Source organism: Tasmannia lanceolata, unplaced genomic scaffold (genome assembly GCF_043159265.1).
Source record: "Tasmannia lanceolata isolate RefF3 unplaced genomic scaffold, GAP_Taslan_0.1 ptg000003l, whole genome shotgun sequence".
In the NCBI taxonomy this organism is placed as follows: Eukaryota; Viridiplantae; Streptophyta; class Magnoliopsida; order Canellales; family Winteraceae; genus Tasmannia; species Tasmannia lanceolata.
Window position 1 is genome coordinate 51581087 of NW_027518680.1, and position 51062 is coordinate 51632148.

At 39.7% G+C, this 51062-nt stretch overlaps 1 protein-coding gene and 1 long non-coding RNA gene across 3 annotated transcripts; one reads left to right on the forward strand and one right to left on the reverse strand.

The window, feature by feature from the left end:
• Nucleotides 1–7897: 7897 nt before the first annotated feature.
• On the reverse strand, nt 7898–10136 carry LOC143862966 (uncharacterized). The gene is made up of 2 exons (XR_013240598.1): nt 9527–10136; nt 7898–9345 (listed from the first exon to the last, which is right to left on the reverse strand). It is a non-coding gene; the product is annotated as an uncharacterized LOC143862966 (long non-coding RNA).
• A 16083-nt stretch (nt 10137–26219) lies between these two features.
• On the forward strand, nt 26220–28813 carry LOC143862970 (flavonoid 3'-monooxygenase CYP75B137-like). 2 transcript variants are annotated; one of them, XM_077373868.1, is made up of 2 exons: nt 26220–27243; nt 27977–28813. In XM_077373868.1, the coding sequence occupies exons 1-2, from the start codon at nt 26272–26274 to the stop codon at nt 28604–28606; spliced, it is 1602 nt and encodes a 533-aa protein (XP_077229983.1). In that variant the 5' UTR covers nt 26220–26271; the 3' UTR covers nt 28607–28813. The 2 variants fall into 2 exon arrangements, with proteins under 2 accessions (XP_077229983.1, XP_077229984.1); XM_077373869.1 differs by having other exon boundaries at nt 26220–27240.
• The last annotated feature ends 22249 nt before the right edge of the window (nt 28814–51062 follow it).

Here is a 51062-nt window from a genome sequence, read left to right on the forward strand (position 1 = left end):
TGTAAATCTAAATATATTGTTGGCTTCGAGGTCTTTGTCCACGAAAATTCTGAGAAAATGCCAGGCAACAGAATATCATGATTTATTTGCCGAAGTGTGTAAGGGTAGAAAGCACGATTCCCTTCCATGAATTCAACCCATGTATGGAAATAACTAACCCTTAGAGCCTTAGATTTTTCCTAAATTTTAGATGTTAGGAACCTTTAAAAGAATTGAAAAGCATTAACCTAATAATTTGGGTTGGGTAAACCCATGTTCAAGTAAATCTTGGAACCGTTGAATCACGGTCACACTTCGTAGGAACCTTCAGAGCCGCTTTAGGAACATTTATGTCGCGTTGTATTCTAGGTTTTAGGGTGTCCTAGAGTTAGGAGTCTAGCCTCATCACGGCCGATTGCTTTTATTAGCAATTGACATTTAGATTAGTTTCACTAGTTAACCCTCTTTTTCCTATAAGACAAGCCTAGTTAACCTAGGATGTAGGACCCACCTGTATTAGTTTAGGAAGCGTCTTATACTTAGATAGGGCTATATAGCATCTTAGATGGAGTCCTAGGATAAAACAAATCTACGCAACTTGAACTAACTAATCTCTCTTAAACTGTCAAAACAGTCAGTCCAGTCTAAATCGGTGTCTTAGATGTCTTTGGCATGTAGCTTAGTTTAGGCCACCGAACTACGTCAAATTTGATCCTAGTGAGGCTTGGGTACGTAGGCAGGTTGGATGCTTGATGGCATACCAATCACGAGTCGGCCCCACACACAATCAGTGGGTTTTTTTAGGGTAGTATTTATTTTCTTTCATCATTTAAAACCTTAAATTAAAATTGATTAAATCACTTAAGATTTTTTTCCAAATTAGAATTTTAGGAGAATTTTCACATAGATTGAATCCAAACGAATTAAGAAAATCAAGATACACATTAGGAAATATATTGAAATTAGATCTTAGGATGCATGTCATATAGTTCGCACATTAATATAGAGTTAAATGAGCCATTTAAAAGAAATTCAAGAGAGTTGACTTTTGGAATTGAAGACCAGATTATCGGGCAAGAATGGTGCATGTGGTAACTCCCCATACCTTCCATTCTCGTAATCAGGTAACGAATCTAGATTTCTGGTTAATTATGGGTCCTAGATCTCTTATCTAGGTGGCGACTCTGTCATTTTTTTTTGCGTGAAAAGATGAAATAAATCAATAATAATAAAAAAATGGCACACGCCATTCGCGTGGGTACGAGAGACCAAGAGAGAGGGAGGCGGGTCACGCGCCGCGCCTCTCTCGCGGGATCAGGTCCCACAGTAATATTAAAGTCTGCAATGTAATTTAATTATTTCAGTTTTTAATTACTCCCTCTGGGCAGTTAGGCGTACGACTGGTTTCCAATGGAGTTTGATTATGAGATATAGATTACCTAGGCCGGTGTAGGACACTGTGGTAGTTTATATTTATTTGTTCAAAACCAATTGAAGATGAGATCATTCTCTTGGTGCTCAATTGATAGATCGTGGATATTGCGGCATGGTGATATTCCAGATTGACTGGCAGATGGAGGCGGATTCGATCCAACCAAAGAGGGACAAACTTGCTGATGTTGCTGATGTTGCTGTGCTTCATATAATGAGGCAAATCAGATTACACTCTTTTGGGAATTCGCATTGAGGCCAGAGAAGTTCCCCTTGTGCCGTTGCACAAAGTTGCCCATAATTCACCCTCAATTTGGCAAGATGGTGTTTTAAGAATTCTCTTATTCAAATACGGTTAGTGGGAGAGTCCCTATGATCCAAGATGCCAAATTGGGTTTCATGGATGGTCTGTTTTTTATTTTCAATAGTTTGTTTGGTTTGATTTTCTTGTGATAGATGGTATGGTTTGGTTTGCGATGTATATTTTTTTCTTTTTTGCAATGAATGCCTAATCAAACATACACGATGATTGTAACTCCCACATTACATAAGCCTCTTAAAAATATTAAGTTGATAAACGGGGTTAAGTCGAAAGGACAAGACCTCGTGGCCTTCCATAGCCATTTAACCGTTGGCTAGTCTAGGAAATAGGACAGTCACATGCCAAAGCAGAAGCCGATCTTATTTCTTGACTAGAGTAAACCGTTAGATTCCTGCAAGGATAAGGAGAATGTGCATGATATATTGGTCACATGCCAAAGCAGAAGCTATTGTGATTACATAGTTTTCCCAGGCAGTGGGTATAACTTAACCAAACGAAGGATATTGACGCCCAAAGGATATACATACTATAATGCTTGGAGGCCGAACATAAATCGGATCTCATAGGATTAGATGAATCCACTTATTCAAAGTTGTTGAATAAGTTTCCGATAACCATTGGAGAAATTATGCATTTCTCTTGATTCACGAGGTTGAGGGGCCCGTTAATGAGACGTGCAATGGGCGGTTCCATCGTAGATCAAAATCCCAGATCCAATGGACATATCATGAAATTAACTAAAATGGTAGTCTTGCTAATTATGCCTCTTTCCTTTGCACGTAGATACCACAGTTTCATTCAACCATTAGCTAAGATCCTAGATGAAAATAAGTTAACTGGTTCAAATTACCTCGATTGGAAGAGGAACCTAATGCTAGTGTTCATAGCCACTAAAGTTTATTGGGTTCTTAACACTGAGGAGCATGAACCACCTGGTCCCGATGCGCATAAAGCAGACCGCGATAGAAAGTTTAAGTGGCTTGAGGACAATGAGATGGCAAAGTATTACATCCTTGGCTCCATGTCCAATGTGCTGCAGCAGCAACATATTGGAATGGCAGTGGCCTCTGATATAATGCTAAATATTAAAGAAATGTTTGGAAAGCAACATCTCACAGCTAGGCTGTTGGCGATTAGAGGCCTATTATCCACCAAGATGGTAGAGGGAACCCTAGTTAGAGACCACATGCTAAAGATGATGGGCTGTCTAAACGAGCTCGACATCTTGGGGTCATCATGGATGCTGAGACACAAATCGACATTGTCTTGTCTTCCCTATGTGGGTTATTCAAAGAGTTTGTTATAACTTACCACATGAACAAAATGACAATGTCCCTGACAGAGGTAATGAATCAACTTCAGATAGCTAAGGATCTGCAAAAGATTAATAAGAAAAGTGCCTTCCTTGCAGAGAGTAATGTACCCTCAGCACCTAAGCCGAAAGGTAAAGGAAAATGAAGAGCAAAAGGCCAAGGCTTTAAGAAGAACAAGCCAGTGGTAAAGAACAAGAAGAACTTTAAAAAGAAGAAGTCAACCAAGGGCAATGATAGATGCTTCAATTGTGAAAAATCTGGACATTGGAAGCAGAACTGCAGGAGCTATCTAGCTATCAAGCAGGACATCAAGCCTACCTCAGGTATGTTGTAAGTGTTTGTTGCTAAAACAAATATGATTGGTCATGTATTTTCCTGGTGAGTTGACATAAGTGCGACCTCACACATCTGCAATATTTTGTAGGGGTTCAGGAAAATCAAAAGGTTGACTGAGGGCGAGCTCACCTACAGGTTGCAACTGAAGCAACAGTTGCGGTTATCTAATATTAAAGATTGTCTCTATGTACGTTCAATAAGAAGGAATTTAATTTCTGTTTCAAAATTGTTTGATGATGGCTATTCTACTAGTTTTAATAAAAGTTCCATTTTAATTGAAAAGGGAAATTCCTTAATTGTGGAAGGTACAATGAGTCATGGCCTGTACTTAATTAACGCCTTAGAGAATGTGAGCAATGTTGAGAATATTCCGAGTGTTGATGTTCCAAACCTCAAAAGGGCAAGGGACCCGGTAATTCCAATACATCTTTTGCATTTTCGATTAGGTCATATTGGCCTAGAGCGAATCACAAGATTAGTGAAAGATGGTCTCTTGGATTCAATCTAAGTGGAACCCTTTCCTACTTATGAGCCATGTCTCCAACGCAAAATGACTAAAATTCCCTTCAAGGGCAAGAGTGGAAAAAGCGAAAGTGTATTGGAATTCATACATACGGATGTATGCTGTCATCTTTCTCATCCTGCGAGAGGAGGGTTTGTCTACTTCGTGACTTTTATGGATGACCATTCAAGGTACGGCTACCTGTACCTAATGCGACTTAAGTTTGAGACCTTTGAAAAGTTCAAAGACTTCAAGAATGAAGTAGAAAACCAGCTAAATAAGAAGAATAAGACACTTCGCTCTGATAGGAGAGGAGAGTACATCTCGGATGAGTTTAAGGACTCTACTTAAAAGAAAACAGAATAGTTTCTCAATGGACTCTACCTGCAAAACCAGAGTTAAACGGTGTGTCAAACAGGAAAAATCGAACGCTGTTAGACATGGTTCGATCTATGAGGAGCTTTGCACAGACACCTTTGTTTCTATGGGGATTCGCCCTAGAAACGACGCTCTACATCCTTAATCGAGTACCAACTAAATCAGTACCAAAGACTCCATATGAGATGTGGACGGGCAGAAAATCCACATTGAATCATATGAGGATATGGGATTGTCCTGTCCATGTTAAAAAGATAGGTGTTGAAAAGTTGGAGGCCCGAACCAATGTCTTTTTATTGGATATCCTAGGAAAACAAAATGTTATATGTTTTATAACCCTGGTGAGCAAAACTATTTTGTGAGCCGGAATATCGCATTCTTAGAAGAAGAGTTCATTCAAGATGCGAGCGGAAATGATAGGCTTGCCTTAGAAGAGCAACACAAAAATCCAATAAGGAGATATGAGGAAGTTGAGCAAGTACCCATGAAACCTATTCCAACACTCCGACACAGTAGTAGGGAGGTCAGACAACCCGATAGACTTGTCTACTTGAGTGAAGCAAGCATAGAAGATACAAATCCCCTTAACTACAAAGAGGCGACGTTAGACATCGATGCTAGAAAATGGACGGACGCTATGAAATCCGAATGGACTCTATGTATTCCAATAAGGTTTGGACTCTCGTTGATCCACTTGAGGGTATTAAACCCATTGGATGCAAATGGATCTTCAAAAGGAAGAAGGGCCCTGATGGAAAGGTGGAGACCTATAAAGCTAGGCTAGTGGCGAAGGGATATAGTCAAAAGGCTGGTATTGACTATGAGGAAACCTTCTCACCAGTAGCCATGATAAAGTCCGTTAAGATTTTACTATCTATCTTTGCACATTATGATTACGAAATTAGGTAGATGGACGTCAAAACTGCCTTCTTGAATGGAAACATTCTGGAAGATATTTATATGGTCCAGCCGGAGGGTTTTGAGGGTAATCAAAAGGTGTGAAAGTTGTAGAGACCCATTAATGGATTGAAGGAAGCTTCCCGTAGTTGGAACCTTCATTTTGATCAAGCAGTCAAAGAGTTTGGCTTTTGTCAAAAACGTAGACGAGGCTTGTGTTTAGAAGAAGGTCAGTGGGAGCGCAGTTACGTTCTTGGTTTTTTATGTAGATAACATCCTGCTCATTGGGAATGACGTAGGAATGATTTCAAGTACAAAGTTGTGGCTTTCAAGCATGTTTGCAATGAAAGATCTGGGAGAAGCTTCATACATTCTAGGACTTAAATTGTTTAGGGACCGTAAGAATATGAAGCTTGGGCTATCACAAGAAACTTACATAGATAAGATATTGCCAAGTACATCATGGCAGATTCCAAGAAGGGATTAGTTCCTTTCAGGCATGGAATCAGGTTATCTAAGAAGATCTCTTCCAAGACAACTGAGGATAAGCAGGTTATGAACATTCCCTACACTTCGGCTGTGATAAGTCTTATGTATGCTACATTATGTACAGGGCCAGATATCTGTCACTCTGTAAGTGTGGTTAGCAAATATCTGTCGGAGCCAGGTCTATAGCATTGGACAGCAATTAAACATATTTTCAAGTATCTTAAGAGAACTAAACATTATTGTTTAGTTTATAGTGCAGATGAATTGGTCGTTTTTTGTTTTACCGACGCAGACTTTCAGTCTGACGTTGATGACATGAAATCATCTAGTTTTGTGTTCACTTTAGCAAATGGGGCAGTGTCATGGAGAATTTGCAAGCAAGACATTACAGCAGATTCCAAGACTGAGGCTGAGTACATCTCTGCGAGTGAAGCAGCGAAAGAGGCGGTATGGCTGCGAAAGTTTCTGGACGACCTTGGAGTCGTGCCCTCTGTTGAGAGACCCATTACGCTATATTGTGTTAGCAGCGGAGCGATTGCTCTAGTAAAGGAACCGATGTCTCATCAGAAGTCCAAGCATCTACTTCGAAAGTATCATGTGATACGGGAGATCATTGACAAAGGGGATGTGACTATTGCAAAGGTTGCCTCAGTGGATAACTTGGCGGACCCTTTTACCAAACCCCTTAGTCAGAAGGTGTTTGACAAACATGTTGAGGGGATGGGTCCAAGATATATGCATAACTGGCTTTGAGGGCAAGTGGGAGACTGTTAGAGTTTGTGCCCTAAAATCCAGTATATTCGCATGTTAATCAATAAAAGTTTATTTTCATGACAATTAATGGGTAACTAAAAGTTAAATATGTGTGACATGCTACTTGTTATTGACACATATTTGTCTTTAGGTAGCAAAGTAGGAAACCCATGCTCATGGATTCACAGATCCTTGGGAGCGATGAGATATGGGATTCCAGTTCTTTGTAGACCTTAATAGCTCATAGTTGAGGTTGAGGTTGGACACCTCCTCCTGTATACAACTAGCATGTATCTTGCCAACATGCACGAGCTGTGGAGTGACTCATCTCAATCACTCGAGTAGTGGATCCTAAGCAAGATAGAATGGGTACGACAATGAGATTGCGTACTGAACAGGATCACAATAGAATAGCTTGTGGACAGAAGATAGTTGAGCTATTCTACCAGACAGGACCCTTTACATGTCCTTTCATCTGAGGGGTTACATTGGTCTGTTGGCAAGTCTCTTATTCTTGGTCTATCTAACAGTGATTCTCTTGGAGTCACTAGAGGGTAGTACTAGAGTGATGGACAAACCTTCGAGGTCAATAGTGATACCCGACATGGAATTCTCCACCTATTTTATAGGATAACATCTACGGTTTTGGTCAGAGCAGTAGGCCTAGAAAAATGCCAGGCTAGGTGGATTTGATAAAGTGTATACCAAAAGGATTTCTCAAAATAAGTTTTGAAATAATTTTTAGCAAATGTATTTGCGGGCCAACACTGCTTGACTGAAAGGTATACCGTGACTGAGCTCAGAAGGTAGTTGATGTCCACCCCCCGTAGGACTCAACTCAGTAGATGTGGACTTGGAGAAAGGATTTGCACATTTGATGTGATTAGGGGTATGATGATTTGAGGTTATCTTCAGGGTTACGTCTCGATGGAGGCCACTGACTTAATGCAATTGTAGCATTGGCTATGAAGCAATAATCGTAGTGGGGCCCACTTGTGGGTTCTGCAGGATCTACCGTTGAATCCCTCCACAAGCCCACTCACTACTCGATTGACCTATTATTATATATTAGATAGAGGTCCCGCATTTATTTGGTTTCTTACACGAACTAGTTTCGTGGCATTGGATGCATTGAAAGAATATACACAATGTAGATAGTGTATTTGCACTATAGGATATATTGGGAATACCAAAATGGTTAAGTATAAACCATAAGGGTATTTTGGGAATATCATAAAATATATTGGTTCTTTAATCCTATTGGATATGATTGGATTGCATAATTTAATTGCGAATTAAATGAGAAATGTAATGGGAATTTGAATTGGATAAGTGGATCCACATGGGACGAATTTGGGTTGGACCCATTGCCACACGCCCCATGTGGTGTCCATTATCAATTTGGAATTTAAATTATATTTGGAATATATTTGCTTGATTTGTTTTCCTCAAATTAAAGCAACACATGTGAAATTGGAGAGAGATAGAGAGAGAAAGAGGCAACAAACAAAAAATATGAAACTTGGAACCACATGGGGCACCAAGGGTTGCTTGGGCTGCAAGCCAAGCGCCCTTTGACGTCCCGTATCGGTTTCCATAATGGGGAGTGGCTTGCTTGCCCTATTGGAGCTTGCTTTGCCCAATTGAGGTTCCAATTGTGGCTAGTTTTTATTGTTTTTGAGATTTCTCTAGAAACTTTGGATTGTGCATATGAAAATTGAGAACTCTATAAATATGAGACATATGGCTGGAGTTTTCAAGAGCTCTTCTATAATTCCATGTGCTGAAAATTGGTAGAGACACCCCAAAGTCTCTCTTCTTCTTCTTCAATTACATCAGCTAGTTTTGTCTTTTCTAGATCGAAGATAAACATTCAATCAAGCTCCATTGATCTAAACACATATTCCTATAATATAATCTGATTTAGATCAGGTTATGAAGTGAACAAAGAGTTGTACACAAGATCCTTTACGCAATAAAAGGAATCCATCGATTCAACTTGCGGTTTTGCGTCGATTAGATCGCCAATGAATTTTGATGAGTAGATCAAGCGGATGAGTTCTTTTCTACATAAAGGTATTTATATTTATGTTTATTGAATCATAATAAAATCAATTAGTCCCTAAGAATCCTGGGATAGAGCAAAAAATTTGTTCTACACGGTTTAGTCTTCCGCAACGTGTAACGATTTTGCTCGAGGTTTTACAACCAATCTAACAGAAAGTTGATGATGTCCCTGCTTCATCTACGGTTCTCTCCACTTGCTATTTTCATGTGGAGGCCCCCGTAGAGGCTCCTCTCAAGATAACATTTATCAGACTTAATGGCAATAATTACCCGGTTTGGAAGATGGTTGTTCGTATATATCTTCTTGGTTGGGAAAATGTTCGTTTTCTTGAGCAGTCTCCTCCAGTAAAGACATATTCTACTTATGCGAGATGGGAACAATAGGATGTAGTAATTAGATCCTTCTTATGGAGTTGTATGGACTCATAGATCGCTGCTAATATGATGTATCTTGACTCATCTAAGAAGTCTGGGACCAGGCTACGATTTTGTATTCTGGAACAGATAACATCACCCGGATGTGTGATCTATTCTCAGATTGCTTTAAATTTCAGCGTGGTGACATGTCCACACTCGATCATTAAAGCTCATAAATTGCATTATGCCAGCAGCTAGATATGCTTAAGCCTTTCGCTATCGATCATATCCTTCTTGCAGAGCGTCAAGAACAATTAAGTGTGGTTTGCTATCTTGATTCTTTGGGGCCTGAGTATCTTCAGATGCGACATCAGATTTATAATTCTAGGTCTCTTCAGTCTCTTTCTGAAGCATTTTCTCGAGTACAACGTATAGGGCTATTCCAGCCAGTGACCATCCCTTAAATGGATCCGCCCTTAACACATCTGTTGGTGGAGATTGTGGCTGTGTTTTTACTAGACCTGGGCATGGACGTGATGGAGGATTTGAAATTGTGTAGAATATAATAATAATAATAATAATAATAATAATAATAATAATCAAATACTTGAGAAACTTGAAAATACAGTGCACTCTACTAGGCCAACCTTCCCAATCTGTGTTGGAGAAATGTGCTTCTAATAAAATCTTACATGCACATACCTTCATGGTTATTGTGATATTGTATGATTGGCACTTCTCGTGAGGCGTAGATTAAATTTTGAGTCCCACCAATAGGGCATTAATGTGTTGGCAATTCTGGGTCCCGCAAAAAGGGATTAATACGTTGGTATCTAGATCCCGTCAATGGGAAATGTACCTTGGCTCTGTCGACAGGAATTTCTGTAGGAACGAGTTCCGATACCGTGGGTTGTCGGTGACAAAATAATGAGCTTTCTGTTTTTGGACTAAGCCTATGACCTTGATGTGTTATGATTTCTTATTTCTGTATCTATTCCGATTTGTTTCTGTTCAGTTTTTGCTTCAGATCTTGTTTCAGTGTATGAATATGCATGACACTTATTATTGCTGATCGAATCCAAACCGATTCTTTATTACATGATTGCATTGGGTACTTGTGCTAAACTTCATATTGGAATTGGTGCCCACTTTATGATATGGTCTCGTCATGACCTCTTATTATGTTATGACCTTTGTTTCCTGGCATGCGTAGACCATGCTAGAATAGTTACATATTACTTTAGTAGGCGTTAGCTCACCCATGGTTTAAACTTTCAGATTTAAAATCCTATCTCGGTGTGGGACCTGGGAGTGCATTGATATCGAATACCTTGCGCGCGTGTAAGGTTCGCCTCCCAGGTGTGCAACGCTGTTGCATTCCCAGTTCGGGGCGTGACACAACCCCGCTTGTTTGCCCTGTAGGAAGGTTATCCCGTTCCGGCAAAATCGCTATGTGTAGCGGAATATAGAATCGAATAGAACTTTAAATTTTCTTTTCGATCTTACTTTTCCCCAAGATCATAGAGTCTGGATTAGTTATTATTGTTAATTAAACATCAGTAAATACCTCTTTGAAGAACGAATTAGCAATCCACGCTGCTTGATCTACTCCTCGAACGGTTGCGATCGTTATGAACGCCGCGAACCCCACAAGTTGAACTGATGGATTCTTTTCTTTGCTCTGACTATTGTGGATGTGAATAAATCTTATTCACCTTCGTAAGTTATGTTCTAATAAGTACTTTAGTAATGGAGAATAGATAATCAAATTAGAAGCCCCGTTCTATGTACTTTTGCAATTGGGAGAGAGATAGAGAGAGAGATTAGTGAAAACAAATTTTCAAGGGGAAGAAGGGTGGACAAATTTTGGAGATCTCTATCTCTAGAATTCGTCCATCCCTTCTCTCTTTATATTCACAAAGAGTTTGGTTTGTCAAGTCCTTTCTCTCATCCAAAAGCTATCTAATTGAAAGACAAGTTGCATTAAAACTCCTCGAGCAATTGGGACTCTTCCCAACAGACCAAAGCTATCTACGGTCCCATATTTGATTAGGGTGAGTGTATTTGAGTCACTCTCCAGCCCTCTGTGGCCTTATCTAATAAGTGTTAGAGTTGGAAACGAACTGCTCAAAATCTAGAAGCTTCATTTGAACAATTCCCATTCCAAGTGGACTTTTAGTTCAACTCGATGTCCTTGAACCATTGGAAAACATTTTTTCTAGGTCTCCCATCAGTGTTGGGCGTGTGGTGGGCCCCAACACACGTTTCCAAAGTGTAGTACAATTTCAATTCCCTATTTCGTTCCAATTTCACTCCTCTTGTAAAACCTGTTAGGGAGTAACTGTCCTCATTTGGATTTTACATTATTATCCTTATTATTAATCATATTAATAATATTTAACAACGTATTATAAATGAATAATTAATTAACAATTTAATTAATTAATAACTCACATCCAATGGGAGTTATACGGCTCCAATTTGGTTACCGAAAAATTCTCTTGTTATCTCTTATTAACAATTAACAAAGACATGTATATATATATATATATATATATATATATATATATATGAGAGAACATTTCCTACACACTACCTTAAAATACAGTGGGGGCCACATTGTTTGGGTGATCCAAACAATTCATTTGAATGGTCCTCACATAGATAAGGTGTCCACAAAAAATCAGATCCATAGGATCATCCTAACCCTACGATTTGTGGAGGTAAAATGGACGTGTATAAACCTTCACAAATTAGTCCATTTTTTGCCTCCATAGTTTGAATGGTTAGGATGATCCTATGGATCTGATTTTTTGTGACACCCTATCTATGTGAGGACCATTCAAATGAATTGTTTGGATCACCCAAACAATGTGGGCCCCCACTGTATTTTAAGGTAGTGTGTAGGTAACTTACCTACACAAGTGTGTAGGAAATGTTCTTTCTCTCTCTCTCTCTCTATATATATAAATATATGTTTAATTAATAAATATCCACATTGATACTACGGATCGTATTTGTCCGTGCAATTACAGAAAATGCGGAATCCTGTTCCGTTTGGATGCTACCGGGTCATTCGAGTTATGAGTGTTAGATTGGTTGAAAAACCCTGAGCAAAATCGCTACACATTGCGAAAGAATAAATCGTGTAGACCAAATTTTTTGCTTTAACCCAAGATTCCTAAAGACTAATTGATTTTATGTTGATTTAATAAACATAAATATAAACACCTTATTTTGCTGACGAGAAGAAAAACGTCTGTGTGATCTACTCATCGAAAATCCGCCAACGATCTAATCGATGCGAAACTGCAAGTTGAATCGATGGATTCCTTTTGTTGCACAAAGGATCTTGTAAGCAACTCTTTGTTTACTTTATAATCTAATCTAAATCAAATTATAATATGAAAATATGTATTTAGATCAATGGAGCTTAGTTGGATGTTTATCTTTGACTTAGAAAAGACAAAACTAGTTAATGGAATTGAAGAAGATGAAGAGAAAGACTTTGGAGTGTCTCTACCAATTTTCAGCATATGGAATTATGGAAGAGCTGTAGAAAACTCCAGCAATATGTCTTATATTTATAGAGTTCTCAATTTTCATATGCACAATCCAAAGTTTTTAGAGAATTCTTAAAAACAATGGAAATTAGCCAAAATTGGAAGCTCCAATTTGGAAACAAGCTAGTTTGCTTTTTCAAAAATAGAAACCAAACAATGTGGGGAATGTTTTTAGAAATTCTTCAACTTTAAGAAATCCCTAAATTGAGTTTTCCCAAGTAAAAAATGTGATTGGCTTTATTGGATAAAAACAATTCCTAAAATAACTCCTATACTCTTTCCTTTTTCTACATTCTCGTTATAATGTTGTGAAATTTTGACCTCATTTTTGGACAAGTAAATGGACAAATTAAGAAAAATCATAAACTATAAAGTTGTAGATCTTGCAAATTTCTTCGAAACAAGTACTTACACATAAATTTTGGCAAAGAGATTAGTAAGTTTTTCCTGTTTTAGTAAAACCAAACTATAAGCTAAACTTACAATTGTTTATTTAATTTTTTAATTAAATAAATGTATTTCCTTCCATCCAATGGGATAAAAGCTCCATCCATATTTTTATATAATTCCCAAAATAACCTTTATGGTTAGTACTTAACCATTTTGGTATTCCCAATATATCCCATAGTGCAAATACACTATATACATTGTGTATATCCTTTCAATGCATCCAATGCCACGAAATTAGTTCGTATATACAACAAAATAAATGTTGGACCTCTATCTAATAGATTATAATAGGTCAATCGAGTAGTAAGTGGGATCGTAGCAAGGATTTAACGGTAGATCCTGCAGAACTCATAAATGGGCCCCATTACGATTATTGCTCTGTAGCTAATGCTACAATCGCATTAAGTCAGTGGCCTCCATCGAGACGTAACCCTGAAGATAACCATCAAATCATCATACCCCTAATAACATCAAATGTGCAAATTCTTTCTCCAAGTCCATATCTACCGAGTTGAGTCCTATGGGGGGTGGACATTAATTACCCCCTAAGCTCACTCATGGTATACCTTTCAGTCAAGTAGTGTCGGCCAGCAAATGCACTTGGTAAAACCATTTCAAAACTTATTTTGTCAAATCCTTTTGATAAACACTTTATCAAATCCACCTGGCCAGGTATTTTTCTAGGCCTACTGCTCTAACCAAAACCGTAGATGTTAACCTATAAAATAGGTGTTGAATTAGATGTCGGGTATCACTATTGACCTTGAAGGTTTGTTCAATACTCCATTACTACCCTCTAGTGACTTCAATAGAATCACGGTTAGATAGACAAAAAATGAGAGACTCACCAACAGACCAATATGACCCCTCAGGTCAAAGGACATGTAAAGGGTCCTGTTTGGTAGAATAGCTCAATTATCTCCTGTGCACAAGCTATTCTAATGTGATCATATTCAGTACACAATCTCATTATCGTACTCATTCTTTCTTGCTTAGGGTCCACTACCCGAGTGATTGAGATATGTCACTCCACCTCTCGTGCATGTTGGCAAGATAGATGCTAGTTGTATACAGGAGGAGGCGTCCAACCTCAACTCCTACTAGGAACTATTAAGGTCTGCAAAGAACCGGGATCCCATATCTCCTTGCTCCGTAGGATCTGTGAATCGATGAGCATGGATTTCCTACTTTGCTACCTAAAGACAAATACGTGTCAATGGTAAGTATCTAACTTTTAGTACCCATTAATTGTCATGAAAAGAAACTTTTATGCAAAATATATTGGGTTTTAGGGCACCAACTCTAACAATGAGTGGGATAGTCGCAGGGATCTAACGGTCAATCCAGTAGAACTCTATGCTGAATCCCACTATGATCTCGTTCCATAGTCTAAACTACACTCGCATTGGGTCAATGGCCTCCATCGAGACGTAACCCTAAAGATGACCGTCATATCATCTTATTCCTAATGTGCAAGTCCTTTCTTCTTTACTATATCTACAGAATTGAGTCATACAGGGAGTGGGCACTTCTTATCCCTTTGGTTGGTATACCATTTGGTCAAGTGGTGTTTGGCCTCCAAATGCATTTATAAAATATTTGCAAACTTTTAAATGTTTTCATAAAATATTCTGATAAACGTTTTATAAAATCTGTCTGGCCAGGCTATTTATTAGGCCTACTGCTCTGACAAAATTGTAGATGTTATTTCCTAAATTTTAGGGCGAAGAATCCCAAGTTGAGTATCACTATTGATCTCGAGGGTTTACTCTAGCATATAGCTTTATCCGAATGTGACTCTATACTAGAATCACTATGGGACATACTAAGACCCTAGAATGAGTCCACAGACTAATAAGATCCCTCAGGTCTAAGGACATGTGAAGGGTCATGTTTCGAAGAACAACTTTACGCTCTCTTATCCACAAGTTGTTCTATTATTTGATCCGGTTTGGATGCGCGATCCAATCGTAGCACCCACTCTTCTTACTTATGGTCTACTACCCAGATGGCAGATATAAGTCATCTCATGACACATGCATGGAGGCAAGACTGGTGCTGGTTGTATACAGAAAGAGATGTCCAGTCTCTTTCCCAACTAGGAACTATTAAGGCTTGCATAAAATCGAAATGCCATATCTCCTTTTTTTTTGACAAGGCAACACAAAATACCCACTTTTTAGAACCAAAATAGTACAATGTTATCTCCATCGATAAAATTCATCGATAAAACCCTTCCCCCAACCTTCTATGTAGCCACAAAATAACCTCCAAGTCTCTACACCGAGTACATGGAAAAACCCTCTTTCGAGAAGCAGTTGGAAAATCCTCCAACACAATACTTGTGCTACAATAGACCAAATCGAATAGAGAAGAACAATGGAAGAAGAAGAATACACCTTGATAACCAAGAGGAGGAAAACCCCTTTTTGCTTCACCACAAAAAGGTCTTCCAAGAGCCCAAGAGAAAACCCTCGTTTTGCTCTAGCCATATCTCCTTGCTCTCTTAGATCTGCGAATCTTTCCAGCATGGCATTTCTACTATGCTACTTAAGGACGATTATGTATCACAAAATAAGCACATCACACACATTTATAAATTTGATACCCATTTATGTCATGAAATATACCTTTATTGATTACAAAATGTTATTCTACTAGATTTTCAGGCCATATACACTAACATGCCCAATGTCCTAAGCACTAGGCAATGAGTGATCTAAAAATCCTCTTCGTAAGATCAACAAAAAAAATCATTTTTTGAAGGTGTGCGTGCAAGGGCTGGGTGTTACATATATGGTTAATTATGGGCAATGCGTGGGTCTTTCATTCTCACCAAGGAAATTTTGATCAAGCTCCCAAGCTCCATATACTCGTGAGGCATGCATTGAATGCTGCCAGCTACAGATTTCCTTTTCTACTGTTTATGGTGCTATGTTGTTGTGTTCCAATAATCAGCAATGTACTGGAATATAACATAATTTTGGGTTCTTATATTCACTCACCTTTTTTTTTTCTTTTTTGGCTTGGGACATCACTCTAGTATATTTATGACCTTAGTTTTAAATTTTGACTGAAATCCAAAATTTCGGGTTTCGGTGGAGACTGAAACCGAAATTGGGTAAAGTCGAAACCTGATCGAAATTTTGAAATTTGGATCGAAATATCGTTTTCCCCTAAATTTCAGGCCGAAATTGAAGGAATATCTCCAAAAAAATCAGTTCTTTATTAATTATTTAATTTTATCCTGAAAATTCAGCAGAATTACCAAAAATTCGGCCGAAATTTTAGGGATTTCGCGGATAAAATATTCCTTTTTTTAATTTCGATCGATTTCGTCGAAATTTCAGAAATTTGGGCTGAAGTTTCGGTTTCGGTGAGGACCGAAATGCATTCCGAAACCGAAATGTGAAACCTTGTTTATGACTACTTTTTTACACTAGAGGGGGCTGTCCCATGTAAAAAAGGGACGAATATATCATTTCCCTTTTTCTAAAAGCATCATTTGAAAAAATTGTCAATTGGTGACACAAAAATAATATAATAGTGAATGGGTGACACCCTTTTGAAAGCTTGTGAATGGAGGTCAATTTACCTTTCTCTGACATGGCCTTTTTCATAAATACCCTCAAGGCAAAAAAAAACCCTTGGTTTTTACTTCTCTTCGTTTTTAACTGTACAAAAGTTTTTTTTTTACTTTTACTCTCTCCATTTTTATTTTAACCACCTAAAACCCATCTTCTCTGGCATGAGGTGTGACCGGCGTGAAGATTTCTCCTTTCTCTTTGGAGTGGGGCAGTTTCCCGCGCTATTCTGAACCTCTCTTCTCTGTTATCAACCGTATTCTAGCAACGGCTTCATTTTTTCAGGTGAGGGCTTCATTTTTTTCGGCTTGGGCTTCATTTTTTCCCCATCTCCATCGTGTCAGGTACGTTAGGGTGTCTTATTTCATATTTTTTACTTTTTATTTTCGTTCTATTAAGTTACCTTTGTGGTGTATTGTGTTATTTTCACTATTTGGAAGTCTTTACACATCTAGAGTTTAATTTTTTTATTTTTTCCCTATTTTGTTTCATTTTGACCGTGGAGAACCTCCTTTTGATAATCTCTCATTCTCGGTGTTGAGAACCCCCTTTTAAGATTTGGTAATCCCCCACTTCCATTGTTGGGAACCCCTTTTTCACTGTTGACATCCCCATCTTGAGATTGATAATCTCCCTTTTCCAGTGTTGAGAACCCATTTCCAGTGTTGGGACCCCCATTTTCCAGTGTTGGGATGCTTTATATCCAGTGTTGGGACCCCTTTTGAGGTTCATAATCCCCCAATTTCAGTGTTGAGAACCTCCTCCAGGTAGATTGATAATCCCTCATTACCAGTTTGAGAATCCCCTCATTTCTAGTGTTGGTAACCTTCTCTAGGATGTTGATAATCCCCCATTGCCAGTGTTGACAACCCCTTCTAGGTAATTTATAATCCCCCATTTGCAGTGTTGGGAACCCCTTTTGAGGCTGATAATCCCCCACTTTCAGTATTGAGAATCCCTTCTAAGTACATTGATAATTCCCCTTCTCCAGTGTTGAAAACCCCCTGAAGGGAGGTTGATAATCCCTATTTCCAGTCTTGAGAACCCCCTATTGAGGTTCATAATCCCCCTTTCTCTTGTGTTGAGAACCCCCTGTTGAGGTTAATAATCCCCCTTCTCTTGTGTTGAGAACCCCCTGTTGAGGTTGATAATCCCCCTTCTCCAATGTTAAGAACCCCCTATTGAGGTTGATAATCCCCCTTCTCCAGTGTTGAGAACCCCCTGTTGAGGTTGATAATCCCCTTCTCCAGTGTTGAAAACCCCCTCAAGGGAGGTTGATAATCCCCATTTCATGTGTTGAGAACCCCCTGTTGGGGTTGATAATCCCCTACTCCAGTGTTAAAACTCCATATTGAGGTTGATAATCCCCCTTCTCTAGTGTTGAAAACCTCCTCAAGGGAGGTTGATAATCCCCATTTCCAGATTGTTGCCAATCTCCCTTTTGGATCATTGTTCATATAGTAATTTTTGGTATGGTTTCTGCACTTGAGAATCACATATTTGAGTTGCGAACCCCATTTTAAGAAACATGAACTTACATTACAATTAATTATGTTCCTTTTTGTGATAGTGATAATATATATAGTTGGATTGGGAGAAGGTAAAGTCTACAATGAAGACGCGTGTAAGTGTAGTCTTTTTTGTTCTCGTTTTAGATTGTTAGTCGATAGAATGCTCTTTTATTCTCTAATTGTGTTAATAAGAAATGAGAGGCAGAGTCGAAAGTCTAATAGGAAGCCCGCAATGGGTTTAAAGGAGGAGATGAAAATCAAAGGTGGTAAGGGAAAAGTGAAATTGAGAGGTGAAAAGGGAGAAATGAAATTAAAAGTGACAAGGCAAAATTGAAAACTAATGTTGAGAAGAAGATGAAAACCAAAGTGACAGGTGAGAAGATGAAAACCAAAGTGAAAGGTCAGAAGATGAAAACCGATGTGAAAAGTGAGAAGATGAAAAGAAACGTGAAAGGTGAGAAGAGTGAAGTGAAGAAGATACATGTAAGTGTATTTGATCTTTACCGTTTGAATCTAAGTTACTTGATAAAAGTTCAAACTCTGATTATGTATGTTGTTTTACAGGATCCATATGTCCCTGCACGATGTTCTCCATCGTGCTTTATTAAGGAGATGCGGAGTACACAGTTTCGGCAGTTCCACTATGATACTATAGGCAAGACCCCTTTCAAGTACTTCATCCGCCTAGAACAGAATCCACTAGAAGAGGCTGTCATGCACAAGCCTCTAATTAGAGCACTACAGAGTCAGTGGGTTCCGGCGACGAATGCATTCACGCTAGGGGGTATTGCAGATCCATTTACGGCTAGTGATGTTGCATTGGCTTTAGGCCTTCCACTTAGAGGGGAAAAAATTAATTTGGCGAGGGTTCCGTGGACGGACAAGAGTAAACCCACTCCTTTACTGCCTAGGTGGCCATTTCGTAGAGGATCTGTTCTGACATCTGACATTGCTGTGCAAATCAAGGCCTTAGTTGGTCTAGAGGACCAACCCTCCATAGAGACTTGTGTGAAATATGTCGTGCTACACCTATTCGCTACTGTGTTATTCACTCAGGCTGCACATCAGACCAACTAGCTGTTTTGGCCCTATATCGATGATTTAGAGAAGATGTACGACTATAACTGGGGGAAGCAGTATACGATTGGTTACTCAAGTATTTAAACGTATCCGTCACAGGCGGAAAATATCTTGGAGGTTGCTGCCTCGCATTGCAGGTATCATGGCCTCTGCAATAGTTTGCCTTTTCTTATTTATCTTCCTATTAATAAAATATTAACAAAGTCTGTCTTGTGTGTGCAGGTGTGGCTTTTCGAGCACACGAAGTTGTGAATACCAAAATATCCAGATGCCCGTCCACGTCTTCGGAAGTGGAACTCAAAAGAAAATGAATCGAAGAAGTACTCTATGATTGAGCATGGGAAGATAGACAAATCTGAGGTGAGACCCTATCTACTAGATACCGTATTAGATAGTCTCTAATATTTTCTGATCTAACAACTTTCTCGAATCGTTAGGTGGTGGTGACATTGACGCCACGAGAGGACGAACTGCGGTACATTCCCGAGCAGGTATCGCAATGGAGCTCTTTTATATTATGTTTTATTTAACTTGGTCATGTTTACAAATTTTGTGTGTTGTATCCCTTATTTGTATATTAGGAACCCGAGGAAGAAGGAATCATTGGGCAGGGAGAACCATTAGCGCAGTCACCTACTGTCCGGGCATTGACCGGCACACCTGCGTTTGAAGGAAGGGACACCGTAGTTGAGGAGGGTGGTAAGGAGGCCAGTGAGGATGGGAGGATAAAAAGAGTGTGAGAAGATAGGAGAGGCATGTGAGAATATAGAAAAAGAGAGGGTACAGAATGAAGAGGAGAAGGAGATGTTGAGAAGAGCCAGGGTGGGGATGGAGACGGAGAAGAAGAATTTACAAATAGAGATTGCAGCTGAGAGGAAAATTATACAGGAGTGGGAAGCTATGAGAAGACAGGAGGATGACCAAGCTGAAATGGAGAAGGAAGAATTGAGAAAATATGGGGAAAAAAGAAGAGAGGAGGAAGATACGGAGACAACAGATATTGTCAGTGGTGGACTGACTATGGAGACATCAAACATCGTCAGTGGTGGACTGACAATGGAGGTCATAAATGTGATGAGTCAGGGTGAAGAGGTTGGCTTCGTAAATGAAGCAGTTGTAACAGGAGCGTCAGATGTTGTTGCCATTCTCTATAGCCCTGAGGGTAAAAAGAAGAGGAAGAGGACGAGAAAATTAGGGAGCATTGAGAGGAGAGTGAAAAATCAGACAAGGGATAGGAATCCAAGCTACGCCAAGAATAAACCCTATACAGTACCCCCAGTGACAAAGAAAACAAGTGACAGGGCGACAAAGAAAGTAACACGGAGGCGAACTAATCTCATTGAGAAGTTGAAAAAACAAGACGAAAGGCAAGTACACTTGTTTTCAATTAACCATTATTCAAAGTTAGATACTTGCTTCCTCTAATCTTTGTATATTTTTGCAGTCGTATTCTCATGACCGTTGACGCGGTAAAAGTCATGGCCGAGGATCTCGAAACGTTGTGGAACCTGAAAGGAGTCCTCAGTGGCCAAGTAAGTGTCATTTTTTAAATTAAGTGATGTCTTCACTACCCATGGTTGAGGTAATTAAGGTTTTTTTTTGAGTTGTAGTTGTTGGATGTATATGATAAGTATTTGTGCGCCTCCAGTAATGCCTTGACTAGACGAATTGTATATATTCCTTCATCACTACATGTAAGAGACTTTTTTGTTGCTATACATGTTACTTTACAACTTATCCATCATTTAGTGTTCTCACAAAATTCATTTCGTTGCACAGGGATATAAGACTTCAGGTCGTGATTCAATGGATGACAAAAATAAGTTGGAGTGCGATCGGTTGGCGAATGAGCTATTGCATCGTACACTTGACCATATTCCGTTTGAAGATATTGGGATGCTCTTAATCCCATGCTGTCAAGACTTTCATTCGGCTCTTGTGCTTCTTGATATGGTGAATAAGAAGATGGTCGAGTTCAACTCAATGGAAGGGGACTCATTTCAAGAGCGAGCATCTTCCACTGTAAGTAAATTAACATCTTCCGTAACACTTAAAGTTACTTATATATGTATAACACTCAATATTCCTTCGTTGTCTTAAATTCAGGTAGCATTAATCAAGAAATATTTAAAGGGCCGGGGTTGCAACATCGATGACTTTCCATATTCACAGATGGATGGCTTCCGAAAGCAGAACAATGGGTGGGTTCAAACTTAAAACTTTCGAATTTTTGTTAGTATTCCTATATCATTCGTAGTTACCTTAAAAGTAACTCCATTCAATGCATGCTTTTATACAAGGTTGATTGTGGCGCTTTTGTCCTAAAACGACTGAGCATCTCTACCATGCTCAACCACTGAACTTTGGGCCGACAGACATTCCTCAATTTCGGCTACAGCTCTGTGAGAGATTTTTACGAGGAGAGTTTGGGGACTGCGCACTTATATAGGAACACCTAATGTTCATGGATGTTTCTTTTTTCTGATGAACGTGGTAAAAACGTTATTTTTTAATGGAGATTGGTGGAAAGTATGGCAGGGGAACTGTTAAATTGCAGGGGAAGTTGTTATGGTCTGTGTTCGTGTTTGTGAATAGGTGAAATTGCTTGTGAATGGGTGGAGAACTTGTAAATTGAAACAGGTTTTATGGAAGTGTGTTTGTGTTTATGAATGGGTGGAGAGTTGTAAATGTAAGCAGGTTTTATGGAAGTGTGTTTGTGTTTCAATTTGAACATTGGAACTTGTAAATTTAAACAGGTTTTAGACATGTGTGTTTGTGTTTCTGAATGGCTGGGGAAGTTGTAAATTAAAACTGAATATGATGTGTGTTTGTGTTTATTAACAAAATATGATGTGTGTTTGAAGTTCAAATGTGTATTTTTACAGGTAGTAGTACACAGCTTTCTATGGTCATATGCTATGTTTTTGAGAGCAGAACCTTTATCTCCCCTGGAAACTGGTTGGTAACCCTTTTTTGTTTGGTAACCCACCTTCGAAGGTCAATCACCCAAGAAAATGGGAGGTTGGTACCTGTTGTACGCCATTTGCAACCCTCTACCTTGCATCGAACAGCATACTTCTTCGGTGTTGACTTTGACCTCACGAACATAAACCTCTGTCGAATAGCGTACTCTTTGACAACCTTTTTGAAGTGTTGCATATTAGAAAACATTGCTCCAGCCGTTAACTGCTCAAACTGAAGATTATTAGCATCTACAACATGGGCCCCAACAAGCATCCCATCTGCTTTCATTGGTCGACTACTGTCAGTCGGAACCGGTTGAGATCCCTCTCTGATAGGAGAATTTGCACTGAAAGGCTAAAAGCATGGACTAATACAGATCTTTCCATAATTGTCATCCTACTCCTCCTCCTCATCGTCATCACTACCATCGTCATTGTCATCATCATTTCTTTCTTCTTCTAAATCTAAACCCTTCACACAGAAACCGTCTTCAAAAATATTACTGAAGTCCACTTCAAGATCTCCCACATTTTGGAAGTCATCGATACCTCCACTAACATGGTTGCCATGCAAATTACTTGCCAATGTTTCATTTAAGTGAATTTCAGACCTGCATAGTTTGACAATATATAATCAGGTTGGATCCATATGAATTATAAATTAAAATATGGAAGTATTCAAACATTGCCAAGGAACTATAATACCTTAGGACATGTTCTGCTGGAGTACCTCTGATCTCTTCACTTACATATCTCCTATCAAATTCACTTTCGCAGTCTTTTTGCAAGTCCACTTCAAAAAGCGGACGTTTTTGGGACGGAATCGAAGTAGAAGGAATGCTATGATTAAGAGAGGGTCTCCTAGTGCAGAGTTTGTTTGGGAAAGCATTTACGAATTCAAGGAATTAATATGTTTGTCATTTATGCTCTTAGTTATGTATATCATCACAGAATTGAACATGTATTTGTCAAACATCCTCAACATTGTTTGGAGGACATCATCATCATCGACATCGATTAAAGTGACTATATATGGATCCACAACATATCAAAATTTTATCGATAGTAAAACCTGCCTTTCTATAACACCAATTTTATCGAAATTGATTCCGCGGTTGACCGATAACAATGTCTTCTTCCCCCCGACATATTCCCAAGAAACATCATCCTTCAAATCTCCATCATATAGTATAAAAGAAGAGAAACCATTGTTTCGGACATTTTTCTAAAATTCTAAATAGGGGTTCTGCACAGAGTTGTTGCTAAAAGGGGATCTTCATCTCTCCTTGAGGGGTATTCAAGTGTACACAATGGGTTACCAAGTTCATAAGTGAGGTTATGGACTCTAAAGGGGGTTTTACTACCTCAATGGGGGTTTGAAAGTCAGTCCACAAGGTGTTCTAAAAGATTATCAGCTATCTAATGGGGGATTCAAGTCCGTACAGAGGCTTCTGTAAAGGGTAATCAAGTTGCAAATTAGGGGTTTTCAACTCTCTACACAAGGGGGTTTTCAAGTTTCTAAAAGGGATTACTAAGTACATAGAAGGGGAGTTACCAACAATGTACAAGGGCTTTTCAACACTCTCGAAGGGGGTTACTAAGCCTCTCCGGGGGTGTACCAAGTGTGTATCAGGTAAATAAATGGGTTATAAGGCAGGGTTATAGAGATACTTGAAGCAGAAGTCCTAACTAACCATTTCGAAAGGGTTATAAGACAGGGTTATCAAACAAAATAAATACAGGGTTATCATCCACAATAATGACAGGGTTCAAACACATTAATACAACCACAAATCCTAAGAGAGTAGATAAGCTACTCACCTTTAATTACCCTTCGTGAGTTTTAGGCGTTAATGGAGAAATCTTGAAGAGGTTAGCGGTGATTTTTGGTAGGTGAAAAGTAAGAGAGAGAAATTTCTATTATAACTTGTTTTTTTCTTGCCCTGATGATATTTATGTAAAAGGCCATGTCAGAAAAAGGTGTTTTGACCTCCGTTCACAAGCTTTCAAAAGAGTGTCATCCATTATTTTGGTATTTTTGTGTCACCAATTGACAATTTTTCCCATCATTTTATGTTAAGTGATTCGACCTCAAAAAACGTTATAGTTGACCCACTGTTCACGTTATAAGGGGAGCGAATGCCTACTGCAGTACTGCATAGGGTGAAAATATCATCGCCATTTCTAAAAGCATCATTGTATCATAACACCACCATACACATGGGACATAGTTTGTAATGTCTGTCCTTGTGTCCTATTTACAAAGGCCTACATGGCCCCCAAAAGTTGATTTCATTATTTTTTTTATTTTAGATTTGCTAGGAACCATAGCATTTGGCATTTCATTCATGGGCTTTTGCATGTCAGAGCAGCCACACAGGCTCAGATTTTGTCTTATTCATTTCATCTGAGGTTGCTGCTCTCACATGCAATAGCCCGTGTGCGATATGCCTTATGCGATGGTCCCTAGCAAATCCCTTTTTACTTTGGTCATATTTTATCACATGTATCTGTCCTTGTGGCCAATTTATTGAGAGGGCCATACGAACACCTAAGGGTGGTACGGTTCCACCGCTGATATTTGACCCAACATCAACAACAGCTCCTCAAAAAGGGAGCTACTAGCTGTTGGATAAAATATCAAGGCCATAATATGTGGTCATAACTCATAAGGGCTCCTCAAATATGTGGTCATAAGGCCATCATATAATTTCTTGCACTGACTCAAAAATCAAGGGCTTCATTCATTTTTTTCTTTGGCTCTAACTTAATGTTTGTTTTACGCCTATTTTTTTTTTTGAATCCCTCATTTTACCACGACGAGAAATGCTAAACTCAATGGCTCCCTTGCAAAAATATGATGAAAGGGTGCCCCCCATTGGTTGCTATCACAACGTGCACTCATAAGGGAACCAAAAATGTAATAGTCAAAGCGCGATAAATCAGTACACTCGGGTGGTAGCAACCAATGTGGCTCTTTCATATGATTTTTGTGAGGGCATCCCTGAGTATAGCATTCCTCTGCCACTATATATATATATATATATATATATATATATATATATATATATATATATATATATATATATATATATATATATATATATAGAGGAAAGTGAAGCTACACCGCCGGTGTAGCTAACTTAGCTACGCCGCCGGCTTAAAATACAATGGGCCCACATTATTTTGGTGATCCAAACCATTCATTTGATTGGCCCTCACATAGATAGGGTGTCCACCAAAAATCAGCTCCATAGGATCATCCCAACCCTTCAAACTGTGGAGGCAAAAATGGACAAATTTGTGAAGGTTTTTACACGTTCATTTTTGCCTCCACAAATCGTAGGGTTGGGATGATCCTATGGATCTGATTTTTGGTGGACACTCTATCTATGTGAGGGCCAATCAAATGAATTCTTTGGATCACCAAAACAATGTGGGCCCATTGTATTTTAAGCCGGCGGTGTAGCTAAGTTAGCTACACCGGCCCAAAAATCAGCTCCATAGGATCATCCCAACCCTTCAAACTGTGGAGGTAAAAATGAACAAATTTGTGAAGGTTTTTACACGGCGGAGTTGATTTTTGGTGGACACCCTATCTATGTGAGGGCCAATCAAATGAATTCTTTGGATCACCAAAACAATGTGGGCCCATTGTATTTTAAGCCGGCGGTGTAGCTAAGTTAGCTACACCGGCGGTGTAGCTTCACTTTCCTCATATATATATATATATATATATATATATATATTGTTTTTCTTTTGGGAAATGATATTACCACTACAGGATTTTGATGATCACAGTCCTCACTTTATTAAAAAGTGCGATATTTGGCCCGCACCATAGGGTGATCCAAACCGTCCATTAGATGGGCCACAGCCTAGATAGGTTGTGCCCCAAAAATCATTTCCATAGGCTGATCCTAACCCTCCGATCTATAGAGGGTTAGGATAAACCCTCTAATACTTAGTCCCTCTATAGATCGGAGGGTTATGATCAGCCAATGGAACTAATTTTTGGGGCACAACCTATATAGGCTGTGGCCCATCTAATGGACGGTTTGGATCATCCTACGGTGCGGGCCATACCTTACTTTTTAATAAAGTGAGGAGTGCGATCATCAAAATATAGACAGTAGTGGTGATATCATTTCCCTTTTTTTTTCGAAGTAAAAAAGGACGAGGGTGCAACATGACACATGAGGATTTCCCAGGAGAACCACTATATAAGTTACCCATGTTACACTTTAACTCCACCCTACTCACAAGCCTTCCTTCTATCGCTGCTCCAAGGCAAATATGGCAGCAGTGGATCTTGCTTCAGAGCTTATATCTAACGTTTCTTCATGGCGTTCTGAGGTCCTAAACCAGAAAGCTGGGGCAAAAATGTTGGTTTCCATTGCATTATTCTTGATTGCATGGTACGTATGGATAGCCAGGAAATGGAGCAAGGGACATTTCCCTTTGCCTCCTGGCCCGCGGGGGTTGCCCTTGATTGGATTCCTTCCCTTTCTCGACACGGAACTTCACAGTCAATTCGAAAAACTGGCCAAGATATATGGCCCTATCATGAATGTCCGATTATTGAACAAGAACGTCATCGTGATTAGCTCCCCAGAGTTAGCCAGAGAGGTGATGAGAGATCTAGATGCCATTTTTGCCAACCGTGACGTGACCGCAGCAGCGCTGGCCATGACCTACAATGGCCAAGGAATTGTGTGGGCGCAAAATGGGCCCCACCTCCGCCTTGTACGCAGGGTTTGCAGCCGGGAGTTGATGAGCAACAAAGCACTCGACAATATCTACCCGCTACGACGAAGAGAGGTTCGTCAAGCGGTGAGGGAGGTGTTTTCAAAGATCAACACCCCAATTGACCTCTCAGAGATCACATTTCAAATTTTGTTGAACTTGATGATTAGCATAATGTGGGGAGCAACATTGGATGGAGAAGGGAGGCGTACTCTCTCTAAAGAGTTTCGGCAATGGACGCAGGATGCTTTGGTGCTTCAAACAAAGTTCAATGTGTCTGATCTTTTTCCCGTTCTTGCCAGGTTCGACATTCAGGGCGTGGTGCGAGAAATGAATAAGTTGTCGATTTGGCTAGACAAAGTTTTCGATTCCATCATCGATCAACGGAGGAAGATGGATGGTGTAGAAGGGGAGGATGAAAAGAAGAAAGAAGGTAAGGATTTCATGAACTTGCTTTTGCAGTTGACAGAGGAAGAACGGAAAACGACTTTCACCGTAACAAACATGAAGGCAATGATGGTGGTAATCTCTCTCTCTCTCTCTCTCTCTCTCTCTCTCTCTCTTACAAAATCAATTCTACATACTTTCCCTTTGGCTCCATTCATTTGTTTTCAGCAGAAAAATGAAAAAATGGAAAAGAAAATTGACGAGGCAAAATGGAAAAGAAAAGGAACAGATAAAATGATGGAAACCTGTGAAATGGGCATTCAGTTGCCAGAAAACCTTAGAGAAACTAAGGTTACTCTGAGTTGTAATCCTTTTTGGCAGGGGCGATGGCACTTGAAAGGAAAGGGGGACATTTGTCCCCCTTAATTTTTTGGGAAAAAAAAAATACCTTTATTTTTTAATATTTTTTTATACTTACCTCATTTAAAAAAATATATATCCCCTTTTCCAATCATCCCTAAGATAGAAAATAATTTTTGCCTCCCTTGTGCAAAATTTCTGGCATCACCCTGCTTTTTGGTAAGAGTGGATTTTACTCATGACTAAGTGGATCGCCCCAAATTAGCCCATGCACTTTTCCCTAAAACATCCTCTTTTGGGTATTATACTATGAGATATGCTGTTATATAAATCAAACTTACTCTGGGTTGTAATCCACTTCATTCCTGTTGTAATTCGCATGTAGATCCCAGTTTACACAACGAGCATTCAAATCTACTCTCTCTATCTCATTTTGATTTGGACCGGTTTAAAATCATGGCTTGCCATATTAGATCTGCTAACATTTCTACAATAACCTTGTTACTAGGAGCTGTTGGTGGGTGGAACCAACACGACATCAACAATGGTAGCCTGGTCCATGGGCGAATTGCTGAAGCATCCTCACATAATGAGAAAAGTCCAGGATGAATTAGAACAAGTTGTTGGAAAGAATAATGTAGTGGAGGAGTCTCATTTGCCTGATCTCCATTATTTGGATGCAGTGTTGAAGGAAACCCACCGCTTACACCCTGCGATCCCTTTCTTGGTCCCCCGAAGCCCATGTGAAACTTGCAACGTGGGTGGATATAGAGTCCCCAAGGGCTGCAAAATCATCATCAATGCATGGGCAATACAGAGAGACCCCAAGACATGGAAAGATGCTTTAGAGTTCAAACCAGACAGGTTCTTAACTGAAGAATTCAAAAAATGTGATATTAGAGGCACCGATCATCGTTTTATACCGTTTGGATCGGGGAGAAGGATGTGTATTGGACTCCCACTGGCGGAGAGAATGTACCCTTATGTCCTAGCTTCACTCATTCATTCGTTTGATTGGAGGTGGCCAGAGGGGACGAACTATGAATTGGAAGATAGGTTTGGGATTGTTTCTAAGCAGGCAGTACCGCTGGTTGCCATTCCAACTGCAAGACTATCCAATCCAGAGCTCTATTCTTAACACTTTCGGTGGAACCTCTGCTTCTAATTCACTATGCATGGGATATATTCACCCAAGGGGTGTATTTGGTGTTTAGCAAATCTCAATTCGGCTAATCTTTTAATGGTATTGCATTTGTTGTTGTTCTTTTTTGTCTACACTTTATCGTTTTCTTTTGAATAAAGTTTTACCCAAGTGCCTTTAGGGTGAGGTTTGCTTTTGAATGAAGTTTTAGTGTCAAGGAGGGAGCCAAGGGGGCCATGGGGGGTAATTGACACTCTAGAAAAATCCAAAAAGTGTACCACTACTAATGAACAGCAAGCAAAAGAAACTACGTGTTTTTTAGAAAACAACACAACCCTCAAAAAATTCAAGCCACCAAATCCCTACAAACCTATCTCTATTGGGCAAGGTCTAAAAGCAGTGTTTAAAAACTTGTTGACTCAACTCAGAACCATAGTTAGCAAAATGTGATACGGCAAAAAAAGGGAATGGGAAAAATTTGGGTTTAATACGGTATCGGAGCAAAAAAAAACGTAGTAAAAAAGGTCAAAAAAACGAGTTTAATACGTTTTGGTTAAAAAAAACAGATTTAAAAAAATGGATGTGTTAGTTCTTGTCTGCATCATATGTTTGTTAATTTCATGGAAAGATATCCAAACCATATACAGGTAAAAAGAAATTCATTTTTCCTATTGTTTTTTCTCATTTGAAACATGTTAAGATTACTAATCTTTCACTCAAATTCAAAGAAATGTCATGTTATTCAAAAAAGGAAAGAGAGATCAACTCCTTAGAAGCATCTCTTACTAATCTTCTCTTACTAAACTAATCTCTACTGAGTAAGGAGACGTGCAATTCCCTTAACAGGGGCTGGCGGTACTACCTTAGTACCAGTGGGTGGAGCTTCTGAACCACATAAACCCTTCATAAAAGGTGACATCAGAGGGTTAAAGGGTAGAAACATCTTAGGCCAAAAATTCTCGCCAATGTCATTAATGGCTGTTGGAAATTTTACATACTTTTTGAAAAGTCAAAGATGCTTTTTATTTATGTTTGAAATTTGGAGGGAAGATTCAAATTAAAGTTTCCCTCTTGTTTGAAGATGCATGCGTGTACATGAAGCATAAATGAAAATAAGCAGAGTTCGAAAGAAAATATGATTGTACAAAGAAAACAATGATGAGCTCAAACTAGTCAGAGCTCGGCCGGAGAAAACTTTGCCCGAGAAAGTCAGCCGGAGAAGGTATATCCGCTGGAGAAGAAAAAGATTTGAACAAGGGTTTGAGTTAGGATTTCACAAGGCTTGATTTGAGAACAAAAAGGAGAAGGCTAAAGCAACAAAGTATAAGAGAAAGGAAATCTGGCCAGAAGTTGGCCGGAATCCGGCAAGAATCAGCCGGAGAAGATGAGGTTTGGATCGGAAGATTAGGGTTTGAAAGACTAGATCTAATTTCTCTCTCTTAAATTCTCACTCTCGCTCTCTAAAAGTTGAAGAAAATCCCTAAATCCTTTCTAAATGAGATCTTAACTGCTATTTACAGAAAATCATGATAATTTTTAACTCCCTTAGTTGTCTTGGACAACCCCCTCCTATGTTATATTTACACTTGTTTTGGATGAGTAAGGTGGCCCACAAGAAAAGCTTCAGTGAAAAATAAAGGATAAATTCGTACCCTCTTTAGTTGCCCAGCAAAAAACTCCCTCTTGCAACTCATCTATTTTTCATTCTCCAGGCCACCCCCTAATAAAGATAATGCACTCTCCTTTCTAACACTACTACACTACACTACGAACTATGCTCATCTTATTAGGCAAAATTCAATGAATTTTAACAAAATTTTAAAGGGACTTACTTGGGATCCTAATCTACTCTAAGGTACAATTTGGGACTCTAGTTCAATCATTTGATAGGATTTTATCTCAAATAAAGTGTATAAGGGTTCGGTCAAAATGGGGTGTCTACACTGTCGCATGGCCATTGTTCTTTGTATAGTAAAGGACTTGTCCTCTTGGTGCACAATATTACATTAATTAAAGTTTTCTAATTTGTATCTTATTGTTTATTGTTTCTGTTTGCAGGTTCAATTCGTTCCGAGCACTTGAGTTGTGCTCTTTTGTTGTCTTTCCATTTTTTTGATGTGCTCTTTGTTCGTTCCGAGCACTTGACTTTATATGTTTTTTTATCTCACTTCTCCGTTACTTGAAAGGATGTTAAATAGCTTCTTGATTGGTTGGTTTTGTTTGGTATTAAATAGCTTGCTGATTATATATGAAACTTGAAATATATTTTGATCAATTATATGGTGGCTTTTTATATTAATTAGCTTTCTCCTATTAGTGAGGCATCATAATTTCATATAATAGCAATTGGAACTAGTATTGGAAGGCATACTATTTTCTTTCAGTACGTAGACCATTCAATTACTCCGAAGGCATACATGCGCTGGCCTGAATGGGATGAAGTTGGCTGGGAGGATCTTAATTGTAGTTTAAGCTTTTCTTGATGAGCTTGTAAAGGTATTTATCGCATCCATTGTTTATTCTTTAAGTGATCAAATACAGAGTATTTTTATTACAACTCAAATGGGAAAAAGTATCTTTTCTTTTTATGGTATTCCTGAGCATTAAAAACCACTACTTGAAATGCCCACGCAAGTCTTGAAGCTTAAAAATGTGGTAGGGTTCAATTTATCCCTATAAAGTTAGACTTTGCATTTTCATCTTTACTTGGTGATAGGGTCCGGACTCAGCACTGAGGGAATCCGGACTCAGCAATCCGGACTCAGCACTGAGGGAATCCGGACTCAGCAATCCGGACTCAGCACTGAGGGGTCCGAACTCAGCATCCAATTAGCTTCTGGCACGTGGCCCTTACAAGGACCGTTGGAAGGCCAACACCTGTCTCCACTAGGTGTGACACCTGGACCAATCAGGGACCTCCACCTGCCCTCCTTAGGTATGAAACCTGGTCCATGCAGAGGCCACCACCTGGCTCAGAACTACCACCTGTCCTAGACAGGTGGCTCAGAACCACTATAAATAGCCTTCACTTGTGCTAAGGTGAGGGTCCTGAAAATCTGAGAACCAAAACTCTAAGCTTTTTGCTCTGACATTGCTCTACACTCCTGCTCATACTGACTTGAGTGTCGAAGCGCCCGTCCGGAGTATCACTCCGGGTTGGTCCTCTGACCCTTTTCTTTCTTGTCTGTACTCTGTGCAGCGCAGGACTCAACCAGCCATTCAGCCGTGGCTCGTTAGCCCGGACCACCCAGCCCTACCATAACCTGTTACCGATTTTAGGCCTAACAGATTTGGCGCCATCCGTGGGACCACGCAACAAAAAGCTGTTCGAAAATCTCACCCAGATAAAAATGGTAGGACAGACCGGCAAGCGAGCACCTCCGACTTCTCGGGCTACCCGGGCTACGGCCCCCCGTGAAGGACGAAGTGAGCGTCTGGCCTCACAGGTGGAGGTCGGGGCGGCCGTGGAGCGGACTTCGCCCCACTCGGACCGTTCAGACCCCACCCCGACCCCGAGGGAGATGAGGGCTCTTTTTCAGGAAATGACCGCTGTAGTTGCGCAGTTCAGGAATGCGGCTCCCGCACTCCAACAACACCCCGTCGAGGTTTCTCGACCCGTTCAGAGGGGAGAAAGCTCCCGCAGAGAACGCGCGTCTCCGCCCCGCGACCAAACTCGTCACTCCACTCGAAGAGACCACCACTCGCGGGACAGGAGCGTGCGCCCTGAGCCTCGTCGACAGCATCACCGGTCACGATCTCCCTCCGTACAGAAACGGGGCAGCAAGAGAGACCCTATGCACGGAGAGGGATCGCGGCACCGGCGAAGGAGTCCCCTCAGCCAGTCCGGATCCGCAAGGAGCCCATCAGCCGTAAGGAGTAGACCTGCCCGTCTGGCCGAACAGAGGGATGATCCGATGTTACTAAGAATCCAGAAGATCGATAACAGAATCGAGGAGCTGGCTAGAGATCATGGCCGCCCTGCTTCAAGGATCTTTAGTAGCAATCCCCCTTTCACAGACAGGGTACTCGGTGCGGCAGTCCCCTTGGGCTTCAAGATGCCGCAGATCCCGCAGTATGATGGGACCACCGATCCCGTGGATCATCTGCAGACCTTCAGGACCACGATGCTTCTCCACGGGGCATCGGACGGGTTCCTTTGCAGGGCACTCCCCACCACATTAACCGGAGCCGCAAGAGATTGGTACTCACGGCTGAAGCCCAAGTCCGTTGACAATTTCGACGACTTCGGAGACGACCTGGCCCGGCATTTCATGAGCAGCAGAAGGCCTCGAAAGACGACGGCTTCACTGATGGCCCTGAGGCAGGAAGACGGTGAGGCCTTAAAAGCGTTCGTTGGCCGGTTCAACCGGGAGGCCCTTCAGGTACCTAATCTGGATCCCTCCGCGGCAACGAATGCTCTTCTGGCCGGAGCCCGGTCCACCGACTTCCGAAGAGCAGTCGCCCGGCGAAATCCGCAGTCCTTAGCAGATCTGATGACCGGGGCGGAAGAGTACATCTCCGTCGAGGAGACTCTCGCTGCCCTGGATTCGGTCAGCAAGAGAAGACCAGAGGAGAAGAACCCCGCCAAGCAGCGTAGGGATGACAGACCCCAGAGGAAGGAGGGCAGCCCGTCCCGGAAGGAAAGGAGCTCCCCCCGGCCTCGAAAGGAGAGGAGCCCCCCGACGAGGGAGCGCTACACGCCCCTCACCGCATCTAGGGCTCAAATTTTGGCAGCCATCCGGAAAGAAGACTTCATCCGGTGGCCGAAGAAGCAGACGCCGGAGGCAGGCACCCAAGACATGTCCAGGTATTGCCGGTTCCATAAGAGCCACGGCCACGACACCAACGCCTGCATTCATCTCAAGGAGGAGATCGAGCAGCTGATAAGCAGAGGGTACCTCGGGAGGTACTTAAAAAATAACGACAACAGAAGGGAGCGCCAGGACAACCCGAGACCCAGAGACAGAAGTCCTCGAGACGCCCAACCCCTGGGCGACCGCATCCAGGCTCCTGCCCCGGCCGTTCTCCCTCCTCAGGTACCTCAACCTCAACTCCAACCTCATGGCGTTATTGGTACCATTTCAGGAGGGCCGACCGCGGGAGGGACCTCTTCATCGGCCCGCAGGACTTATGCCCGGCAGGTCAACGCCGTCCACGCCTGCAGTAAGAGGGCCGAGCCAGAAAATGAGATATCCTTTTCGGAGGCAGATCTTGACGGTCTGATCCTCCCGCACGATGATGCCCTGGTCGTCACAATGCTAGTGGCGAACTGGGAAATGAAGAAGATCCTGGTCGACAACGGGAGCTCCGCCGACATCCTCTACTATCACGCCTTCGAACAGATGATGATCGGAGCTGACCGTCTGAAGCCGGCCAACTCAGATCTGTTCGGGTTCTCAGGAGAAGTTGTCAAGGTCGAAGGGCAGATTGAGCTTCCAGTTCTTATCGGGGAGCCGCCCCGCCAGTCCTTCGCAATGGTGACCTTCCTGGTGGTTAAGGCCAAGTCGGCCTATAACGCCATTCTAGGGCGCCCCGGCCAGAACCTCCTTCGAGCGATTCCCTCCGCTTATCATCAGAAGATGAAGTTCATTACGCCAGGAGGCGTAGGTGAAGTCAGAGGGGATCAGCCCCAATCAAGACAATGCTATGCGGCAGCGCTGAGAGGGAAGAATGCGTCTGAGTCCCTCCCAATCGAGCTGTACGATCTGAGAGACGAAGCGCAGGTCACAGTCAACGAGCCCGTAGAGGACCTCATCTCTATTCAATTGAACATCGATGATGAACAGAGGGTTGTCCAGATTGGCTCTGCCCTGCCAGAGGCCGCGCAGCAGGATCTCGCTCAGTTCCTCAGGGCCAATGCAGATGTCTTTGCCTGGACTCCTTCAGACATGCCCGGCATTGACCCGTCGATTAGCACCCACGAGCTCGGTGTCGATCAGACCTGCAAGCCCGTGAAGCAGAAGCGTAGACACTTTGCACCGGAGAGGCGGAAAGCCATCAGAGAAGAGGTGGAGAGGCTTTTGAAGGCCGATTTCATTCGTGAGATCCAGTATCCGGACTGGCTCGCGAATGTCGTAATGGTAAAAAAGTCCAACGGAAAGTGGAGGACCTGTATAGACTTCACAGACCTGAACAAGGCCTGCCCAAAGGACAGCTACCCACTCCCAAAAATAGACCAGCTCATTGACGCCACAGCAGGTCACGAGCTGCTCAGTTTCATGGATGCTTTCTCAGGATACAATCAAATCAGAATGTACGAGTCTGACATCCCGAAGACATCATTCGTTACCGACCAAGGGACTTATTGCTATCGGGTGATGCCTTTCGGACTGAAGAATGCAGGAGCCACTTACCAGCGTCTCGTCAACAAGCTGTTCAGAAATTAGATCGGTCGGAACATGGAGGTTATGGTCAACAAAGAGAAAGAAATGTATGGCAAGTTAGAAAAGGAGATGTATGACAAGTTCAGAAAGTTGGTTCAGGATGTAGAGAATATGAAATTTCAGGGACCAAAGAAGTTCTATATTTCTGAGTTTATGATACCCCCTGAGGTTATTCTGCCACCCAAATTCAAAACCCCTGACTATGATAAATATGATGGGACGGGGTGTCCTCGGAGTCATATAAGATGGTTCATAAAGCTTTCCCAACAACATGGACTCAACCCCAAGCAGATGGCGCAGTTATTCCCAATGTCCCTTGTGGGAATCGCAAAACAGTGGTTCTTGCGCCTGAAACTAGAAGAAGTCAGAACCACGGAGGCCATAGCAAACAAACTTGTAGAACAATTCTCCATGGAAGAAGGGATCGAGATTACGAAGAGGGATTTGAAGCAGTTGACAAGGTCCTCAGGAGACCTTCACCTGTTTTATTCGTAGATGGAAGAGGAAGTTGGCACAGTTAAGTCAGAGATTATCTGAGGAGGACCAGATTAAATTGGTGATCAAAAGTCTATCTTTACCGTATTTTCATTTTATGGCGCCTCAGCACTACCCAAGTTTTGACCATCTGATAAAAACGGGAACCCAGACTGAAGATGCTTTAGCAAATGGCCTGAGGGCCAAAACTTTATCTAATATTAAAGAAGGGAAAAGACCTATGGTTAAACCAAAGGAGGTACATAATGTCAATTTTGTTAGGACTCCAATCATAACAGTATCGGAAGGGGAAGAATCAGCAGAAAGGAAAACAAGAAAATTTACTCTTCTTCCTTGCTCGTTATCCTACATTCTCAGGAGATTGATCAATGACAACAAGATCGAATTGCCTGAACAAAGAGTCCTACCTAATCCTCTACCTAAGAATTGGAGAAAGGATTTATTTTGTGCATATCATCATGGTTTTGGTCATACGACTGTGTAGACACCCCCATTTTGCTACGCTTTAAAAAACGAAAGATTCGGTAGTATCATCGAGTCTTGAGTCCGTATTCAGCATTAGATTAGGCATCTATGTATTTTATGGTAGATTTCACCTCATTATGAGAGTTTTGAAGTTGATTCGCGATCCTAACAGTCTCTAGGGGGTTCCTTTGGCCTCTGGAAGATGATAGTTTAAGTTTCCAAGCAAATGAAAAAAAACCTGCTATTTTTAGAATTTTCAGGGTTTCCCTCATTTTTGCCTATTTTGAATTGCAGGGGTATGTTGGTCATTCCTGATGTGTCTCATTTGACCCCCGAGTTATATTTGAGAAATCTTGAGTGACTTTACAAATTTTGAAAAAGCTGCTATTTTTAGAAACTCATGGGGCTTCCACATTTTCATCATCTTATGGATATTTCAATCATTCGTCATATGTCCAAAACCATCTCGAGGGTACGACTGATGGATTAAGAGTAATTTCGTAAGATTTGGAAAACCTGCTAAATTTAGATCTCTCAAGATTTTCTCTTAGTCTTGCACTTCGGGGGTATTTTTGACATTTCCAAACATATCATATTTAGTCCCTAAGTTGTTATTCAGTTCATAAATTTTCAAAAATCTGCTATTTTTAGAATTTCTCAAGGTTTTCCCTAGTCTCGCCAAATTCTAACACCTCGGGGTAATTTGGTCTTTTCCTGTGTAATTCTTTTGATCCCCGAAATATGTCTGAGAGATTATGAATGATTTCCTGAATTTTGGAAAACCTACTAAATTTAGAATTTCTCAGGAGTTTCGCTTAATTTGGAAATTCTAAGTGTTGAGGGCATTCTGGGTATTTTCAGGGGGTACCAAATGATCCTGTTTGATATTGCTCATCAAAAGGACCCAACTTTAAAAGTTTCTATTTTTGAAGTTTGATCACAAAGACTTTTCATTTTTAATATTTCCCTTTAGGGGTGAACCAATTTAAGGTTATTTTGGTCACATTTGGATGTATAATTGTCAAGTAGGGGCATTTTGGTCCGAGAAATTATTTTCCCAAAAAAGATGGTTCGATCATGTGTGAGGGATGCATCATAAATGTCAAATGGGTTGGGTCCATATATAGAATGTTGAATTTAGAAAGATTTTATTGAATTTTTACGGAAAAACCCGAAACCCGTGTGAAATGGCTCATTGAGCTAAAGCCCGTAAAGATGGAGCTCATGTGGGTTCACCCATATGGGTCGACCACCATGGTGGGCGCCCCACATGGCTGACCCACATGAATTGAGCATCCAACCTTGATGATGTCACAATGGTGACATCATATTTGTTAAAAGGAAAATAAAAAGAATAAGAAAAAAAGAAGGAAAGAAGGAAAAGAGGAATGATTGCTTAAAAAATGTTTTCTTCCAAAGAAGCAATGTGGAATAAAGAATAGCATGTCTTGATTGACAATAAATTAAGATTGGAATCAAATCCAATTTGGAAACAAAAAAGAAAGCAAGCAAGAGGGAAAAATTGGAAACAAGCCAAAAATGAGAGCTCTCACATTGGGAACTACTATTTCTCTCTTAACCCTAGCTTTTTTGTATAAAAATAAAAGCAAACAATCCTAAAAAAAGAGGGGAAAAAGATCCAAATTCATTTTTTTTCTCTCTCCTCCAAAGAAGAAAAAAAAATCTCTTTTCTCTTAAAGTGTGATCTCTCTCTCAAAGGTTCTTCACAAAAGGAATTCTTGAATTCCTTCTTCTTCTCCAAGGCATCACACAATCAAGAATTATTGGAGTGTTATTTGGGTCTTCTTCATCATATAAAAGGGTGCGACAAAGCGTATACCTCGGATCTACGCACCCTAGAGACAAGGAGCGCGATCAACGGTAGGATCTTTATCTTTGTAATATCAAAAGTAGAAAAGCATACTAGGGTTTTACTTTTGATAGATCAAATCAATGAATTTTTTCTTGAAATTTCAGTATGTTATAATATAGAATATGAGTTTTCAAAATCCAAGATTTGATCCAAAAATTAAATTTCCTCCATTTAATAATGATTTTCTTTCGTTTTTTATTCAATATGGTTTTAAATCGGATTATCAAAGCAAGTGTTAGAAAACATGGGTTTCTTTAAAAACTGATATTTTTTGGGATTTCTATAAAATAAAATACTACTGGAAACTTAATTTCCAATCACGGTTTGGCCGTTTTAATTTCCATTCTAATTTTCAAACAATAACCCCGAAAGGGGTTATTTCTTGATGAACGAATCCAAAAGTATATCAAACCATATCCAAAATTTATAAAATCTTATTTCCAAACTAATGTTTTGATTTCCAGAACACCCAAAAAATTTCAGATTTTTTTGAATTTGTTTAATCCTGTTTTAAATTATTTTAAATTTCGGCCATTTTTAATAAATATCAAAATATTTTAAAAATTATTGAAACTCTCGAGAATTAATTTTCAATAATAATTTCATGAGATTTATTTTTCGAAAAAAGGTTTTTTTATTTGTTTTCTAATCGCTTTTTCGTTTTACGTGCCGTAATTCTTTTTCGTATTGAATTAGTAAATTTTTAAAATTTTTCTTTACAAACCACTAACTTAGGTTACTGGAATGTTAGATAAAAATTTTAAATTATTTTTGCAAAGTTTTAATATGGTTTTGTAATTTATTTTAATAAATGGGTTTCAATTTCTAGGAAACAAATTCCCCTTTTCTATTTAAAAATCGATTTTATGGACGAGATTTAATTTTTAAGTTTTAAAATTTTGATAGAAAATTTTATATTCTATTATTTATCTACTGGAATTTTTTATTTGATTTTAGGATACTATTAGGTTTTCTTTTTAAGTAATTCTTTGGTTTCATCCAAGTTTTGTGTGAATTTCAATTGGAATCAAATCGTAATAAAAGTTCATGAAAGTTATACAGTAGTCTAATCTCATGATTATCTTTATTCTCTGAAAGTTTGGATTAATTTGAAATTGATATGCTACAAGGTGATGTGTTAATCTATAATCTGATTTAAATTTTGGAAAATCAGAAATTGATATCAAATGTTAATGATAATTCATGAAATTTTCCCAATAAGCTAAAATTATCCATATCTTGTTACTAGAAAATTTTTAACTGATTTGGAGTTTGATTTCTTAGGGTTACTGTGTATTTCTAACAATCTGATCTTAATGATATTAAATCACAATTTAATAGCAAATCAATACAAAAGTCAGTAAAAATCTCCAAAAAATCTTAACTTTTCATCATAAATTCAATCCCTAACTTTTTAAAACAGAAACCTTAGGGTTCACAGATTGCCTTTATAAATTAGCTATGATGTGACAATTTAACTGCCGAGATCGTAACCATAATCGTATACTAATTGCGATCGATCCAGCATAATTGGAATGCGTAAATTATAGTATGATATTGGCTCCGAGGTCCACTGTCCACGAAAATCCTGAGAAATATGCCAGGCAATAAGATACTATAATTTACGTGCTAAATTATACAAGGGTTGAGAGCACGATTCCCTTCCATGGTTGTGATTCGAGGTCGAAGCTTGCGAACCATAGAGCCTTTGGTATTCCTTAGATGTTTAGGAACCGAAAATCCCTGACATCTGAAAATCATTAACTTCAACAAATTGAATAAATTTACCTCATGTCTTTCGGAACCGTTGGATTGCGGTTTCCATCATAAGAACCATTAGAGCCCAATTTAGGAACACTTACGTCATGTCATGTCCTAGGTTTTAGGGAGTCCTAGAGTTAGGAGTCCAGCCTCATCACGGGCGTTTGCTATGGATAGCAACCGTGCCATAGATCTAGTTACACTAGTCACCCAATTTTTCCTTAGGACAAGCCTAGTTACCTAGGATGTAGGTTAACCTGCATTAGTCTAAGGGACAACTTGCACTTAGATATGATCATATAGCATCTTAGATGAAGTCCTAGGATAATAAAATCTTCAACTTGAATTAAATAACTTCTCTTAAAACTGTTGAAACAGTCAATCCAGTCTAGATCGGTGTCTTAGTTGAGTTAGGCATAAGTAGCTTAGCTTAGGTGCACCGAACTACGTCGACTCTGATCCCAGTGAGGCTTGGGTACGTAGGCAGCTTTGATGCTTGATGGCATACCAATCACGAGTCAGCTCCACACATAAGTAGGGTTTTGTACACTAATCCTTAAATTAAAAGTAATTAAATCACTTAGGACTTTCCATAAAATTAGAAGTTTAAGAGAACTTTCACTTAGATTGAATTCAAACAAATTAAGAAAATCAAGATAAACATTTAGGAATTACATTAAAATTAGATCTTAGGATGCATGTCACATAGTTCGCACATTAATATAGAGTTAAATGAGCCATTTAAAATAAATTCAAAAGAGTTAACTTTTGGAATTGAAGACCGATTATCGGGCAGGAATGGTGCATGTGGTGGTGACTCCCCATACCTTCCATTCTCGTAACCAGGTAACGAGTCTAGATTTCTGGTCAATTATGGGTCCTAGATCCCTCATCTAGGTGGCGACTCTGTCACTCTCTTTTGCGTGGAATTCTGATTGCCTTAGTGATCCCAAGTTCACGGAAAAGATGAATTAAATAACACCTTGCTAAGCTCGGCGGCTTACCCCTGCCCTTATGGGTATTGGGTTGCACGTTTGTTTGCACCCTATGGCTTGGTTGCTGCCTGCTTGGTTGGGTAATTAAAATCAATAATAAAAAACACACGTCATTCGCGTGGGTACGAGAGACAAAGAGACAGCGTGGCGCCTCGAGCGCCGCAACCCCTCCCGCGGGCTCGGGTCCCACAGACTGATAAATGTTATATTCTGAAGCATAAAGTGCAAGATATGATCGATGAAGACGAGCTCACTAGTGAAGAGCCTGGTGTTCCTCAAAAGCCTTTCGATACTCATGTTGTCCCGCCGCTACCTTCGATAAATGCCATTTCTACTGAAGGACCAATCTTGGATCTTGCATCCCTCATCCGCCCTATTTCTGAGAACCCACTTGTCTCATCAAGCACCCGATCTGTAGAAGAATTTGTTGAGAGGACTACACTTGTCAGAATGGAAAACTGGATGGTCAAGCTCTTTGGTCAGATGGCTATGCTAACTGAGGAGGTGAGGGAGATGAAAATTCAGATGCATCACTTGTCCATTAAATGTGACTCTGTTCCAAAGCAACTTGTTGATATGAGTACTATGACATAAGAAGCCTCTATTCAGAGTTTAATCCTTGATAGATATATTGATTTCCATAATGGAAACAAGCCTTACATTGCTCCAAAGAAAGTTATAAGTGTTAGACCTTCTCGACAACCTCTTAAGAAGCCTTTCATTGCTCTGAGGGAGGCTCCAAGGGAGGTTAAGAATGTTGGACCTGCTCACCAACCTTTAAAGAAGCCAGTGATAGAGGAAGAAAAGATGGGTCGGAAACGGGAAAGAGAATTTACTCAAATGCCTTGTTCTCTTATAGTCATCATGAAGAAATGGGTCAGTGAAGGTTTGAGACTTCCAGATATTAAACCTGTGCCTGAACCATTCCCCAACAATTGGAGGATGGATCAATACTGTGAGTATCATAGAGGCCCAGGTCACCTGACGGAGAATTGTTTAGCTTTGAAACATGCAATCCAGAACCGGATAGAGAAAGACTCTTCTGCTCTCGCTGAAATCTATGCTTTTGTGAACCAGACGCTTGAAAGAACCATTCAGCCCTCCAGAGATCCCATCATTTATGTTACTCCAGAGCCAGAGAATAAGTTGAAGGGAAAAGAAAAAATGTCAGAGTTTGAATATCTTGAGAATGTTCAGGCAGAGAAGGTGATGTCACCAGCAGGTTTTCAAAGACAATTTGGGCCAAGTCAACAGGACTTCAGATGACCACCCTTTCCAAGGTTTCTGAACCAGGGTCAAACTTCTTAGCCAACATTATCATGGAAGAAGGCGTGCTACTGGTGAACTTCAGTGCCAATTCCTTGTCTATGTTCAACTGTTATGTTTTCAAGAGTCATATGTCAAGTATCTTGTTTCAAGATTTATTTTTTGTCAAGTTTATACCAACTTCTGGGATGAAAGTTGGTGAGTCTTGTAGTGTCAATGTCAAAAAAAAAGTGTCATGTCTGTCAGTCTTTCTTATATAGAGTCAGTGTTTTGTTTTCTATCAGAACTGATGAAGAGCCTATAGAGGCGTGTCTGTGAGTCATCTATGTACTTCAAAGTTTTCAATTCAATAAAGCATTTGGTTCTGTATCTTCAATGTTTTATGATTCACTCTTAGATCTAATGTTTAAAATAACTAAAGACACCCTTCTCGGATGAGAATGCAGACGAAATTTTTCCTCGAGATCTGAAAAAGGTCAAACGAGAGGAAGAGTGTCGAGCATAGCCACTTGAAGAAGAAATCGAAGCCATTGATAGTTGTATCGAAATCTGAAACTCGGGAAAGATGGATTGGCAAAACTTTATCTCCCGAGGAGCACAAAGAATTGATAAACCTGTTTACAGGGGTTTGACGTAGTCTTGCTTGATCCTACAAAGATAAACCAGGGGAATGCTCTGTCGTTGAGCAAAGCAAGACTTCATCGGCTTTAAACATCCAGTTGAAGAGTAAAATTTTATAGAGATGAGCATCAGACATCCTGTGAAGCTGATGAGATATTGAGAGAAGACTTTCAGGCAAGGAAGTTGTATTATAAATTTGAGCCCTACAAAAAAAATAAATTTGGGCTGTGTATTTTCATTATGATTTTGATGTAGAATATTCTAGGAATGAGGACATTCTTAATGTCCAAAAGAAAGAGAACATTTAAAAGAAATGAAGGAGTGAAAAAAAAAAAAACAAGAGACAAGGAGTTGTGGAATCTTGAGCATAAATTCAAGATCTTCGAGATAAGAGTGGAGCATAGTGGTTACAGTTTTGCCTGACATGCCACCAGATTCCTTGAAAAAAATTCAAAGTCTTTGAACCTTAAGCAAAAGAGCTTGTACATCAAATACACTAAGAGGCCATCTTTGGACGTTTGAGCCGTTATAGCGAAAATCCTATCGTTTTAAAATCCTTTTGTAAACCCTTTGGGCCAACAATTTAAAACCAAATGTTCCTTTCAACCACATTATAAACCCGGGGCATTTATGCACCCGAACTACGCGGACCTGATCCTCACCCCTTCAAGGGTACGTAGACAACCTGATCAACTCAGGTTCGGTCAAACCTTGGGATAAAATTCCTTTCAAAATTTTCAAGCTAACTGTTAAACCATTCTTTGAAAAAACCCCAAAGCGAACTACGTGGACCTGATCCTCCATTTTTTGGGTACGTAGGTAGTCGGGCAAGACCAGATTCGGTCCAAATCCTTAGAACCTTAGGTATTCAACCCTTTTGAACCCAAGGCCACCTCGAAAGCCCTTCTGGTGAAACAAGCAAAAGTTGAGACAAGTAGTCTTTTAGACTGAAAACTTGGAAAGCAAAAGTTGTGACTTCTTTTGAAGAGAGAAATTAAGGCGACGGAGAAGCAACTTTGAAACATGGTAGGATCCCGGAATCCGAGTAGTGTTGGGGAGACTTGCTTTTATATCTTTTTAAACTAGGGGTATTGAAACCGAGCAATCTGAATGGGGTAATAACCATGACGAAAATCCCTATGGAGGAAACTAGAGCTTCTTAACATGGTTTTCGAGAGTACTCTAAGAGTGGCTAGCCTTACCATAACAAAATAACATATTTTATCTAAGGGTGAATCAAAAGTGAGTCAAGTCCCTTGAGTAATTTGAGTCTTCTTTGATCGAGTCCTTGGAATTTGTTTCCTTATTTTTTATCATTTTTTTCTCTCAATGTCCAAAGTGTTTGGCACTGGAAGAGCGAGAGTACACCTTTTGAAATGTAAAGAGAATTCAAAGTGGATCCTGGTCTAGAAATCAAAGAAGGGCAAAAGACATTTGGTTCAAACTTGCCAGAGACATCAAGCCTCAAGTAGTGAGCAATGAAAGAAAAAAAAATTCTTAGACTCCGCCATTGTGGATATCCTTTTTACCCATATACCAAAGAAAGAACCCAAGCAAACTTGAACATTTCTTGCCAATCCTGGTTTTGCTCTCCTATGAATCCTGTCATGGAAGTAATCATACTAGGGGCATCTTTTATGACTTGCGTCATAAAAGATATCAAACAAATAAGATAATTGAGATAAATATTCTCAGCAGATAGAGACGAGAGAAGCTTGAGCACATCTCATGAGCTAAACTTCCAAATTCCTCATTGAACTCATTCTTTGAAAGAGTCAATGTTTCAGAAAATCTAGTCCCCAGCGGAGTCTAGAATTCACTTTTGCAATCTTCAAATCTTAGCAGAATGCTTTTCCTCTCTTTAAAAGAGTCAATACCCAAAAATTCCATCAAGTTTTACGAGTCTGGTCTTCAGCAACGATCATGCACTCTCATTTTTCTCGGCAGGAGATATCTTTTCCATTAGTGAAATCGATAAAAGATCGGTAAACCCATCAATCATGTTTGCAGCCCTTTGGGCCTAAAAAAAAAAATCTTTTTCTTTGTTAAAACCAAAAAAGGGGCATTTTTTTAAGAAAAAAATCTTTTGATTGCCAGTTGGTGAGCTGCCAAGTAGTGGCCTGTTTAATTGTTGCTTGGTGAAAAGTAGTTTCGCCTTGGTATTGAATGTTTGGGAGAGAAGTAGTTTCCTCAAACATTTGAATACCGAGATGATTAGCAGTAAAATGTCAAGTAGTGACTTGCTTAATCATCGATTCGCAATGTACCGCTACCTAAAGAGTTAGGAGTCATGTATATCTGCGTGGATTTATATGGACCTGTTTGGCAGGACCATATAAATCTTGGGTGATTCTCTACCTCGAAAGAGAGGAGTCAGAGTTATCCGGATAGCTAAACAGATGGATTTTCAGCAATGGTCTGTATAGTTATCGCCTGGTGAAAAGTAGTTTCACCGTGATTTCAGATTGGGCAAAAAGTAGTTTTCCCTTTGATTGTAAGATTGGGTGAAAAGTAGTTTCCCCGTTGATTGGAAGATTGGGCGAAAAGTAGTTTCCCCTTTGATTGGAATATTAGGCGAAAAGTAGTTTCCTCATTGATTGGAAGCTTGGGTGAAAAGTAGTTTCCCCTTTGATTTAAAGATTGACCGAAAAGTAGTTTTCTCTTTGATTGGAAGATTGGGCGAAAAGTAGTTTCCCCGTTGATTGGAAGATTGGGCGAAAAGTAGTTTCCCCGTTGATTGGAAGATTGGGCGAAAAGTAGTTTCCCCTTTGATTGTAAGATTGGGCGAAAAATAGTTTCCCCATTGATTGGAAGATTGGGTGAAAAGTAGTTTCCCCTTGGATTAGAAGGAGTTTTTAGAGAAAAGTAGTTTCTCAAAGACAGAGAAGAGAGAAAAGTAGTTTCTCAATGTTAGTAGGATTTTGAAAAAGAGAAAAGTAGTTTCTCAGAGATAGTTTTTGGAGAAAAGTAGTTTATCAAAGATAGAGTTTTTTGAGAAAAGTAGTTTCTCAATGAAATAAAGATTTTGAAAGAGAAAAGTAGTTTATCAGAGATAGAGATTTTGGAGAAAGGTAGCTTCTCAGAGGCAGAGTTTTTAGAGAAAAGTAGTTTCTTTTGATTTAGAATATTTGTTTAAAGGTAGTTTTCCCATTGTTTTGAATGCTTGAGGTGAAAAGTAGTTTCACTAATATGATATGTTTTGTGGACCCCGATTTGAGAGAGAAGCGGCGGGGGACGTGCCCTGTTTGAAAAATTAAATAACCGCAAGTGCACGGATCGTGTAAATACGGGTCGAACTCAAGGAAGAGAAATCTAGTTGTCAATCATATTCTTTTACCGATTAGAATACTAGCTATGATATAATGTTGCCTGGAATGGACTCAGGATTTCCGTGGACTTAGACCTTGGAGCCAACACTATATATAAGCGTATATTCTATTCAATCTAAGAATCAAATTCAACTAAGATCTTTGTGATTTAAAATCCTAATTTAGGCAAAGTGTACCAAAGATTTAATTATTCTATTAAGTATCTATGAAATAAGAATAATTATTTCTAATTAATGAGAGAAATCAGTTCTAATTAACAAACACATTAAAACTATTCTAATTAGAAAATAATAAAAAAACTAAAACCTGAATTTCAGAATCTGGAATTAAAAATAACATTTAGTAAAACAGTCGTATCTTACTCATCACAATTCGGATTTTAACCCAAGAGTACTCATTTCGAAGGATTTTGAAAGATCTACAACTTTTATGTTTATGATTTTTACGGATTCGGTCGTTTATCTGTCCAAAATTGGCTTCGAAAATTAACTAACAGCACTAAAACGAAAATAGTTGGACTTGAAATCAAACTTGAAACCTAGAATTAAAAGAAACCACTAAAACTAAGATTTGTTTAAGAGATAAAAGATAGATTAAAAACGTACTTAGGGTCTGGAATCCACCACGGGTTTGGAATTATATTATTAATCAAACCAATTTCTGTATTGGATAGTGTATTTGATAAATTTAGTCTATGGAGAATAAGATCTATTGATGTCATTGCCCATGAGTGTTTTATCAAATATACTATTCAATTTAAAGATATTATATAAGAAATTATATTTATTTATCGGCAATCACTTATACGACTGGGGAAAGCCAGTGGCATACGTGATTGGGATCCAACAAATACAAATCCTTACATAAGTTGTTATATAGGCCACTGGTTTTAATTAATCATCTTTCTCCTTCCCCATGGCTTCATCTAAACCCCAAGTAGATGGATTTAGTTATTCATGGAGAAGGGGAAAGAAACAAAGAAAATAGAGAGAATAGAGAAGAGAATTGCCATTAAGAACTTGAAAAGAAAAATCAAACACAAAGTATTTTCTCTTTTAATTAAAATTAAACAAAAATACAGTTAACTAGGATTGAAAGAAATAACAGAAATTAAAGAACACTTAGTCTTTTTCTCCTTCGAGCAACAGCCAACTTGTCCTTCTCCGTCTCTTGATGTCACCTTGGAGAGGAGCCTTGGATGGTTGATCCTTGGTTGAAGAGATAAAAACTTGAAAAAGAAAAAGAGAACAAGAACCCTAAGAGAGAGAGCTTGAGAGTGGTAGAGAGAATGAGTAGAATGGAGAGAGAGGAGTAAGAAAGAAAGAAAAGCAAAAGCATAGAGAGAGAAAGCAAGAGTATGGGAGAGAGAGCTAGAGACAAAGAGAGAATAAAAAAAAAAAAACGAGATATGGAGAGAGCCAGGAAGAAGAAAGGGCAAGAGACTATGTATTATGTCACCCACCTTCCACAAAATAACCCACGAAAGTTGCTTTCTAAAAGTCAGGAATAGATGAGAGAAACTTCCCATTTCATAAGCACAAAGAAAAAGTTGCCGAAATTCCAATTCAAGAGATATCAATATACCAAAAATATCTCGTCCTAAGATCCCTTTCTTATGCAACTACATATCCCTTTTCGTTGGCTAGTGTCCTTTCTTTCTTTCTTCTTTTTTAAATGCTAAAAATAGTTAGAGACATTCCAAATTGGGTGCAACACAAAATTGCCCAAACACTGAGAGACAATGAACGGTCATTCAGTAGGGAACTATCAAAAAAATATCTCGTTGAGAATTTCCTTCTTTATATTAATTGCTTTTATGTGTCCAACTCCAACACAGATTTCCTAAAAGAAATTGATCCAAAAGCAAACCTTTTACTTAACCATTGATCTTTTATCTAAGAGATGAAACTTGTTCACCTAAAGTGGGCCCCACATTTGCATCTAGTAGCAATTAAAAAGTGCTAATTTCTAAAGAAAAACGTGAGCTGTTGTCTTTCCAAAACAAGTGCATGCTTTTATAATCCCATGTGGGTCCCTCATGTGTTGTCTGTGTTTGGAATATAGTATTAGAAAATACCATTTTCTAATCCAATAAAAACAGAAACGTGGGCTGCTTGTGTGTAAATTGACAATTGCAAAAATCAATGGTTGGTGCTTTCCTTTTACCCCAAGTTTCCATAATCAGCCCTTGTATTGAATAAAACCAAAACCCCCAAGTGCGTAAAATTTTTGGCAACTCTTGTCTGTGGCAATTCTTTCTTCTTTTCTTCTCTTCGATTGTAGGTCCCACCAAATAAAACTTGCTTGCTTGTCCACTTCCATGTGGGTCCCACTATTATTATAACACCATATGGCAATTGCCAAAGTTGAGGGCTGCTGTGAATAGAGATGGAAACCAAGGCTGAAAACGTCCAAAACAACTTGCATGCATGCAGTTGTATATATCAAGGTGGGTCCCATAAATAGCCATGACTAGAAAAATTCAATTCGTATACTTTCTGTGATGATCCAACCGATCATATATCATATACAGTGATTGCACCCCCAATAATTCCCTATGGGATCATCCAAACCGTTCATCTAAAAGTCCCCAAATTGGTATTCATTGGATAATCCAATCGTCAATTTGGTGGTCGCAATGTAAATTAATAACGGCCCTCAAATCATTTACATGGGCTGATTCCTAACCATCCACTGATTGATCTAAACCGCTTATGTGTTGGGACACAATATCAAGTGACCGCTCCATCTAAATAATTTCCATAAGCTAATCTCAGCCCTTCATTCACTGGGGCCGCGGCGTAGACGGGTTGCGCCCATTAAATTATGTCCATAGGGGGGCATGAGATGATCTAAATGGTCCGTTTGGTGAGCCATCAAATGGATGATCCGAACCATTCGTCTTGTGGGCAAATTAGTTGTGGCCCCAATATTGGCATTGTGATAAATGTGTTGCGCTCTCATCTTCTTAGCTCCATATTCCGTAAAATTCGAGAATATCCATGAAACACCAAAAACACAGAAAATACTTTAGTAGTACCGCTTTAAATGATAAAATATGCATGTTTCCTATCACTACTATTCACACATAAATGTGTTCATCATGCCCCACGCGCGAAGTCTCTATGGATCATCCACGTGAATGGAGAGCTCTACCAAGGAACTCTCGAAAGAAGTGCCTCTCACAGCATAAGTGGCGATATAAAAGGTGAGATACCTTTCGATTCGGGGACTAGCCCAGATTCGAGGCGTACCTTAAACAAATAAGAGTCGTCATCCAAGGAAGTGGGCCAAGGATCCCATACTATGCTCTGTTGCAACGGATAACCAGAGATTATAAAAAGAGGGTTCGTGCCTGGTTACGAATTCGGAAGGTCTAAAGAGCACCTCGTCCGCCCAAGTGCAAGCACCTGGTCTCTTATGCCATTTATTATTGATTTTGAAGAGTTTTGGGCGAAAGTCATATGAAATGAGAACGAATATCTCCGAGAAGACGTCTATCTAATCATGCATGTCTCGGAGATGAATAGTAAGCACACATAAAAGAAATAAAAGAAGTGTCGCCTAAATATAACTAGGTTATGAGTGTCATACCTAATTGGTGTCTGAGTTCTGGTGTGCAAACACATGCATGCTACAGCTAAAGGTATAGGATCTGTACATGGAAGTAAGAAAACACAGCAAAACACACAACACAAATCAATTCTATACATGACTAGACAAAAATGAGTCCTAACTCTAATGCGACCTGACTCGGACCAAGATGGCCGTCCATCTCAGCTGCTCTACGTATCCCGGCCTCGGGAAGAATCGGAGTCAACGTAGTTCGATGCCCTATTCTAAACTACTATGCCTAACCATCTAGAACTGCTATCCTAGACTCGATCCACTAGATTCGACTGATTTTTAAAGCTTTTTTGTACAATTGCTTAAGTTCATGTGAATTGTAATTTTTAGGACTCTCTATATGCCCTAACTAATGCAATTTAATTAGCCTTAAGCTAATGCAGGTGAGCCCTACATCCTATGTGTACTAGGCTGTACATCCTAAAGAAAATCATGGGCTGACTATATGCTTCCTAGTCTAGCCATCAGTTCGACTAAATGTCTAACCGATCGACTCAAGGCCTCCTAACTCTAGGGACACTCACACGACAGGACACACCATATCAATACAAATCAGGACAGCCTCCTAACTCTAAAACACCCTAACTATCTAGGACAGGCTCCTAACTCTAGGGGAAGATCTTTTTGAAAAGATTTTGAAGATTTTTTGTATTTTTTAAAGGTTTGAAATGTTTATTTTTTAAAGGTTTGGCTGGACTTGGGATATGAATCCCAAGCTGCACTACGTACCTCGTGGAAGAGGATCAAGCCAACGTAGTTCGGAAACAGAATTCCCTAACTACTCTGAAAGACTCAAAATTTTTGAGATTTTTGGATTTTAAGACATTTTTGAATTTTTAAGTGTTTTTGAAATGTTTTTTGTTATTTTTAAGTGTTTTTGACTCAAGGGGGACAAATCCTATCATCATAAGGGGAGGACAGACTCCGGATATCCCGCAAAGGTTGGACAGCATCCTATGCTTTGCGGGGGAATGAACAGAATAACAACTCTGCAAGGGTTGGACAGCATCCTATACCTTGCAGGAGCGGATAGAAAAACACATGATTTGATGAGAGGTAGGATAGAATCCTAACCCCTATGATGATAGAATTTGATTCTTGAACAAGAGGACTGACTCTCTAGACTAAGGACGGATTCCTATGCTAGTGGACTATCAAACTAAGATAAAGCTCACAAGTAATAAGGAAAAAGAGACCTTGTGCATATTTGGCAAAGGTAAAACACCCAGCCGGGCCGGACAGCTACCTAGCCCTAGGGTGCAACAAATGTGCAACCCAATACCCATAAGGGTAGGGGTATGATGCCAAGCCGAGTAGGGTGTTCTCCCAAAACCAAAAGACGCACAAAGAGGAGGTTTAGCAAGAAAATGAGACTGGGTAAGTCTCTTAGACATAGAGGTAGGATAGAGAAAAATGCTAACAAGGAAAAAGAGACCTTGTGCATATTTGGCAAAGGTAAAACACCCAGCCGGGCCAAACAGCTACCTAGCCCTAGGGTGCAACAAATGTGCAACCCAATACCCATAAGGGTAGGGGTATGATGCCAAGCCGAGTAGGGTGTTCTCCCAAAACCAAAAGACGCACAAAGAGGAGGTTTAGTAAGAGAATGAGACTGGGTAAGTCTCTTAGACACAGAGG

Coding starts and splice junctions, on each gene's coding strand:
- LOC143862970 (XM_077373868.1), top strand. CDS start 26,272: ATGGCAGCAGTGGATCTTGCTTCAGAGCTTATATCTAACGTTTCTTCA. Junction 27,244..27,976: donor ACATGAAGGCAATGATGGTG/GTAATCTCTCTC, acceptor CCTTGTTACTAG/GAGCTGTTGGTGGGTGGAAC.